The sequence below is a fragment of the Lytechinus pictus genome, chromosome 5 (genome assembly GCF_037042905.1).
Source record: "Lytechinus pictus isolate F3 Inbred chromosome 5, Lp3.0, whole genome shotgun sequence".
Lineage (NCBI taxonomy): Eukaryota > Metazoa > Echinodermata > Echinoidea > Temnopleuroida > Toxopneustidae > Lytechinus > Lytechinus pictus.
In genome coordinates this window covers 11,472,897-11,544,985 of record NC_087249.1, presented here as the reverse complement: position 1 = coordinate 11,544,985, position 72,089 = coordinate 11,472,897, and the positions used below count along the sequence as shown (strand labels likewise).

The 72,089-nt window shown below is 35.5% G+C and overlaps 3 protein-coding genes across 4 annotated transcripts; 1 reads left to right on the top strand and 2 right to left on the bottom strand.

Moving 5' to 3' along the window:
• Positions 1-27,278: 27,278 nt before the first annotated feature.
• On the bottom strand, positions 27,279-37,820 carry LOC135154241 (uncharacterized). 2 transcript variants are annotated; one of them, XM_064099811.1, is made up of 6 exons: positions 37,467-37,820; positions 36,651-36,803; positions 35,895-36,119; positions 34,998-35,111; positions 33,508-33,604; positions 27,279-32,875 (listed from the first exon to the last, which is right to left on the bottom strand). In XM_064099811.1, the coding sequence occupies exons 2-6, from the start codon at positions 36,789-36,791 to the stop codon at positions 32,865-32,867; spliced, it is 588 nt and encodes a 195-aa protein (XP_063955881.1). In that variant the 5' UTR covers positions 36,792-36,803; positions 37,467-37,820; the 3' UTR covers positions 27,279-32,864. The 2 variants fall into 2 exon arrangements, with proteins under 2 accessions (XP_063955881.1, XP_063955880.1); XM_064099810.1 differs by lacking the exon at positions 37,467-37,820 and having other exon boundaries at positions 36,651-36,848.
• Positions 37,821-43,485: 5,665 nt separating this feature from the next.
• Positions 43,486-60,746, bottom strand: LOC135154098 (probable serine/threonine-protein kinase kinX). The gene is made up of 6 exons (XM_064099329.1): positions 54,014-60,746; positions 53,155-53,205; positions 52,001-52,127; positions 51,276-51,418; positions 47,259-47,409; positions 43,486-43,549 (listed from the first exon to the last, which is right to left on the bottom strand). Exons 1-6 carry the CDS (start codon positions 54,555-54,557, stop codon positions 43,486-43,488), a joined length of 1,080 nt encoding a protein of 359 aa, XP_063955399.1. The 5' UTR covers positions 54,558-60,746.
• A 1,595-nt stretch (positions 60,747-62,341) lies between these two features.
• On the top strand, positions 62,342-71,880 carry LOC129261800 (uncharacterized). The gene is made up of 2 exons (XM_064099378.1): positions 62,342-62,663; positions 68,848-71,880. The coding sequence occupies exons 1-2, from the start codon at positions 62,609-62,611 to the stop codon at positions 69,606-69,608; spliced, it is 816 nt and encodes a 271-aa protein (XP_063955448.1). The 5' UTR covers positions 62,342-62,608; the 3' UTR covers positions 69,609-71,880.
• The last annotated feature ends 209 nt before the right edge of the window (positions 71,881-72,089 follow it).

Sequence of the window (72,089 nt, the reverse complement as noted above, 5' to 3'; positions counted from 1 at the left end):
TTTATATACAGTATGAATAAGAGAGGTCCTAGAAGAGACCCCTGAGGTACACCACATGTAACAGTTTGCAAGCTGGAATTAATTCTATTCAAAGATACAAATTGTCTCCTTTCAGTGAGATAACTCCTAAACCACTCAAGGGCAACACCTCTCACTCCATAATGGGATAACTTATGTAGCAAAATTTTATGATCAACTATATCAAAAGCCTTGGAAAAATCCAAGAATATACCAATTGTGCTCAAGTAATTATCCAAGGCAGTGGCAACCTTATCAACAAAGTACAAAATGGCATGTGTAGTTGTATGCTTCTCGCGAAACCCAAATTGAAAATTCGAAAAGATATTTGACTTTTTAAAGAATTGTATGACCCTTGCATATATGAGTTTTTCAAGGATTTTTGAAAAAGATGTCAACAAAGAAATTGGACGATAATTGGTCAACAATTCAGGGTTGCCTTTCTTAAAAATTGGCACAACTTTTGCAATTTTCATGCTTCTAGGCACAATGCCATTTGACATTAAAAGATTAAAGATGTGAGTAAGATGTGTCAAGATTCCTACAATAACATGTTTAATAAGTTCATTTTTAATATTATCACAGCCTGGGCTCTTTTTACTTTTGAGAGATCTAACCACATCAGTCATCTCTTCCTCACTTGTAGGCAAATAAAATAGACTTTCCAAAGTAGGCTCAGACAAGAAGTCAGCACAGGTTTTTTGACAGGGTGGAATAGCCGCCTGTAAATTTGGACCAATATTACAAAAATAATTGTTGAACTCTTCTACAATAACACTGTTATCATCCACAACTTGATCATTTATGATTACCTGTTTTATCTTTGAAACCTTAAGTGGCGCTTTAAAAACATTTCTGATCACTGAATTTGTGTTTGACCCAGGGCCGCAGAGTTGATATTCGACAAAGGGGTGCCAATTTGATGTTTGTCCTGGGGCGCCAAATTCATGTTTCACATGTGGGCGGGGGCGCCAAATTGATGCTTGACTCGCGGACTCCAAATTGACCTGAAATGAAGGGGCATCAAAATGACCTTAATTTCGTGGGGGGGGGGGGGATAGGTGCCAAATTGATGTTTGACCGGGGGCGCCAAATGTATGTTTCACATGAGTTTGGGGCTTGCGCTCGAATCAAATGCAGAATTAGATGCCCATCCTGTTCATGATTACCAAAAGTGCTCAGAAACTCCTTATTTTAGGTCAGAATATCAAAAATTTACATCTCGCTCTTCGCGCTCACAACATTATTGTTTAGTATAGGTGACGATCCTGTTCATGGTAAGATATAAGTGCTTAGAATTTCCGAATTCGGGGTCGAAATACAAAAAAAAAATTCGCGTTCGCATCAATTGCTTAGTTAGATGACCATATTGTTGATGATTACCAAAAGTGCTTATAGAAGTCCAAATTTGAGTTCAGAATTTCACATTTTTTTTCAGCTCGTGCTTCGAACTCGCACAATAATTGTTTAGATAGATACCTATCCTGTTCATGATTTCAAAATGTGCTTAGAATGTCCAGTTTTGGGTCGGAATATCAAAATTTTAAGCTCGGGCTTTGCGCTCGCATAACTAATGATTAGATACACATCCTGTTCATGATTAGGCCTACCAATAGTGCTTAGAATGTCCAAATTTTCGGGCCAGAATATTAAAAAAATTCAATAAATTAGGCCTATTTTGAAAGATACCCAGCATCCTATTCATTGTTTCAAATGAGTGCTTAGAATGGGGTGTCTATAAAACATAGACCTAAGACCTAAGACCTAAGACCCCATATATATACTACCAAAAAAACTACAAAACTAAGACCCAACCAACTACAAAACTAAGACCCTGTGTAAGTAATCTTTGGTAATACTCATGGGCATGTGTAATATTCATTGGCATGAGTCTAGTCTGTACACCAAACCCAGTTTTGGAGAAACACTTCACCTATCCTATATACTCAATACAAAACTACAAAACTAACCCCCAACCAACTACAAAACTAAAGACCCTGTGTAATATTCATTGGTATGAGTCTAGTCTGTACTCCAGACCCAGTTTTGGAGAAACGCTCCACCTATCCTATGTACTCAATCCAAAACTAAGACACAACCAACTACAAAACTAAGACCCTGTGTTATATTCATTGGTATGAGTCTAGTCTGTACTCCAGACCCAGTTTGGGAGAAACACTTCACCTATTCTATGTACTCAATACAAAACTACAAAACAAAGACCCAATCAACTACAAAACTAGGTCTTAGTTTTGTAGTTTTGTATTGAGTGCATATAGGCTAGGTAAAGCGTATCTACAAAACTGGGTGTGGAGTACAGACTAGACTCATACTAATGAATATTACGCAGGGTCTTAGTTTTGTAGTTGGTTGGGTCTTAGTTTTGTAGTTTTGTATGGAGTACATAGGCTAGGTGAAGTGTATCTTCAAAACTGGGTCTGGAGTACAGACTAGACTCATACCAATGAATATAACACAGGGTCTTAGTTTTGTAGTTGGTTGTGTCTTAGTTTTGTAGTTTTGTATTGAGTACATAGGATAGGTGAAGTGTATCTTCAAAACTGGGTCTGGAGTACAGACTAGACTCATACCAATGAATATAACACTGACAGGGTCTTAGTTTTGTAGTTGGTTAGGTCTTAGTTTTGTAGTTTTGTATTGAGGTCATAGAATAGGTGAAGTGTATCTTCAATACTGGGTCTGGAGTACAGACTAGGCTCATACCAATGAATATTACACAGGGTCTTAGTTTTGTAGTTGGTTAGGTCTTAGTTTTGTAGTTTTGTATTGAGTAAATAGGATAGGTAAAGTGTATCTCTAAAACTGGGTCTGGGGTACAGACTAGGCTCATACCATTGAATATTACATGAGGTCTTAGTTTTAGAATAGGTGTAGTGTATCTTCAAAACTGGGTGTGGAGTACAGACTAGACTCATACCAATGAATATTACACAGGGTCTTAGTTTTGTAGTTGGTTAGGTCTTAGTTTTGTAGTTTTGTATGGAGTAAATAGGCTAGGTGAAGTGAATAGGCTAGGTGAAGTGTTTCTCCAAAACTGTGTCTGGAGTACAGACTAGACTCATACTAATGAATATTACACAGGGTCTTAGTTTTGTAGTTTTGTAGTTTTGTATTGAGTACATAGGATAGGTGAAGTGTATTTTCAAAACTGGGTGTGGAGTACAGACTAGACTCATACCAATGAATATTACACAGGGTCTTAGTTTTGTAGTTGGTTGGGTCTTAGTTTTGTAGTTTTGTACTGAGTACATGGATAGGTGAAGTGTATCTCCAAAACTGGGTCTGGAGTACAGACTAGGCTCATACCAATGAATATTACATGAGGGGATGAGGTCTTAGTTTTGTAGTTGGTTGGGTCTTAGTTTTGTAGTTTTGTAGTTTTGTATTGAGTACATAGGATAGGTGAAGTGTATTTTCAAAACTGGGTGTGGAGTACAGACTAGACTCATACCAATGAATATTACACAGGGTCTTAGTTTTGTAGTTGGTTGGGTCTTAGTTTTGTAGTTTTGTATTGAGTACATAGGATAGGTGAAGTGTATCTCCAAAACTGGGTCTGGAGTACAGACTAGACTCATACCAATGAATATTACACAGGGTCTTAGTTTTGTAGTTGGTTAGGTCTTAGTTTTGTAGTTTTGTCTAAGTATGATATAGGTGGTATAGTGTAACTTGGTCTTGATCACAGACTAAGCTTCATACCCATGAGTATTACCGGGGATTCTTACACAGGGTCTTAGTTTTGTAGTTGGTTGGGTCTTAGTTTTGTAGTTTTTTTGGTAGTACATATATGGGGTCTTAGGTCTTTGTTTTGTAGACACCCCTTAGAATGTCATCGGGAATTTAAAAAATATTCAGCTCGCACTTTGCGCTTGCATAAAATGTTGGGATAGATATAAATACCCATCCTGTTCTTGATTACCAAAATTGCTTATAGACTTTCCAAATTTGAGGTCAGAATAAGTCCAAATTTTCGGGCCAGAATATCAAAAGATTTCAATCAACTAGGCCTATCTTGAAAGATATACCCATCCTGTTCATGCCGGTTTCAAAAAGTGCTTAGAATGTCCAGTTTTGGGTCGGGAATTAAAAAATATTCAGCTCGCGCTTTGCGCTTGCATAAAATGGTGAGATAGGTACCCATCCTGCTCTTGATTACCAAAAGTGCTTTTAGACTTTCCAAATTTGAGGTCAGAATATCAGAGCGTTTCGCGCTTGCATTAATTGTTTAGATACACTCACATATACCCATCATGTTCATAGTTACAAAAAGTGCTTATAGAATATTCGATTGGGAAACATATACAGATGAAAATAGTTTTCCACCCCCCCCAATTAGCGAAGGATCCGCCCCTGCCAGAAACGTTAGTTCCCACTCACATTATTTTAGTAAAATTGAAACCCCAAAGTGCTTAAAATTCAATGCTTTCTGGTCGCATTTATTCTTTTTAAAAAGTGGTATAATGCCTATTTCAACATATTAATGGATATATTTTTTTAATGAACACATAAAAAAAAGTGATATTCGATTGTTTTTTCACGTGATTATGAAATTAGATTATTCAAAATGCATTTACCTATGTTTGCCAGGGGGGGGGGGGTGGGCGCCATTTTCTGAAAAGACTTCCACCTCTATATTTCCCTTCGGGAGCTTACGTATACGCATGGACCCATAGGTCAATGGTATACGTAAGATCGTAATTTTGTGGAAAAGTTCACAGGGCGCCCAAATTAGGTCGGCCGCCCCACCCCCCGGTGCAAATCCCTCAAGCGTGTGATATCGTATATGGAAAAAAAAATGAAATGTCACTTTCTCCGAAAATTGAAAATGGTTTTCCTTCATAGACAAATCATTTTGCACCCGTTTCTAAAAATAAAATTTAAATCTAAGCATTTTATATTAGTAACATAATGGGCAGCTGTTCGTTTATGACGTCACGAATCCAAAACGTCAAATTCTATGAACTTTCCTAATCTAAAATGGATTTTCATAAAACCTTCACCAATATTTTCTTTTATTATTAATTTTCTGCTATTTTCACAACAAAGTTAACTTTTCTTCAGGGTAAACTTCCCCTATAACAAATATGATGAGATATGATTTATGTTAATTAGGACCAATAGATTTTCCAAATTTGTTTTATGGAATTAATAATATCCTTTTAAAGGTATATCAGAATACAACGCACAATGATGCATTTTTTTTCCAGATACCAATCAAAAGTATAGTAATGAATACGATCTGTTTGTAAACAATTCGGCCGGTCAACCAAAGACCAAAGCCAAAGATCGGAAACACATACCGGTAGCTAGTACCGGTACCGTACATCGTATGTACCGTACGCTGCCCAATTCTCGCTCACCCTCACAAGCGCGATGCGCACGCTGCTTATTATGATTATCATTTTAAATTCGTCCCAAATTCCTTATTGTTTAGTATACTCGCATAATTAAGCACCCAAGAGGAGACCGTTACATGAAAAAACAAAGTGTGGAAAAATAAAATCAATCCCTTAATAAATCATCGTGAAATACTGCTTTAAATGTAAAGTAACCCGATAACTGTTTGAACTTCGATCAACTGTACCGCAACTGCACCAAATTACGTTTTTTTTCAATCACTTTAAAAACTCCTAAAAACAGTGAAAAATGTTATATTTTTATATGATGAATGAAAATGTGAGAGTCGTAGGTGCGGGAGGTCCTGATATGTCGTCATGACAAATTTTTCTAGAATGAATATTTGTTGTGTGAATGAATTAGCGAGGGCATACCTTGAGATAGCAGCCTGCCCTAACTCCGCTCACCCTGATTGTGTATGATAATCATTGTAAGAGTATAGGGCCTAAACGGAATTGTCATAATTTTTCAAGTAGACTTTTCTTTAGAATCTGATTTTTTGTGTCATTTCCTCTATTTTGATGGTGCTGAACATGAATCCGCTTGTTGCCAGTTTCATTATTGCCTCCTTCCGCCGTTGCCATGGCAACTGATTAATATGTTTTATATTGAGCCTATATATATGGCACATTACCCTGTCAATTTAAATGGTCCAATCTATCATTCTTAAGCCTTCCAAATTCAATTTCTAGATATAGGCCTATCAAGTCATCAAAGTATTTGCAAAAGATCCATTGCCATGGTAACGGCTTATCTTTCCCGCAGAAAAATACAATTGTCTTGATTGCCTGCAGAGACATGCAGGGCGCCGCTTTTTCCGACGGCGCCGCGCGGGCGGCTTCGTAAACATTGAAATCTTAAAACAGGATAAGTTTGTGAAATGTAATCATAAGTTTGAAATAGGCCTACAGGTTTTTATAACTATCATGAAACTTCGAAATAAGGGAGTCAGTGAAAATCCTATAGTGAGTTTCAGGTCATGCCACGGTCACAGGTAATTTAAGGTCAATGACGGAACTTTGGCCAATGACGTTGGGGGCATTTATTGAATTGCCATCATAAAATCAACATTATGGTGGGAAAAGATGAATGGTGGAAAATGACAATGAAAATGCCAAAATCTATATAGGTTTGACCAATTCGTTTGAATTAAATATCGAAAACAACAGAGTGTTCTGCATGGATATAAGTTCATTTGAATGCATGATAATGGTATGTTGCCATGGTAACGCCTGATTACTTTACTAATTCAACTCGTGAATTTAATATGAGATGAAAATTAAGTGTAAACAATGTAGGAATGTCTGAATTTATTTCAGGTCATAATTCATAATTTTTTGCTTGTCAAATTTTCCAGCCCCTTGCCCCCCCCCCTACTTTTTGGGAGAGATTTCCGCCCCTGATTCAGAGAAAAAAACGAGACATTTTAAGCACTTTTGTAATGATGTTTTATGTTACAAACCGAGAATGACTTGAAAACAAGACATGAATAATGAAACAAACGGGCAATGCGGGTGCGAAGCGCAGGCTGAATAGTTATTTTGTTCTAAATGAAGGGTACAGGTATTTGTCGGTCCCCCAACTCTCATTTTCGTCTTGTCTTCTATCTTCCTTTTATTTTCCTTCCTCTTAATATTTTTTGTTCATTTCATTATTTTCCTATTCCGGCCTTGATTGATACCTCTTCCGTTGTCTTTTTTGCGACGCGGCCATTTTTTCTTCTTTATACTCTTTTACATTTTCCTCTTTCACTTCTCCTATGATTTCTTCTCTATCTCCCCCTCTTTCTCCCTTTAGCTGAGGGTGACGGCAAATAAAAGCCCCTCGGTCGTCAACGATTTATCATGGAGCAGGCAGATAAGCTGACGTTTACAGAAATGTTGAAAGATGATCAAAAGAGTTTGTCACTGTTCACCAGAAATATTTCGAGATTTAATTGTAATCATTGTCCCGGCCCAAAGTGTTTGGGAAAAAGTTTTACAGAAATTATCTTGCTCTATAACGAATCGTAGGGTCATCAATGCTAAAAAATGAGACTTCGATGTTTATCACTAAATACCGACGTACAAACAACTTAGAGATATAGGGATAGTTTTTTTTTGTTCTGGGGTAAAGCCCCTCCCCCGGTTCCGCGGCCCCTGGCAGGCTGGCATGTCTTCTAGGCTATTATCGATCGTAATACTGGTTTTTTTATGTGGCGTATTCATATTTTGATGATTACCAATATTATTTACTCAGAGTATGACATTTGGGGATAATTTAATTGGAATGATGGAAATAGATGTGTAATTAGGCCTATATGTGATAACTTATGAGCCTAATGATACATATATTTTATGGTAGGCCCATACGCATTATATGCATGCCTATCTGATTCATATCTATAAATCTAAATAAAATAAAGAATTTAAATGAATAAATAAGAAAAAATCTCCCACTAATGGGCCTATATAGGCCTTTTGAACTCGGTCAGTAGTTTCCTGATTGATTTGAATAGATAAAACTTTGTCATGTTTCTAGAGATTTCCTTTTTTTAATTGTGTTTTGTTTGAAAACGGAACAGGATTTAAATTGAATTAAATTTATTTTGAACAAATAGAATTTTCTTGAGTGCCTTTTCCCCTCTCCTATTATTGACGGAAGTTCGAATATGAACTTAAACCAGCGAGGTGATTAAATATTTATTGTTGTTTTTCAAGATGAGCTTTTTTTTAATGAAAGTCAATATAAGGGAATCCCCCCAAAAATATTATCGGAGTTCAGGGTTCAAGGTTTATGCACATCAACATTTCACATTTTCAAAAATCAACAATTCAATACAAACAATAATATTATACAATAGGCCTACAAGTTTTCATAGATAAGCATAAATAAACATCGTAAAAATATGAAATGTGTACATAATATAACAATAGAAAAAAGTACTAGAATGTATTCTTGTAATTGGTTCTAAAATTATGACAAAGAAAGAAAATGAAAGATGTGGATATGAGGGAGCTAAAAGTAAAAGCAAAGCTTGTTGGTTGAAGGCTCCGAAGAATTATGCAGTGAGAGTCCCATAAAATATCAATACGACAAGAAAAAGTAAAGAGTAAACAAAAAAGTGGGATACACGAATACATATACTTGATAAATAATGAGTCAAGATAGTGTAAAAGCAACAAATTTGAATTAGAACCTGAAGGAGGATGCAAATAATTATTTCTAATAAAAAAAAATAATAATGGAAATCAATGGCCAATGGCATCTGGGGGCGATGAGCGGAAGGGACGACAGGGGGGGGGGGCACTCAAGTTGGATGAGTGGCGAAAATGATTACTTTGAATGGCGAATGTGCTAAAAGAGTTTTAGAGCGTTTTATTTATAAGAATGTAAATTCATCAATATTGATATTTTAAGTTAATTAAGTTAACTTAACTATATCAAGCATGTTATTCTATTATATATATTGTTCTTTAAACATTTTTGTTCATGCTGACTCGTTTATCCGCTTCCGATTTTTTGTAAGCACCCTTATTATAGCACTGGTTAGGGTCATGGTCTTTATTGTGACAACCGTAATTTATTTGACCCAGTGGGTGCTCAATCTATATACTCTGTTAATGTTGTATTACATTAATTGTTCCAATTTCATATACTTTTCATTTCCGAAATAAATAAATAAATAATAATATACTCATAAAATTCATGAATGGATTAGAATCATATTCATATTATTAGACAATTGAAATCAGTTAAAAGTTTGTCGGGAAAGGTTTTTTGAAAATATGTATTTTATAAAAAATACGGAATAAAGTTTGGAGGATAAAAAAAACCGATATATAGGCGTAGCTGATCAGTAACAAAAAGTTTGAGGCCCTAAAAATAATTGCACTTGGCGAAAGAAACATTTTATACAGTGTATAGTACTATAAAACTTGTAAACAATACATTTAATCACAACAAAATTACACACTTTCTCACTCAGAAGTGCAAGAAAAAAGGGTAGAAAAAAGAGTTAGACAGTATCAGGCCTTATAACCTACATGTATGAATGCGCGCGCTAAGCGAGCGGAGTTAGGGCAATGGTGAGCGGCAATTGGGCAGGCGCAAGGGGTGCCAAAAACGGCGAATTACGCAGCGGGGCTTCTAAGACATATAGTTATTATCCTATGAAACGATTTTCCAGTATTTTCGCTTTCAGATGACATATGGAAGTAAGCATATCGTAGCTAATTGAATGAAACATAAAGGAAAATACGTAAACTGAGCGACGATTGGGCAGCGTACGGTACGTATGCATGGACGTGGACAGGCCAATGATACCCACACAATTAGCCCACTAACTTCCGAAGTTCAAGTACCCCCGAAACAGCTACTGTACTTCGTTAGATCTGCAGTTTGGAAATAACATACTTCTTGTAGATTGGTAAGTTAGTTTATTGGTGTTTTGAATGATTGAATTAATTATTTTGCTCTTTAATGATTATGATCCCGAGCTGCCCTGGACTGGTGTATGTGCTGGGCCGGGTGAGCATGCAGAGGCTGGGCTCCAGTCGCCGAGCACTCCGGTCGTGCCACACCCCCGAGATCCCGTTGAGTGTCCGATCCCAGTTATGCGGTACGGTACTCAGTCTCAGGCCCAGACAAACTGAAGATTTACTCTTTCATACCCAGCCTGATTTTATTGATTTAGCGATCAAATGGAAATAACATACTTCTTGTAGATTGGTTAGTTAGTTTATTGGTGTTTTGAATGATTGAATTAATTATTTTGTGCTTTAATGATTATGATCCCGAGGTTGTGGAGCCCTTCATTTTGACTTGCGATCATTTACAGGGCCTCCACAAAATAAGCAAAAAATAACAGTGAATAAAATCTTCCCAAAAGACCCATGGAAAACAAATTACAAATGAATGGAATTTTAAGTGTTTTTTTGTGTGACTATAAAGTGATATGACTTTTTGGAGTGTGTGTTGTATGTTGCATACGGTATAGACTCAACAGACAAAATAGACAAGTACAACAATACTCTAGTCTACAAGAGGGATGTGCATCAGGCACAGATCGGGGGGGGGGGGGGGGGGGAGGGAAAGTGCGGGCACCAATAGTGGGCAGTCCGGGCACACCCCGTAAAATTGCTTGTCAGATTTTGTTGGGACAAAATTGACCCCGTTATAAAAATCCTGGAAGCATGCCTGTACTTGATGGAAGTAGAGGATTGTGATGTACAAGTAGATGTTTAACAGACAGTTAAAGAAATTTATTCCATATTGATTTCATTTATGCTTTGATCATGTACTGTAAACATCTATTATTGGTAGCAACATTAGTCAAGTTGAACATTTGATTGTTTTGACTGGGTGCACTTGAGTAAGAAATTACCTTTCTTTACATTATTCGAGCCTCTAAAAAATTCTGTTATATTGTCCATGGTGGCATACATGTAGTCTGCTGGGCAAACCCTTCACTCGAATAAAGGGTCTGAATTGCAGCCTACTCATGCCTTGTGTGCTGAAGGCCCTCTCGTTCAGGAACAGCAAGTTTTGTATGTGCTAGTCTTTGCATGGAGACACACTTGTTGATCAAAGTTTCAATCAGGGTCTGTGCCTGAAGACTAGCATACATGTACATGTATGAAAACATTACACAGGTCAGAATGAAATTAGAGGGGATAAGGTATAAACTGCAGTGCATCATTAGAAAAAAACTATGTACACTTTTGAAATGGTTACCCACTAAAAATGATATACTGTATTACTATGGGGGAAAGACTTACGTATCGAAAGCCTGTACACTGAACTTTCAAATGGCACCAAAAAGTTGGCAAAGTATTCATGCTTGAGTGTGCATTGCCCACTTGAATAAAGGTTTGCACTGTGGTTCATCCACCTCATTTTGACTTTACCATAGTAGTATTATGGCCTGGTAGTAGACTCACGCTCGGTGACTGGCTAGCAGCAGTATGTGCAAACCTGGCATAAGTTTGACCAGGCTGGTAGCAGAAAACAGATTCAGATCCTACCTGTTGAGAGATATGTGTTTCCTGACATTTCGTTTTTGATCAAAAGTGTGTTCTCATTTACTAGGCACAAGCTACATGTATGTAGTTTGTCTTTAGCCTATAGTGCAACATGCTTATAAAAATGTACTTGGTATTTGAAAACGGCCTTTGGACAGCCATACCCATGAAACATGAGTAGTTCCTTGATCTGGATACTGTGAAAGGTTTCGCTGAACTGTAAAGGGATGGTCCAGGCTGTAAATATTTATATCTAATTAAATAGAGTAGAATTCACAGAGCAAAATGCTGAAAATTTCATCAAAATCAGATAAAAAAACAAAGTTCTTGAATTTTAAACTTTGTCAAAAAACAATCATCATGATTATTTGTTAGGTGGGCTGATGATGTCACATCTCCACTTTCCTTTTTATTATGTTATTACATGTACATGAAATAATAAATGTTTCATTTTCTCATACTGTACATGTGTAAATGATGTGTCTCCATTATGATGAAATACGTTGCAGCAATAAATGGCTATTAAATGCACTTAATCACTTGTCAATCCAATTGTTTTACATGTAGTTCTTGGTAGAAATTTTTTGAATAAACCTAATTTCATGTAATAAAATACAAAAGAACAAGTGGGGATATGACATCATCAGCCCACCTAATGAATATTCATAAAGACATGCCTAGAACTGTTTCACCAGAAAATGCAAATCTTTAAAATTCAATATCTTTGTTATTTGTTATCCGATTTTGATCAAGTTTTCAGCATTTTGCTCTGTGAATTTTACGCTATTTATTGAGATACAAATATCTTCAGCCTGGACCATCTCTTTAAGGGTGAAGATTACAGGCAAATATGAGGTTTCAAAATTGGCAATGCGTTCTACATACACTTGCTACTGGACTGTTACAAAATTGTTACATGTCCAAAATGCTTTGTAACTGAATTTTCACACAACCAATTGCAAATGCCCCTTTCTTGAAGATCAAAGTAAACAAACAAAAACTGGCATGCACAACAGACTCAAGAGATTTATAGAACCACATTTGCATTCCTATACTATTCTAACAATGAGACAGTTTCAGAGGACATGTATAGTTTATACAGTATGTACATGTTATATAACAACAACAATGATAAAATAGGGTATTGTCATTTCTATTTGCTTGTGTTGATAATGAGTATTTTTGTAATCAGTATACTGTGTCTGATGCATGCAGGAAGTATGGACTATGGTCAGATACATGTAGATACAGGTATCATCATCCAAGTTAGTCTAAGAATGATGGTTATATAAGAAAAGTGCAGTGATCTCTTGGATTTGTCCATTTGCCTGGTTCTGATTTAGTGAATAATTGATCCATGAATCAGAAAATGTCTCAGATTCAAATCCATCCCGTAGCATGTTTTTTGTTGGCTATGTACAGTGCAGCTAAAAATAGTGAGTTTGAATCCCCCTTGAACCCCCCCCCCCCCCCCCCATCTGCATCTGACTGTCAACTGACAGTCTCATTAAACTGTTAGGCCTATATCGATTTCATACAACTAACAAGAATTGAGATGTGAAATACTGTAATATCTCTCTTCTTTCTTTCTTCTCCCCCCCCCCCTTCTTAGGGGGGGGGGGGGGTCAACCCAATGAAGGCAGTAGCGTGGTCTACATGTACATACAGTACACATGCAGGTTCTGAACCTGAAGCAACAGGTCAGGTTTCAATCATATTTCCTTGAAATATCTAAATCTCCATCACATTCTTCTTTGGCTAAATATAGCAGTGACATGCACAGAAATTTAGCTAGTCTATAATTACAGACCCAATTTCATATGATTATGCTACTGCTACAGATTCCATTCTTAAGTTGAGTCGAGCTCCTTGTAGTTATTGTTATCATACATGTAGACCGATTTTGTAGTAGTTATTAAAATAATTTGGCCAACCTTGCTTGAGAAAAACTCAAATAAGCAGGTTTCATCAATAAGTTTACATACTACCCATCTGGCGTGAATTCTATGAAACCATACAGTGTCAAGAGAGTTGTGATGTAGGCCAATATAGAAAATAAAATTTACTTGTCATTTCCAGGTTACATACTTGATTCCTTTCCAATTTGCAGAAGAAACACTGACAATATTTACTGCTTAAATGGAAAGAGATTTACAACTCTTTTTGACCATTTTTTTTTTAAATGATGGAAAATATTAAAGTAAAATAATTTCAGTTGACAATTTTTAAAATAAATTCCTGGATGATTGAAAGCATCAATCTTTTATCTAGTTCTTGTTTAATTAACCAGCATGCTGAACTTTTTTTTTTCAAATTTTTTCTAAGCAAGGTCAGACAAACACACCGTACATGTACTGTATTTTTTTTCTAAAGTGACTTTTTCCCTCATTTTCCATCAAAGAGGACGTAAACCAAAGTAAGGAAATTAGAATAACCATTATAAATTCAGGAAGGGTTTCTATTGCAAACATATGGTTTGAAGGTTGTTTTGCTACATGTATTTCTAGGGTCGAGATATTCTATTGTTTGAATAGATCAAAGGCAAGTAATTAATGATATACAGCAGGTGAGTATGATTTTAGTACCAATTGAATAATTTTTGGGTGTACAGTATCTAATTGAAATTATTTTTTAATCCTGGGTTGAACAATTTTTTTCATTGATGTTTAGTGATGTGAGTGAAAAAGCCTGATCTGTTTTACTTTTAGAAATGTGGTTAAACTTAATATAAACTGGATCATACAGGGGGTGACATGATATTTGCTCCGGAGACAATTGCTCCGGGCTTTGTCCCGTCTGGGTCAGGGTTGCAATAGGGTTTTATGCTAGGTTTACATACATTGTAGGATAGGGTGTACTAGTGTTAAATCCAGGGTTGAAGTTAGTCATACCGTTAATGAGTGGAAATTACAGTGGAGCAATTGTCCCCGAGCAAATGTCTTGGAACCTATACAGGGAACCATTTATTTATTTATTTTAATATTTATTTATTATTTACTTTAATATTCATGTTTTCTTTATAAAAAGCAGGGTAGTTCCATTCAAGCCTGAGGCCATCTTTACAAGGGAGCCCTGCTATCATTCACAATTTGAACATTATAAATCACAATTATAACATATGCAATACAAAAATAGTATATTAATAATAAATAAATAACAATGGGGGGATAAGGCCTATACATATTATGACAAAAACAGTAGAAAATTAATTAGCTTGCTTGGAATTTATGACAGTAACCATTGAGACATGAGTGGTAGATTCAGACTCGAGAGTGAGCTACACACGCCCCTACATGTAGATGTTTGGAGAATCATATGCTCAAATCTAAAAAATTATCATCTTCTCTCCCCTTCTCTACAGTGCGTATGAAAAAAAGTTTACACTTAGAAAAAATCCTGTAAAATAGACTTTTCCACATTTTAACATTGGTACAGATCCATTAAACCAAACGACGATATAACTGTCGAAAAATATTTCCGCTTGAGTGAGCACCACTTACTTTTGAAAAGTTAGTGAAAAATGATTTGCGCAGAACTTTGAAATAGTTATGCGAATAAAAGTAGACCTTAATCATGAAGAACACGTTGAATTTATCTAGTAAAATTGACTTGAAGATATCTTTTACCTTTTTAACTTGTTTCCTTGCCCAAAACACTTCAAAGAGTGCATTGCGCCCCACCCCACTCCCCCACACACCGAGGCCATCGTGTGATCGTGACGATATTTGCTTTACACTGAGCTGTCATTTACTTGAAATGGCTTAGGCTTGATTTTCATTTTGTTAATCATTGTCTAGTTTGGAAAAGGTGTGGAGTTCAAGTATTATAAAATAAAAAATGAAATGTAAACACACTTTGGATGATAAAAACTTAGTGAAAAAATGCTGGAGATGTCTGATATAAACTTTTGTTCAGATTTAGTTATGTCCTCAGATCCAGCTGGCACAAAAAGGGTAGAGGTTGTGCTTTAGTGTTGAAATTTCAATTTGGGTGGCAAAATTGTAACAAAATGCTTGAATGTATCCGTTTTATTTCAATTGACTAAAAGTGCAAGGGAAATGTATGAGAGATTTCGCAAGGTAAATTTGATTTCGCCCTTTCCCCTTGACACAGCGTGAAAACAAGCATTTCTGCGCAAACAGATTTCTGCGAGCTTTACAAAAATTGCTACACTCAAGTGTAGCATTCTGTCAAAACTTTTACTTTCATTGGATAGATGAGACCCAAACCTAAGAATGTATGTGAAAAAATCACCCACATGTTGTATACTTTTTAATTCCCAGGGCTTTTTCATAGTGTAAACTTTTTTTTTGATACACACTGTATATTCAATTATATCTTTGTTTCCACTCTATATGACCGTATTTCAAATCCTAGTCTCCTAGCTACATGTACATATACATGTACATATATGCTCTAGGTGATTGAAAGAAACTTAGTGTTTCTTGAACCAGGGTTTGAACCAAAACTGTCAGACCCGACTATTTATAGTCAGCGCTGAGTGCTGACAGCTCTTGAAAACTCTCGCCCAATCTATTGAAGTTTGGATGAAGTCTCAAAATGGCCTAACGTTGAGTTTAATACGTCCCTTTTTTTCACAATCTGGCTGGTAACAGAATAAATTTGTCGTCTATTCTGACTTTAAAAAATAGGCCCTCAATTGTTTTTACAGTGTATGTGCCTTAATGGGAATGCCCCTGCTTCCTCTGAGATCTCATTCAGAAATATTGACCCAAGTCAAAATCTGTGTTCATAATCCAAGCTTCTTCTTTCTGAAATAGGCCTACATGTAAAATTCAACACGTTTGGTCAAAGGGTGTTTTGAAATATGGCACCGAAATTGTGGAACAACCTTCCTCATGATATGCAATCAATAACGAACTTCAACAGATTCAAATGTGTATAAAAACATATGTAAATCTGTATTTAAATATAGTCTGTATACTAAAAAAAAAAGAAAAAAAACCTTCCAAAAGCATGTACAGTATAGCAGCCACCTGTCTTGAGTGGCCACCAAATTTGTTTCCCATTTGAGAAGAAAATGTTGTAGAACCTGCCTATAGCCAACAGGCCATATGTTTCTAATGACCACCTTTTTTCTGTTCCCCTTTTAAAGGGGAAGTTTACCGCAACAAAAAGTTTGCTGTAAAAACACAAACAATATAATAGAAATATTGATGAAGACTTCAGGAAAATCCATTAAAGATTAAGAAAGTGATTTGAATTAAAGATGCCATATATACAAGCAGCTGCCCCATATGTTATGGAATATAAAATGAAAAAATATCAGTTTTTTTATAAATGGTTCATGATGACTAAAAATTCTTTCAGTCAGGAGAGGGTGTAAAATAATTTTTCTGTTTATAGATTAAAGGTACAATAAAATCCATTTCCATTTTTTTGAGAAAATGACATTTCATTGATTTTTTTTCAATTCATGATACAGCTGCACCATATGTCATCACAAATTATAATAAAAACAACTTTTTAAGTCTGTGATGGACTTTTTTCAAACCTTCACCAATATTTTTTATTATTTTTTCTGCTATTTTTGCAATAAACTTTTTGTCAGGGTGAACTCCCCTGTAATAATAGCCATAGTTGACAGGTTTGACCGTACATGTATTTGGTTTAATTTTATTAGCGAAATTGCCTGCTTCTCCTGCTTACGTCCCTGCTTCAACCACCTGTAGAATATGAGCCAGAAGTGAGCAATGTCAAGCCACAATTAAGATAAGATTTTCAGAATTTTTGTTTGTGTTGAACACATACTTATGTAGTTCTACTGATTGTGAGTTTACAAATATTAATTAAATTGTGAACTTGGTTGCAACTTGAATCATTCAAAATAGCTGAGCTTTCAAATCGTACTTCTTAATCTCACATTTGTGTTTGCAATTTTTTTAATATATATATACGATACTTGATGCGATCAGTCATCAAGGCATGCATGATTGAAGCTGTTAAAGCAAATAAACTTGATGAAAACTTTGTTATAGTCCTTTACCAAAGGTGTAGTCGTCAAACTTGAACAAGCATTGATGGGATAGAATGAGCTTGTTCCTCTTGTCAAACGATTTTGTGATTCATCGTAGCAGTTTCCATGTGTGTTGAGGGATGTGTGATTCATTCAACTCAGATGCACCCTAGACAGAACTTCAGGGGGGGTAGGGCTCTGTATAAACATGCAAGTCAATATCTCAAACATCAGTCAACCTGCGACATGTACATGATGATCTATAAAACTTTTGACGTGCTGCATACTTTTGTGGAACTGCACTGTATGTTTGAACTTGGAGTGTGTTTACTGTATGGGTTATTCATTGGACTTTTGCTTGAATAGTGTGCACTTTCCAGGTGCCAGCTTTTAGACTTGAATCGGAAATTGTGGAATATTTTGGATATCTTTAAGACTGAGACAGCAGTACAGATGTCAGTGTTGTGTAAGTTTTCTGACTTGACATTTTCACATTGCATTGAGTGCAAGTATTTTTAATGCAGTTCATGGACACCCTTTTAGGTCAAGAATTCAAGATATGTTTCATACAGGTTTGTGAGGGGGGGGGGGGTAGAAAGAAAACTCATGAAAACACTTGAAATTTGTAATACTTTTGACCATTTAATGCAGCAAAAATGTTTTGCTGGATCCCACTGTTAATTATGAATACAAATTATTTTTGATACAAATTACCTTCACAACCTCTTTGACACTATTTCTTTGTATTCTATTCTAGACAATACTGAAAATAAACATCTATATATATTTCAAGGTATTTACTGTATAAGCTGTTATTTTCTCGGGGGTTTTATTTTCGCGGATTTCGCAAATTGCCGATTGGCCGCGAAGTTAACAACACGCGAAAATATTGACACATAATAGTCAGTGGCAATATCCCCATCAGCAAAGCTTTGCTATTGAAAACATCCTGTGAAGTAAATGTTACGATATGCACCTCTTTATGTACAAAAAATAAAGTTTAGAAAGTACAGTTAGTTATTCAAAAAGTTAGCTAGAATTTCACTTTATTTCTCAAACAAAATCAGAGCCTAAACTATTTTCAAACGTAATTTTATCAATATATATTCACTCACTGTAATATTACAATGTATTTTCCATGAAATAATTTGATTTTATTGTCATCTGATTGACTCTTTACACACGTATTGGCAGCTATTTGCATACTCATTAATAAAAAAGTCAAATGACCAGAGCTTTTAGAGGTGAAGATTCTGTTCACAAAATTCAAATTTTTTGCATTTATACCAATTTTTTGAGAAATGAATCAAACAAAACAAAACTTCCAAAGATTGTTTACCCTATGGACATGATGGATTACAGATCAAACTGTGACAGGCTGAATTTTCAGATCTAAAGGTAAAAAAAATGAAATTGAAGCCACCTTTTTCCTTACTTTGTAACTGTTTTTACAGGGACATATTTATGTATAAAAGGCACATCAGCATGGGGACTTTGAGGAGCATAGATTTGCACTAGTTTTGCTTTGAAATGCTGTGGAAGTGTTTCGTACATCTTCCGATCGCGAATTTAACAACCCGCGAAAATGTTGGGACCCCCGCAATTTTGGAAAATTTCTGTACGCAAAAATAACAGCTTGTACAGTAATAGTCTTTCTAGTTAAATAGCCATTCGCATTTAAAGCTCCAGTTGTATTCATGCTCATCGCAATAAATCATTCATGAATGCAGTAGCAGTGGGGTCTATGTCATTATCATCAATATGCATCACTTCACACCCCTTACTGTGAAATGAAATAGTCATTAGATACCAGATAGGATGTAGTGTGGATTATGTGATTAGTGCTTGAGCTAATGTACTCTTTTTAGCTGTTCCTTTGGACTGTGTCAAATAGACAAAATTTTCCCATTGATTTTTTTTGTCAGAAATGTCAAAAGTACCAAGCAGTTTATACATACATAGTACAAACAGAAATCCTTGACAGTCCAAAGTCAAACCAAAGTTGCATTCAATGAATTTGAATGATCATGAAAAAGGATTTTTTTTCCTTCAAATTACTAGTATACAAACATGAAATGCTGAAAATTTGATTCTGCTGAACCAAAGACATATAAAAGGGTTGATTGAATGCAAATGATTTTAATATTCTACTCTAGTTTTGGACGTGAATTCTTCAATGTTAACCCATGAAGGCCTATTAAAGTATAAAGCTCACAAATCTGTGATGAGTGGGAAACAGTATGGTTAATAAATCACTCTCCTGAAAGAATTGTATTTTGTGTGTGTGTTTTGATTTGTGATTCTTGTTTTGAAATTCTAGCCAAAAGGGCCGTCTGCACCAGCCCAAGTTTTCAAATAATTGCGCTATTTCTGATCCGGCAAATTATCCGATCTGAAAAATCTCGAGATTATTTATAATGGAGACGTGGATTAATCTCGAGATTGAAATCCTAAGTCTGGATTATTTGCAAAATAGGGCGCTCAAATTATCCCGCTATTTCGCAGGTGCAGACGCACTTGGGATTATTAATTCACGACATCAGACCATAATACACCCATGCCTAGCTCGAGCACGGATTGCTCTTCTTGCACTGGAGAGGATAGGGTTTCTTGAATCTTGAAAGTAATTGCGAAGAGGGCCGATCGGGCTAAAATCTTGAGATTGAGCAAACTCAGGCTGGTGCAGCACCGCCTTAAGAAAGTTGATTGTTACTAACAGCCTTGGATAGGAGCATGATAAGGTTATCAATATCAAAGGGTTATTGGGGAGGGGGGGGGCATTGTAGGAAACTTTCTTTAGCACCAGTCAATACCTAAATCCTGTCTTAAAGATTTGCCCGGGGGGGGGGGGCACTTACATTGACGAGTGGATACCATATGCGACCAAAAAACACGTAAAAAGGATGTCTTTTTCAAGATAGGGCATGTTACGTACGTAACGTATTAGGGGTGTCAAAAAAGGGTACCAATTTGCTGGGAAAGCTACATGTTTAGGGTCAAATTTGCGAAGGTATAAAAAAGACTAAAATGTTTTATTAGGATGTAATTTTTGCCCCAGCAGTCAACTCTACGTGTTTAGAGTCCGATTTGCGCGAGGTGTGGGAGGTGGGGCCGTACTAAACCCAATGATGTAGGTAATAAGGTAAAACCGACGACCGACGTCCGTGATCGGGTCCGTGACATAACAATTTAAATATCGCGCTGTACCTGTTTAGGGGTTCAATTCAGGGAATACTTGCCAAGGGTATCACTTTGTTTCCAGTACTTGTTAAGGGTAGGGTTTCACACGCCAATACTTGTTAAGGGGTGCATTCTCAGAATATGGAAAATACTTGTTTAGGGTGCTTTTCGAGACCCCATGGTCGCGCATGGTATCCACTCGTCACTCGTGGTCCCCCTGGGAAGATTTGGCAAATTTTGTGACCATATGGAAAAATCAAACAAGCATAACAATGAAATTTTCATCACAATTGGATGTAAGGGGAGTTTACATTTTAAAATTTTGCATAATTTTGCCAAACTTTTGCCAAACAGTGACATACATGACTTTGTGTCTATGCACAATACAGGTCATGTACAAATTAAAAAGGTGATGTCAAATTTTATTTGTTGTGGTGTATAGCTAAACTGAAACAACAACAGAGACTTGAGTAAAACTTCCTCATCCCTGTGTTAAGCCAGCACTGATCTAAAAAAAATTATTGTTGATATGCATGTTCATGTGTAGGACAAACCCATTATGACAAACATGACTTGTTATCTCAAATATTCTTTTGCTATTATCAGCAATCAGATCTGAATAAATATTGAAACATGGTTGGTCTAGTTTCAATGTTTTACAGGCATCAGAGGATTAATAGCGCAATTATCGTCTATCAAATCAATTTAGATTATCTTTTCACATTCATTTTCCCCTCCAAAGATATTTTAATACTCTTATTGCCTAGTTGAAGGCCAAGTCCACCCCAGAAAAATGTTGACCTGAATCAGAGAAAAATCGAACAAGCATAACACAGAAAATTTCGACAAAATAAGAAAGTTATGACATTAAAGTTTCTCTTATTTTTCACAAAACAGTTCTATGCACAATTCAGTGACTAGCAATTGAAAAAGTCGATGATGTCCCTCACTCACCATAGGGCCGCCTACACCAGCCTGAGTATTCAAATTAGCGCACTGTTTCTGATCCGGCAAAGTATCCCAATCTGACCAATCTCAAGATTATTTATAATGGACACGCAATTATTGCGTTAGTTCTTAGGATTTATCTCGGGATTGCATTCCCAAGTCAACTTGGAATTATTTGCAAAATAGCGCGCTATTTTACAAATTATCCTACTTATTCACAGGTGCAGACGCACTCTGGATTATTTATTCATGGCGTCATGCCATAATGCAGCGATGCCTCACTCAAGCATGAATCGTTCTTCTTGCTTTGAGTATGACTTAAGTATGAATTGAGTCGCACTTACATGTAAGTACCGAGTTGCGTATGGTACGAAAGGCTTGACCACATTGGTCAGATCGTGTCACGAGGACGTACGCACTATTGCGTATCTATCAATTATATCACGCATTGCATATCATGTACTTGTCGGCACTTAAGTGCGACTTAAGTCATGTTTAAATCTTTGTGAAACAACCCCCAGGAAACTAAAAAAAGGAGCTCAGGGGTCCGTTGCAGAAAGAGTTGCATTTAAGCGCAAGTCAAAAATCAATCGCAAGTCCCAAATGTGCGCTGTTGATTGGTTGAAAATCAAGTTGTGCATGATTTTTAGAGTTGCGCATGATTTTTAGAGTTGCGATTGATTGCAACACTTTCTGCAACGGGCCCCTGAAAAATTCCCATTTGTTGCAGCGTTAAAGCTTATCCAATGTTGCAGATTCAAGTAGTAAGTTGTGGAAAGTAGCCCCCAAAAGTTTAAAATCAATTTTTTTCCCAACCTGGACCTTGTGGTTTAAGTCAGGAAACTATCCACTGAGCCACAACACCTTTGTTCGCACACAAGATGTAATTACCTGAATGTAAAATAACTACATTGTAAGATCTAACTAGGGCCATCTGCACCATCCTGAGTTTTCAAATTAGCGCGGTATTTCTGATCTGGCAAATTATCCCGATCTGAACAATCTCGAGATTATTTGTAATGGAGGCGCAATTATCGCGTTAGTTCTTAGGATTTATCTCGGGATTGCAATCCCAAGTCAACTTGGGATTATTTGCAAAATAGCGCGCTATTTTACGAATTATCTTGCTAATTCGCAGGTGCAGACGCACTCGGGATTATTTAGTCACGGCGTCAGACCAATGCATCAATGCCTCGCTCGAGCAGGAATCGCTCTTCTTGTGATGGTGGAGGCGGGGTTCCTTGAATATTGAGATTAATCGCGAAGAGGGCCGATCGGACTAAAATGATCAAAAGTGTTGTTGAAGGTTTGAGGAAAATCCATTAAAGATTATTGAGGATGAAATGAAATGTTCATAAACTAAAATTTGTTATATAGTGAAATATTTGTATTTTTGTATATGTATGGATCATATCAATAGTAAAAAAATGAAATGAAATTACAAAAGTGTATTTCAATTTGAAAACTAGGGCATGTTTTTATTGTTTTCTCTGTTTAGGGGGGGGGGTGGGGGTGGGGGTGGGTTGTATATAAAATTGAAGTACATGAATATGGAAGTAAAAGGAATTAATAATGCTATCTGAGGTTATTTAAGATAATGTTGAGTGCCCCCCTCCCCGGAGCTCTGGGCAAATTATACAAGATTTATATTTGGATTCCAAGTGACTCTCTCTACGCTCTCCTGAAAGACAAACCTGCAATAGTGACCACATATATTGAAGTATCACCTGTCTATAAAGACTGCTTTGATTTTTCTTAAAGATTATTGAATAAAAATCCCCATTGCAAGATCTGTCCATAAAAACCACGGTCTACTCATAAAGACCAATTTTTGTGTTTCCTTTTGGTGGTAACATACATGTATTTCACTGTAGAACACGCTAAAATGAAAAATTGAAACATAAACCCTGTATAGTACTAAAAACACAGATTTGTTACAAATTCATGGCACTTGAATTCCCTGATACACAAGTACCTGTAGTATTGGAGTGAATGGGTATGTATAAAACAAATCGGTTTATTTTCATTTGGTCTAACGCTAATTCATCCAATTGTCATCTCGTCTACTATCATTTGGTCTTCCATCAGTTCGTCCAATATCCACATGGTCTTATTGCCATTTTATCTACTCACCATTTTGTCTAATACCAGTTGGTCGAATAGCCAGTTAGTCCATATACCATTTGGTCCAATTAGACCAAGTGTAAATTGGGCAAAATGAATGAAAATAAATCGGATATTAGACCAACTGGTTATGGTCATAGACTAACTGGTGATGAGACGAAGTGATGATTGGACCAAATGGTTATTAGACCCAATGGTTGTTAGACGAAATGTCGATGGATGGAATGGCATTGAGACTAAATGAAGGTAGATCATGTGGTGAGTGGACGAGTTTGCAGTAGACGAATTGGCAATTTACCTACAAATCTTCATGCAGGTCTAGTTTAAAGGCTATCAGCCCAATCAATCAATGGTACATGCTATATCAAGGTCAATGACAGCGTATTGTCTTGATGGGATGGATGGCATGGGCTGTGATATATAATGTACATGTAGTCAGGTACTATCTGATTGCAGGAAGGAAATATGAGCAGGGTCGTCAAGGGAAAGTATATCATTGCGTCGATTATCCCCCCCCCCCCCCCCCGGTGAATTGTATTCATTAAACAGAAAGTCAACCCAACTGTAATTTGTGGAGTTAAAAGAGAGATTCAAACAAGTACATTATGTATATTGTTGAATTTTCATCTAAGTTGGATATAAAATACACAAAAGTTATGACATTTTTTATTTCACAAAACAGTAATTCAAATTCACATCCTGGTCAGCATGCGAGTGAGGGTACCGATGATGTCACCCATTTCTTTTGTATTTTTACATGAAAAATGAAAATATCTTCAGTTTTCCTTACTATGATACAAATTATTATCCTCTTTAAAGATGTGAAATTACAATTGTTTTGAAATATTTTGATTCTACGAGTTTCCTTTTGCATAAATCTGCATATTGTATTTAAACTCATACAATAGAATGCAAAAGAGACAGTGATTGTGTGACATCATCGACTCTCTCATTTGCATAACACCTTGTTGTCCAGAACAGTCTTTTGTAAAATAAGCAAAGATTAGAAATGTAGTAACTCTCTTATTTCACATTATGAAATTTTCAGCAATATGCTTGTTTGATTTTCCTCAACTTTATCAAATAAATTTTTTGTTGGGTGGACCTGACATTGAAAGGACACTAAAGGGTTTATTTGTGCCTCCTATTTTCAGGTCATATATCAAGCTTTTTTGGTGCGGTTGCATGAATTTCAAAATTCTGATGGGTCCTTTTTCATATTCATTTTAAAACAATCGTAAAACCCACATAAAATAGGTGACTTTTGCATCAATATCGCTTTACGTGATGTTAAAGTCCACCCCAGAAAACAATTGATTTAAATAAATAGAGAAAAATCAAACATGAATAACGCTGAAAACTTCATCAAAATCGGATGTAAAATAAGAAAATTATGACATTTTAAAGTTTTGCTTTTTTTCACAAAACAGTTCTATGCTCAACTTTAAAATATCATAACTTTCTTATTTTACATCCGATTTTGATGAAATTTTCAGTGTTATGCTTGTTTGAATTTTCTATTTCTATTCAAATCAACTTTTTGTTGGGGTGGACTTATCCTTAAACTTTGAAACCAGTTCTGGAGATTGTGATGAGAACACTTGCAACGCAATCTTCTAAACTTGTTGTGCGAAGTGCTTCATTAGGGAAACCCGTTCAAGAAAGTAGATGAGAACAGGGTCTTAGAAACAGCGTTACAAAAATAATTTTTCTCTTAAAGGACAAGTCCACCCCAACAAAAAGTTGAGTTGAATAAAAAGAGAAAAGTCAACAAGCATAACACTGAAAATTTCATCAAAATCGGATGTAAAATAAGAAATTTCTGACATTTTAAAAGTTTCGCTTAGTTTAAAAAAACACATGCACATCCTGATCAGTATGCAAATGAGGGGACTGATGATGTCATTCACTCACTATTTCTTTTGCAGTTTATTTTATTATTTGAAGTATGAAATATTCTAATTTTCTCCTCATTGTCAAGTGAAACAACGATAAATTCATCCCTGAACATGTTGAATTGGTGTTGTTTAATACTATATGGTTCAGTCATGTTGGTCCTTTTTGCCAAATCAGTAAAAAATGAAATATTGTATAATTCAAACAATTAAAAAAAAAGAAAAAGTGAGTGATGGCATCATCGCCTGACTCATTTGCATGACACTGAGTTGTGCATATCACTGTTTTGTGAAATTAACTGAAACTTTAAAATGTCATAACTTTACATCCGATTTACATGTAGAAGAAATTTTCAGTGTTATGCTTATTGGATTTTTCTCTTTTTATTCAAATTAGCTTTTTGTTGGGGTGGACTTGTCCTTTTAATGTTTTGATATATTCTAAGCATGAAATACACTTGAATGCTGCTGTAAAAAACCAACAAGCCTTGGTAGAAAATGACCAAAAAACAAAAAGATCAAGCTCATTTGTCAGGAGCAGACACATCTCTGCATTGGTGTTGGTGGTTCTTGTGGTCTGTGTGTACTGTTGTCATAGTAACAAGATCCTTTGAGATTGCCATGATACTCCTTTCTCCATCCATTTACTGATGCGCAGTAATAGTCATATTGATGATGATGCTTTGGTTTTAAATTCAAATGAATTTTAATGGTTGTGGTTGGTTTGTAACGATGAAGGGGAATCACCTGGTTGTTACTGAAATGTCAAAACGATGTTGATGGTTGTGGTGGTGGTGGTGGTGATGAGGACAAGGAGGAAGAGGAGGAGGGAATGATGATGATGATGATGATGATGGTGATGGTGATGATGATGATGATGATGATGATGATTGTGATGATAATGTTGATGATCAATTAATCATGATGATGGTCATGTTAATGATGTACATGTACAGTTGTAAATAATGATGATCATTTTTATGATATTGAATTGATAGATGATGGTACAGAAGTTATGATATTAATGATAGATCTATGAACATCACTGAAAACAACATTAATGATGGGTTTTCTAAAATTGATGGTGATACTGATCAGAGCATGATGTCATTAAATGCAATATGCTCCCTATATGCTCCTTAAAATAAATATGAGCTTTGACACAACAGGAATGAAATGTGGTTTCATGATAATCGTTTCATAAAGTTTTAAAAAGTCATTATTGACTCAATTTCTTCAGTTGACAATTGAAGCGTGAAATTACATCAGAAGTCATTAATATAATCCAGGCACTATGTTTCTTCAGGTGACAATTATTGTTGAAGTGTGAGATTACATCAGTTATGCACATCATAATTGTACTCTCTCTCTCTCCCTCTCTGGCAAAAGAAGTATGGGACACGCTAACTTTGAGAAATGATAACAATCTCATGAAAAACTTCCCATTCTCGCGCGTTATATCCGCCCATTTGTTTTGTACACGGGGTGGAAGTGTGGGTATTGCAAATTACTCGTTTGTTTTGCACAGTATAACTTTGAAATTTTATATTTTTGAACAAAATTTGATGCTTTATCGCCTCAAATACTGAAATTCTTAATTCTTCCACGGAATTCCAATTCGCTACTCCTCTTTTCGTCAGTTTGAGAAACTTTCCCCTTATATATGAAAGACGTTAACAAGACCTGCCCCATATAGTATTGAAAAGAGAGAATAACGGATAATGGTAATTCAGCCTTACAAATTGGATTTCAATTTTTATTTTCTGTTCGATTTGAAAAATTCAAAAAATGCTCAACAGATAATTTATACATTACTCTTGAATACTACATTCTTTTTTTCTACCCAAACCGTAATTTTAATGAGAAAAACGGAAAATCCTGAAATTACATTTTAGGGAGTGTGGGCCACATTTTACAAATTTCAACCCATTCAGAAAACGAAAATTAATATTAGAGGGTTGAGAATTTAGTTGGAAGGGGTAGATATATCAAATATCTTCCAGAATCAGCGCTACTTGTTTCTGAAACTCTCTAAATTTGTCGCAATATTTTTTTGTTTTTTGTGGTTTTTGCTTACTGAAGTACACGAAAACTATGGGTAGGGAAGTGTGGGCCACCTTTTCAGATTAAGTTTGTGGACAAATGTTAAACAAAATTCGTCATAAAATGATTTGAATTCCATCTTTAGAATCTATATTATGAAATTAATGACAAATTTCGATCAAATTCTCCCCCAAATGCCTTGTTTGGATGATAGTTTTGAAGGATGTAAAATGGGAACAAGGGCGCCCCCATGGTTAAACCATTTGGACGGAAGTGTGTGCCAGATTTTCGACTGTGAATGGAAGTATGGGACACAATTTTAGTTGGGTTCATTAAAGTACATTTTGTTTGATTAATACTCCGGATTAAACATTTACCCTATAGTATGTTTCTTTTTGTATTTTTAATGAATGTGTGCAGTATTTCATTTAAATATTCACCCTGGGAGGGGAGGGGGTGTGTCATTGACGAAAAGGATATAAAATAGCGAGGGAGATTGGAATGCGGGAAAATTTTGCCTGAGTGGGGAAAATCGCCCCTTGCCAAATTTCTGTTTGATTCCAGACCTAGTCAAAGAAAATTGTTTCAAAACTTTCATCTTTTCAAAGATTTTATTTTATCCTGGTTATTTTTTACACTTTAAGGAATATAAAGAGGTTCCTTTTCTCAATTATTTTTATTTGGCCTTTTTTTCTTTTTTTTTCTTTTGGGGTCGGCTTTTGGGAAGCTGTAAATGCCATAAAAATGAATACCCCAAAAATTACTAGATTAGAAATCCTCTTTAAGGGTGTGAAAATGTGTGATTTAGAGTTTGCCGCTCTGAATAGGGTGTAAAATTATCCCTTGCTAAAATCCTCGTTAGGTGACTTTTATGAGGTAAGGGACGCGGATGTATCAAAAACACATACCCCATCCCCCCGGGAATATTCGGCCATGAAGTAACATGTATGCATCAACACATGTGTAAACATACCCTAAGACCCCTAAACACACAAACATACAACAATCTCAATTACACACCAAAGTGACGTAATTGTCAACTGAAAGTCAGAAATGCCCATCATTTCACAAATGTTTTAAAACAAGAGATGTAGACTTTATGACGATTTGAAAGTTTTCATGTTACATGGTTAATCTACAGAAAGTTTTTAGTCAATAGGATTTTTTTTCTTAAAACAAGCGATAAAAAAACTGGACATCTGATTATCTTTCTCTTTAAGGCAACTTTAATTATCCCTATTCCATTATTAGACCTGGGCGCTGTAACACAAATGTTAGCGATTAATTGCTAAATCAAATCAATCAGAATTGTTTCTTTGAAATTAGGGATCAATCGTTAACCACTGTGATACGGGCCTTAGCTTAAGAACAAATATGCACACACACATGAAAAACACACACACACACAAACATGCCTGCAAGAGATGCGAAATGTGACATTTGCATCACAAGTTCCCAGAATATTTACATTTATAATGTATGGGGGAGGGAGGGGAGATGTGTACTGCTTGTGTGGAAATGGGGCCGATTACGATGGTTCCATGACATTTACTCTGGCGACAATTGCTCCGCTTTAAATTCCTCACACTAACCAAATAACTAACTTCAACCCTGGATTTAACACTATGCCCAACATAAAACCCTATTGTAACCCTAACCCTTTATCTTAGACTAAAAAAAGCCCAGAGCAAGTGTCACAGAAGCAAATGTCGTGTCATCACTGGTTAGGACAAGTGGGTTCGATAGGGAGGTCACACAGTCAGAGGGACAAGCACTGAATCAGAATCTGTTAACATCTAGCAGATGGGTCTTTTATTAATAACTATTTAAAAATCAGACAGTACAATTAATGGCCTTTCATATAGGAGTTCACTAGAACTCACATTTCTACAGAGACATGGAGCAGGCATGCACCCTTTAAGGTTGAATCTTAATATTGTAAGAGCTATATATTATTAGCTCACTGGCTTATTCTTCAATCATAAGTGGGTCAAATTTGAACTTTTAAGTTTAAAGGATACGTAATCAAGCTAATTACTATAATTAATTGATGTAAATCATGAAATTAACACAATTGAAATTGTGACTGATGTATAGGAAATGAGGAGAAAAATATAGTTGTGGGTTACACCTTCAATAAAATTTAGAAGCTGCAAAAATTTCAAAAAGAAAGCACAAACTAATAAAGACTTCAGAGATAAATCAATCAATTGTTAATTATGACCTCATGGTTTTAATTTTGACAGCGTAGACTGACAGTGATAACTTTGATGTGTCAGAATCTTCAGATTATTCCGGTAACATAACAGAAAGCAAACACACCTTTTAATGCAATTTTAATCAATGAAAACTTGTTTGTAGCAATAAAGCCCTCATCTGATGCTATTTACCTTTTTTCTTAATGATACATCACACTGTGTCTGTGAAACAGTATATTAAACATATTTGGCTGGCACAAAAGTGTTCAGAAAATATTATTCCAAATTATCAAACAACATAACAGAAAGCAAACACACCTTTTAATGCAATTTTAATCAATGAAAACTTGTTTGTAGCAATAAAGCCCTCATCTGATGCTATTTACCTTTTTTCTTAATGATACATCACACTGTGTCTGTGAAACAGTATATTAAACATATTTGGCTGGCACAAAAGTGTTCAGAAAATATTATTCCAAATTATCAAACAAACTACTTGAGAATGAAACTGGTACAAGATCACACTAAACAGAGGCAATTGTACCCATACAATGTGTTTTGTGCATTGACATTCAATTGACCCAGTACCAAGAGACCATGTCCTGCAGAATGTTAAGAGGATATATTTAAAATATAACACTATAGAATAACATAAAGTATTTTTACCAGGCGTATAGATTTATTTATAACATGTTAGTTGTTTATGTTCACACTAAGTTTGAATAAGCTAAAGCAGTAATAAGAACTTTTCATTGTGCATTCACATTTTTTCTGTATTTATATGTTAAACTTGACTCTCAGTTTGTCAACCTGTGGTCCATTGGTCTTTGAGCCAAGAGGTGACAAATCCCACGATTTGAGTCAAATGAAATCATTTTTTATTCATAATATCATAATAACCACAGTAAATATATTATAATATACTGCTTAGTGTTTGCAAGTGTATTTATGCAACTAAAGGCAAGACTACATAATATTTTAGGGGTAAATCAAGCATTGATACACATTGATACAGATGATCGTGCCCAATTATTTTGGTAGAGTTATCCCTAACAAGTTATATATCACTGGAAAGGTCTCACTCTAAAGAGTTGAAATATGCATGTTATTTCCCTATAGGGTGTAGAGTTTATCTGATTCTCAGATTTATTGGGAAGTATTTTTTTTTCACAGTTTTCCACATATTTTAACCTAAAACTTTTTATGTCATTACCGTATGCCTTTTCTGATTGCATTTTTGAATTCCTCAGATAATTTCCTTTCAAGTATATATATACTTTTATGGGTATAGGATGTCATACATAAGAAAACAAATGCAATTTTATGAAACAGTGCGATTTTGGAGGAAAATTCGAGTTGTAATGGAAATGGGCCTCACTCAAAACGCATGGCCACATAATATTTTAAGGTGTCCATTTAATTGACCTGTATATCAAATGCTCATTTTCATGGGTATAATACCTTGCATTGTATACTTTTCTTCTAAGCATCAGAAAATACGAGCGTGTATTCAAAGAACTGAAAAATAGCAAATATAAGAGTACACGATCATATCATTCCTTGACACCTCTGGCTTTACATGTAATAGGTTCCACTGGTATCTAATAATAATCTGGTAACCTTACCTCTAGCTAAACCAAAATAAAGGCATCCCAATGATTTAATCATCATCTTGGATATGGGAAAATTAATATTTTGCTTGGATTTAACCATTCATGCTCAGTGACTCATTAATGCAATATGCAGAAATGGAAATCTTCTATTTGAAATCAATCAGATGCAATCACAATCCAAATAACTTGTTTGTGAAATAAAACAATCAGAGGAACTGCAATAATCAAAGGTTTTTATGTACAAAACACTAAGTATACTTCTATAGGGCGGTAACCTTCAGGCCCGAATTCACAAGGGTGGTTTTGAAAACCCACGGTTGAGTCCATGGTTTATGCAGATTTCCTGTTTAAATTATGCTTAATTTAGCGCGTATTGGGCGTGTGTATAAAAAATGTTCAATGCTGATGCGCGCATTTGTCACAATGCGCCAAATTGACGCCTGTTACCATGGTTAGATACGCTATTTTATTCATGAGTCCACTCTTCAAACAGTGGACTTATGAATAAAATAGCGTATCTAACCATGGTAACAGGCGTCAATTTGGCGCATTGTGACAAATGCGCGCATCAGCATTGAACATTTTTTATACACACGCCCAATACGCGCTAAATTAAGCGTAATTTAAACAGGAAATCTGCATAAACCATGGACTCAACCGTGGGTTTTCAAAACCACCTTTGAAAATTCGGGCCTCAATGTTCTCAAACTCATGACGAAAAACCTCCTTTTGATAACACTATACCCCGGATTTTCTCAATGAATTCTCTTCAAGTACGAAAACCCTACTGCCCAAAGCATGCAATGTAAGTATCAAAACACCTATTTCTTTACCTCGGTCCGAAGATAACACAACAGCCCGAGTGCGGTCCTGGAAAACATGTCGCCATTTTTTATTCACTTACTTTCCTTATTTCAAGGTTGATTTTCTTCGTTCGAAATTGAAAATGGGCTAGCATTAACTTTCTGAATACAATATGCCTTTGAAAACGTGATTAAATATCGAATACAATTATTTAATTCCGAAGGTCCTTCTACAGGCAGAGAAGACTTACGTAATAGCACAGCTGTTGTTTATCATTTCGTTCTTGGCTCAACGCTCATAATCTGGCCTGTGGGGATTACCTGGCCAAGCGGGGTTGATCAGGCGGATGTTTCATAAAGCTGTTCGTAAGTTAAGAGCGATTAGTGATCATGTCTTGCGGTAAATGGTACAAACCATTAGCGATAATCACCAGTCGTTGTTAAAGTCGCTCTTAACTTACGAACAGCTTTATGAAAAGACCCCCAGGGCTTGGAAATTATGTTTTAGATTTTCAAATGCAAAATGGGGTAAAATACCGCAGTTTGCAATCTGATCTGCGGTCCGTTCCCAAACGGGGGTAAGACGTAATGCTTGATGTGGGCTCATTGACTTCCAACACTTGCGGCAGATCTTGTCACATTTCACCAGATCTCTGTAAAAGACAAATTCAAAGTGCTTATCATCAATTTTGAATATATTATTTCTATTTTCAAGTAAGTTTGATTAACTTTTACCTCTTTTAACTTAGACAGAATTGATCAAGAAGGAATTAAACTTATTAGGGGGTTTCCAAATATTGCTCAGAAGTCAACATTTACTACATGTGGGAACAATATCTTATTCCTTTGACTTTGACCTTTCATTCAACATATCTTCTTATTCATAATCTTCCTTGCAAGTTACAAAACTACTGAGCATTCCTATCTCAAGTTGTATAAATGTATATCTTAAAATATAATATGTAATGGTCCACTGTATGAAAACATGCAACACTATTTTTATTATCTATCCAGTTGCCAGGAAGAGTTCTCTGTTCACAATACTGTACTTTTTTTTGGGGGGGGGGGGCTTAGGTCATTTAAAAATAATTAAAATATTTTTTATCACTTTAAATAATAAGTGATTGAAAATTAGTACACATTAATAGGAGTCAACATCCTTTGCCTGTCATAGAGCCTTTATATCACTAAAAAATGTTGAAAGGAATATCCATACAAGGATCTTCTAATAGAGAGACTTACACATGTATATATACTAGCAGTGATGCCATTAGATTTAGCTTACCTTCTCGCAGACCCAAGTTTCTGGCCTTGTCATAAAATTGTTGACTAGTAATCTTATCTCTCGTACTAGGCATTATTATTTTATAAGCCTCGTTGGTCTGACAAAAAAATGGGATACACAATCAAAATTAAAACAGCATAAACAAATTAGTCAATAGTAAAGGAAAGTACAGAAATGTGCAAATGTTTTTGCACAACAATGGGGAATGTCAGGTGCATTTCCAAACTTAATAAAAGAGAACAGGTAAAAAGAAGAATACATTAAAAAAAATAATTTTACCATGAATGTTTTCATTTGAACAATCACTGTAAAATATTGATAGAGTTGCATATCTCAAAATCTATAGATACTGTCTGACCTATGTATCTTCAAATGTGTTCATAACAGCCTGGAACCAACAAGGTTTGAACCACAAGCCCTGTGAAAATAATAAAATGCATCACCAGGCATCACTTCATTTGTGCCTTTTAGGGTAAAAGAAATTCATTTTGTGAGCTAACTTCTTGACAATTTGATGTGACAATAATTGTGAATGTTCATATTCACATTATCATATGTCTACATCCACCCAGAAGGCTAAGGAATCTCACACTTGTGTCATTGTATTGTAATGCAACCTGACTTTGCAAAAAACTTCAGGCTCTGTATTTTATTAATTCTGTGTGTGCTTAATTTACCAATCGGCATGATTGGTGGCTTGATTTATTTAATTCATGTTGGTTTTTTGGTGTCTGTGTGTGTTACTTCAAATTGTTCATTTTTACCTTTTCATGCTCAAGTACAGCTGCCAAATTTTGTAAAAGCCTGTCAGTACTTTGATGGATGAAAATCAGTAATTCTCAGAAGTGTAGTATATTATATCACAGACACTAATTTCTGAAATCAGTAGTTTGCTAGTGATAATCATTATTCTTCTCCTATTTAAATAGAAATTACTGAAGTACTAGTTGGCAGGTCTGCTCAAGGCATGAAAATAATATATCTTTCACTCAGTTTCTATCCAACAGAAGTAACCATTAACCTTATTGAGTTCACATACGATTTCAAAGGGAAAAGAATTGAAAAAATAAATAGGCGATTATTAGAACTTTGTGATTTTGAAACATAATACAAAAAACTCCAAAGAGTTCAGTTTTTTTCTCTCCCTAATTCACAAGTCTCCGGAACTGATTTAAATCTGTCATTTTTCTTTTAGAGGGGGCTATCAAAATCACATCACACTTCAAACGTACAAGTGAAATCAAACTGAATTAGATTGCACAAGCCATGCAAGTCTGCTAAAGTATTCAACACAACAGACATACATTGAAGTGATAATTTCTCATGCCATTGTGACTTAAAAAACATTGTGAAAAAAAAACATGCACCAATTCCAGTTTATAAAGTAGCATTTGGTTTAGAGAGAATACGCACATTGCACACTATATAGGATAATTATTAGAAATATTGTGAATAACATTTGAGTATTGATAAATTAATGTTGTACTCACTATATCCCTGAATTTTGGTTTTTTGACTACTGAGCATGTCCGATTCATGACAGCCATGATTGTCCTCTTCATGTCCTCAAGCTCCACTGATGTTAGTACGAAGCGGGATCTTGGCTGTAGGTACAAACATAGTAGAAAATAAAATATAAATCTTTTATTTTCAGTATTTTATTACTGATGTAAAACTTTAACAAAAATTGTGAAGGGGAAACAATTAGATGAGTATGTTCTTTCCTCAAAGGTGTGATTTCATCGCAATTGGAGACATCAAATTAATATCAGAGAAAGTTAGAAAGTAAATGCTTATGAATTTAATTTTAGTTGATAATTATGGATCCTTATATTAGCAGCTCTAGAATGAGCTTTGCTCAAAAGTCAACATGTTGGAATAATGTATTTTCAGATATTCTCTGTAATATGCATATTCAAATATATCGGGTATCATAAATAATATTTTAAGTGAATGAATATATTTTCAATGAATTAGTGACATATACAATTTCTTTAATACAAATATATATATATATATATATGCATGTTTTATTTCTGTACTTATATCAAAATAAATTTATCATTTACAAATAAAGAGTTTATTTGCAAAAACCAACAAGTTTGTCTTTTGTCAAATTGATGTATTCATAATCTAAGAGCAACAAAAACACAGAAAACAAGGATTTCTTTGCTATGTTTAAACATAATTTTACAAATACTGATTTATATGTAGTAAGAAATTTATAATTTGAAATGTTATATTTTACTCTCTATGAGAGTTACCTTACTTAAATAAAAAATAATAATTAAAAAAGAAAAAGAAAAAAACTTCATAAGGCATGGTCTTATTAAAAAAAAACATACTGATATGAAATACATAAACTTCATGTAGCATTAGTGACAAACCTTTTTTACTTCCTTTTGTTGAGAAAGCTCGTGACCTTCCTCATGGCCACAGGTCTCAGGAGCAGACTCAGAGGGGATGTTGGCTTGTGTATTTCCCTGGGCCTTCCTCTTCTTCATGCCTGCACTTTTTAGGGCGGTCGTCTGACTCGTTGATGGTCCAGCATGGACCTCTACATGGACATCTACAGGATGTTCAGGAGCAGTCTGCTCCTGCATTTCTGGCTGCTGTTGATTTTAAGGAAACATGTAGGATTTAATTTATGAATAGATATCAAATCTGAAGCATAATATATACGCAGGTTAAAATATGTACTGACCCCAATTAAAAGAATGTGTACTTTGCTCACTGATAGTACAATGGAGGCATATGGAGGATAAAATTGTTTGATTGAATTTGTAGTTGGTACAATTACCGAATAGCAAAATCAACTACTGGTAGTTAGGTTGTTAATTCATTTGTGTTCTTTTGTCTTTGAGTAAGCTCCACCGAGAAAGGTTCCACATGATCTATAACACATTGGTCCAGTGCTAATAATGCGCAAAATATTGCACATATTACTGGGATTGGATAAGATTAAGAAGTAAAATGAAATTTAAGGGTTAGATAAGAAATTAATGTTTTTTTTTTTTATTTGGCAGTTGCAAGTTTCTTAAAGCAAGAGTCATCTGAAAAAAGAAAAATTGTGAAAACATGTAATATTAGGGTAGCAATAACACATGTGATTTGATAATTATTGCATAATGAAGGATACATACCTGTCCAAGAAGAAGACTCCACACCTTATCGCGGCATTCGATGTTTTGGGAAGTCTTAAATCTTGCCGTGTAGTAATGCTCGGCAGTTTCTACGGAATGACACATGAAGGTTGCCACCTTCTTGCGCCACTCCGCAGACATCTCATCCCGTGCCTGCAACATAACAACAAAATTGAGAGAAATAACTTTCACATACAATGCCTTGGTACACCTCAAACTTCCCATTACAAGCCTTCCTTCAATACTGTACTCATTTATACATTACTTCCAAATGCAGTTTATTAAAGCTTGCTTTGATGGTTTGACTACCATGGTTTGACACACCAATTGGCAGATTTCGCCCAAGTGCTCTGGAAGGCACAAAGCTCTCGCCACGATTTTTCATGACTTTTCCTACAAGTTTCCTACAAATTTTGCCATCAAATTTGTGATGCCCGGGGTATGGTTCTAAAGTTAGATAATTATTTATTCATACATGTCAGACCAAAAATCACTCCAAAAAGTGATTTTGTGTACAGGAGAACTGCAATTTGACTCTTTTCACGTCATGGTTCATATATAAATATGCTTATATTTGCTCTCAATGGCTGAAATTGAATTGCTTTAGCAGTATTCTGTTTTATCAAATGCATGTCACATATTCCATCAAAAAATAAACTGCAACAAAAGAAAAAAAATATAAGAGTTGGTGGAGGGGGAGGGGTAAGGGTGGTGGTGTAAATGGCATTTTGTTCAGGCAATTCTGCCGTTCATTGCAAACGTATATGTACAGCGCACCTATTTTCATTCTCTGTGTCAAGGATGAATCTTACTTACCGCTGAGGCAACTGTCTTTCGGATGCTTCTCGTAGAGACCCCTCCCTGCAGCCCACATGCTCGCCAAGCCTCAGTTAACTCGCAGCTTGGTTTCAACACAGCCTTGCCATTATGGCCCAGAAAGTATGGCGCATTTACAAGATTATCTGATGGTGAGCTCTTTGGTGTGAGTTTACGCAACTCGTCATATAGCTGGAAATAATTGAAATGCTGGTCTTCAACCACAATTTCAGCTCTACCAAATGAAGACGACGTCTTGTGATCATGCACCTGGAATTAAAAGATAAAGAATATGTCTTTTCTCCTGATCCAAACCACCATGACCATTCATGGCATCCTATTTTGGGGTTTGGTTTTGTCTTTACAACTGATCCAGCTGCCTTTACAAAAAATAAGTGATATTCAGAATGGTAAGGAATCACATTGATTTGTATGGTTTTGTTATTGAGAGAAAAGATAGGAATAGGTATGGGGGAGGCGTAGCAATGGTCATTGCTGACGAGCTCAATTAATGTCGAAGAGTGGACCTAGAGAGCTCACATATTGAATCTAGATGGATTGAACTCAAGCTGCAAAACACAAATTTGATAGGAATTTTTTATCAGCCCCCACAATCCAATGTTGAATATCAGGACTTAATTGAGACTACAGTCTCACAGGCTATGAGAATAGAAGTATATGTCTTAGGAGATCTCAATTACAATACGCTTGATGTTAGAAAGGCTCAGTTTATAAAACAACTGTGTATCCAACAAACCTTTAACAGGTAATCGAATCTCTTACCCAGATAACTGGAAATAGCCAAAGTCTTCTTAATATTTTGTTAACTAATAACCCACTAAATGTCAAAGAAAGTAGAGTGGTATCCAATGGGTTAAGCGACCACAGCTTTGTGTATGTAGTGAGGAAACTTTATAGACCAACTTTGCTTCACAGAATGATTACTATTCGGTCTTTCAAAAAGTTTGACATAGATGCTTTTATTGGCGATCTGCAAGAGGTTGATTAGGAACCCTTTCTACAAAGTGTTAATGTTGAAGACGCATGGTAAGTTTGGAAAGAATTGTTATCAAAGGTGTGTGACAAACATGCTCCTATTGTTTCTATGAGAGCAAGATCGGCCAAAACCCCATGGGTAACAGATGATTTTGGACGCTATCCACAACATCATAAATGTTAAATTAATTATTATACGTTACACGTAACGAGTCTGCAGAATGTGCCCTAGTATGTGATGGAGTGTGTGTGTCTGTGTGTTTTTGATGAATCTGATGAAAGCACAGAGGGTTGGGATTTTTAAAGATTTATTTCTTGTATATTTTGTATATTATGTACTGTATATATTTATCATTATAATTTGTATGTACATGTATTTTAATTAACAGGGCCCAATAGTAAACCAGCTTTTTATTCATTGTTAATGTTTTTATCGTGTATAACTGAATTGCTTACCGTGTATAAAATGCGAAATAAATAGATGAAATAAACCAATTGAAAGAAATGGCAGAAAAGACTAGAAATAGAGATACATGGAAACAATTCAGAAGTATGAGAAATTTTGTGAATAATTTGAGGATGACTTAAGAGTTACTATCAGGAACAGATAATGCAAAAAAAGAATAATCCAAAGAAGCTATGTAAAATTCTCAAAATACTCACACTCTCAAACAAGAAGACTTATGTTATTAGGAGTGGTAATGGTACACAAGAAATCGATCAAGGAGTTCTTGCAGAAAAATTCAATGAATTTTTTTTCGACAGCTGGTATCAACTGTGTATCTTGGATTGATCATACATCAGTTCAAAGAAAGATGCTTAATCGGTCAGAGTCACAATTCAAACTTGACAAGTCGATGAGAAATTTATACGAAACAAGATAAAACAAGATAAACTCGGAGCTTGGCTTTATCAATGACTTCAACTCGGCCGAATGATGAGGATGTCTTGTGATCATGAGTTCTTTGATAATATTGATGTTCCTTGGTAGTATAGTGGAGATATATGTTCCTTGGTAATAAAGTGAAATTTGCTTTTATTACTCAAAAGAGCATCCTCAGTCATATGTTCTCATCTTATGCACTCATTCAATCTTTCTATAGATTCTGGCAAAATACCTGTGGAATGGAAACGTTCAAGAGTTACCCCTGTATACAGAGAGAGGACGGGGAGAAAGGGACGACATGTCCAATTATAGACCAATTTAAATTACTCCAATAACAATGAAGAACAGCGAGTTCTTTGCAATTTTAATGCTGTATGTATTTTTAATATATGTTGTATAAAATTTATATTCCACTAGACCCCTTCCTGCAGGCCATATGCCCTCCATGCCTCGGTAAACTCGGAGCTTGGCTTCAACAGTATGGGCAAGGAAATATGGTGCGTTTACAAGTTTATCTGACTGTGATCTATGATGGCGTTAGTTTACGCAACTCATCATAAAACTTGAAGTAATGGAAATGTTGTTCATCAATGACTTCAACTCGGCCGAATGATGAGGATGTCTTGTGATCATGAGTTCTTTGATAATATTGATGTTCCTTGGTAGTATAGTGGAGATATATGTTCCTTGGTAGTATAGTGAAATTTTTTTTTATAGGGGTAACACGATATTCGACTACATGTTCAGTATTTGAGTTCTGTTAATATGTCCTCTGTATTTCTAGTCGATTATTTACATAATTTCATCTAATATTTGGATTGACATCTAATCTTTGAATTGTTATTACAAATATTGTAACCATCCGTGGATTGTTTGAATGTATAACACTATACTGGAAAGAGTAACCTCCTATAAATATCTTGATGTATTCCTAGATCAATCCCTAGGCCTTCAGCAAAATGGTTCTCTATACATTCCAATATTTAAATTCAGCGGAGAGATCATTTGGAAGGTATGCATTCCTGACTTAGGTAGAATAGTTTTCAAGATAGCTTAATTTAAATGTTGTGATGAATCAGCCTTGCAATGCCAAGGCCACTTTTAAATTGAAAAGTTGGTCATCATTACATTGATTCAAACCATTTTGAATGTGCGTATGCAAGAGCCTAAAAAAAAAATGATGCGAATCGAAATAGTGAAATCAACATTTCATACAAGTTGTTGTTGTTGTTGAATATGATGGCGCTCTTCAATCTCTGATTCGGCTTGCCGGCGAGAGTGGCAAGGTTGAGCTCAGCTGCGATATTCCAAGGGAGCTGAATAGACGTAAGAGAGGAAGGAAAGGAGGAGTTAGAGCTCGCCTAAAGAGATGTTTTCGTCCCCCATTGCTCTCTATAATAGGTAACTGTCGTTCATTGAGTAATAAATTTGATGAGTTGAAGGCATGTATGAAATTCAGATATGAGTACCGTGATAGCTGCTTACTGTGTTTTACTGAGACTTGGTTTTCATCAAAAGGCACTGAAACTGATACGCCCATGGACAGTTTCATCCGTCTTAGAGGGGACCGCACAGCAGCATCAGGAAAGAGTACCAGGGGTGGTGGGTGTGTGTTTACATTAATGAGAGATGGTGTCATGAAAGTAACATCACTGTGAAAGATACCTTCTGTTCAGAAAACATTGAACTTCTCTCTATAGCAGTTCATCCACATTACCTGCCAAGGGAGTTTAATAATATCTATGTTACTATTGTGTACATCCCACCAAGTGCGAATGTTGATCTTGCTGCCACAAAAATCCAAAGTACTATTCATCAGACTTCTAATTTTTCACCAGATTCGGTGCAGATTGTGTTAGGTGATTTTAATAGCTGTGATCTGCATACTGCAATGCCTAATCTGTATCAGTACATTGACCTACCAACCAGAGGGAACCGCACATTAGACAAATGCTTTGTGAATGTACGTGACGGTTACAAGGCTGTAGCCAAGCCGCCCTTGGGAAATTCTGACCATAACGTTATCCACTTACTTCCGAAGTATAGGCAGAAACTCAAGCGTGTGAAACCAGTAACAAGGAAAGTAAGTGGAATGATGACACAACTTAGTCATTGAGAGCCTCCTTCGAGTGCACCGACTGGGATGTCCTCCTGGACTCATCAGCATCTCTGGACGAGACAGTGAATGTTGTCACAGGCTACATCAAGTTTTGTAAGAATATGTTAATCCCTGAGGTAACAACAAGAACATACCCTAATAACAAACCATAGGTGGATAAGAAATGCAAAGACTATATTCACAAGAAAGTTCAGGCCTTTCAGAATGAGAGAAACTTTAAGAAATATATGAAGAACAGGAAAAGACAATTTGGTAAAAAAGTAGATAGGAAATTCCAAGTAGGAAACTCAAGAGATGCTTGGAATGGACTGAAGGTGATTACAGGCTTCGATGTAAGAAGCAAGTGTAATATCATAGGTGATGATGTTTTTGAGTTTGTACAGAATCTCAATGAATTCTGATGTTGTTTTGCGAGGTGGAGGTGAAGTCAAATTAATTTATTTATTTAATTTATTCCTGTATCCACGTAATAGCTCCTGGTACCTGTCAGCATGCTGAGACTTCATTGTTCCACTGCGGGTGACACTTTGTTTCATACAGTGGATCAGTGGTTGGTGTCGTGTTGTGGGTCCTCAAGCATGCAGACAGGGTATATTTATTTATTGATATACTCATATTACATGTATTATTTTGATGTTTTTATAGTTTGTGATTTTTTTTCAATGCACTTTTTGTTAAGAAGAGTCTGTGGATAATTTTTGTGTTTTTAATCATTGAACATGACAAAATAATTGAATGGAATAGAAAAGCTTGTACCTGTATCACAACCCTTCCATTTTGCTTGAATGCTTTGGCAACCTCTCCCACTTTCATGTTGGTGAGCACACAGCTTCTCGGAGCACCACTAAGTACTGCTGTCAGAAGTAGGAAATCTCGTACGCTTCTTACATGCTCCCACTTTAGGTTCTCCCCAGCCAAGTGCATTTCTGAAGAAATAACACAAGTGAATAAGTAAATCACAAAAAATGCACAATGCATGTCCTTGCAGAAATGTAATAGGTGTTACAAAACATTTGACACATTTGATTTTGATTCAGACATTGGACAGCTGCATAGTATACAATTTGTTGAATTTTGTTTGGTTTCAAAATTAACAATGATTAATTCAAAATTTATCTTTTAATTTGAAATTATTAAATTTTGGAGAATTTTCATCCCTCTGTGCTAAGAGCCAATTCTACAGCAGGTCAATGGTATGTGAATAACAACAAATTTATTTAATTCAATCCAGATCGTTCCCTTTGGTACATGACAGCAAGAGAGAGAATATCATATATACTGCAATCAAATGAACCATTTTTTTCGGCTTATTAAAGCCACATTTCACTGAAAGTTATTTAAAAACTGTGTAAACATTTACCTTTTTCTTTTTGGGAGGGGAGGGTGCATAATTTGTAAGTTAATTTGCATTATCAACACCATTTAAACACAAGTTTTTCCAATGACACTAGTAATTTGACTGCATGCAGTCAACTGGTATGCCCCAGTCTTCTCAAATTCTGCAATTCTTACCTGAATTTTTTATATAATAATTTCCCATTATGCATTATTGTGAAATTCATAATAGGATCCACACATTTACGGTCCTAGATTTAAAAGTTTTAAACTCAGTTTGTTTAGACCTACATTCGAATGAATTGTCTGAGTTATTTGTTTGATTTTTTTCAATACACTGCATTTTGACAGCCTAGGTTGGGTGGATATACATAGCATGCATATTGATTAATGATTAGTCAACAAATCAAAGATAACTGGTTGGGGAGGGAGGATGTGGGAAACGACTAAACATAAAGTTATATATGACCTTTGACCCTGGGTGGATCTGGCCCGAAATCTAATCAGTTCTTCAACACGTCACAGGGGACCTTTGGGCCAAGTATGGTCAAATCCATCAAGGAGTTCTTAGAATTACACACAAACATAACAAATCCAGCCATGCGGACAATCCAAAAACATAATGCCTCCAGAATCTTTGGCGTGGACGAATAAAAATACTAATAATCGGCAAACCTTTCACATCACATGCTTGCTTGTAGAGGGTATTGTAAAACATCTGCAGGTCCTCCTTTGATAGCAGTTCCTCTGTAACAGAAGAATATGATAAAATCAGCAATTATGAACTTGAAATAAAGTACAAGGTGGTTATTCCTGCGGGAAGATGCCCCAGCCCCTTATTCTCTACAGCTCTTGCAATAAAATTTGGGAAAAAGTGAAAGTCAGATCAGAAGGCATCACTAAATAAACTTGCATCTTTCTTCTCCTAAATTTTCGCAATCGTCAATTGCATTTTTACTGGGCTTAGGTTTTGTTGTTTTGGAACATTGCATAGTAAGATGTTTTGCCAAATTTTAACATTTAACAGATTTGGTGTATAAAACCTGCAGTTAATATGTTTTGTGCTATTTACAAATTTGGGGTAGACTCATATTTGTAACCTCTAAACAGATTACAAATCAAGTTATTTCGAGACACTGTGGATAAGATTTGGGGTGAGTCATCTTTGCAGCTATTTTATATGCATATGTATATGAAGGACAAGGAAAGCCTTGAAAAATTTCTGTGCATGAAAAACTTTTAATATATTAAACCGAACAGTATAAATATCAAACTTTATTGATGCTGCTGCCACCGAACATGGTGACACCTACAAAATAAAATTAACATTAATGATTAGAAGCATGCATATAAGCATTATATAGTCAAATGGTATCACTTCAGTGACATTTTAACATTTAAAAAATACTAAACAAACAGCAACTATTATCTCTGCATATGAGTATACATTGCATCTATTATTAGATTGAAACAATGAACAGTTGTAACAACAAAAACTACAAAAAACTTGACTGCATGCAATTGACTGGTATGCCTCTGCCTTCCTGCAATTATTGCCTGAATCTTTCATGTAATAATTTGCCTATATGCATTCTTGTGAAATTCAAAATAGGATCCACACATGAAATTATTGATTGGAAAGTCTAAAACAAAATCATGCATCCCATTTGTTTAGACTTGCTTTCGATTGATGATGGCTGTTCTGTCTAGGGGTTAGGCCTAGGCCTGCACTACTAGAGCCCTTGTGAGTAATGAGCCTGCCGAGGTTTTCCTATGGGCGAGTGGACAGGGCAGTAAGATCAGGCACCTGTCCTTGGTAGGTTCCAGACTATTTTACAAGGCCTCTAGCATTTGCCTATCCCACACCTACACATTTATTTTTTTAAATGGATTTTGTATTACACTGTATTTTGTGAGTTCATGACATCTTTTCCAGTAAGAAATGTGATTATGGAAATTAAAGTTAAGTAATATTTATGGTGCAGTTCTAAAAACTATAATATTTTTCATTATAAATGGCAGAGAATTGGTGGGGGGGGGGGGGGGTTATCATAAAGATATGACACTGAAATTCCATAAATACTTGTGTAATCACAAATGAAAGATCCTGGTGGTGGAGACTAACCTTATATCCAACTTGACCTATGCAATATGAACACCCCCCATTTCTAACAATAATTGACCTTTGTCCTTAAACTTTGACCTTTCGTCCCAGTGTTTAGAAACTCTTGCTCATTTTACTTCTTACTTGCTACCAAATTTGATATTGATTTAAATTTCCAAGCTGAAGTTAATGGGCGAAACCTTAATAGTTTTAGCAAATGGGGCTGCAATAGTAACATTGAACAGTTTGCAAAAGAAGGGTTGTCCCCTGAACCACTTTGGATTTAAGGGAAACATTTGAACTTCACACCCCATATCCAAAAGGCGATTTCTACCAATTTTTTTTTAAATCTGACACTCATTCTAGAGAATATGAAAATGTTAAGTTACAGACAATGCATGATGAACTAAAGCTGGCTCAAGTGAGCTAAAAATAATAGAGATAACATCAATACAAAAAAAGCACAAAAATGAATTATTTGCATTATTCATAAAAGGCAGAACATTGTTAAGCAAATAGAACATTTTGAAACAAATGAAAAAATATGTTAGAAAAAACATGCATAACTTATAAACAAATGGGTATCTGAAAGTTCTTAAGAAAATGATTTGGAAAAGCTCATGAGAGAACTGGATGATTCAAATGAACTTAATCAAAAACCTTTCAAAAATGATAACGCAGCAATTTTTTTTAATGCAACCTGCAATGCTGTCTTTAAGCTCTGCTTCTCGCTCCTTTATTCCCATGGATGTCTTCTTAGACAAGGGAGTTAGGAGGTTTTCCAGTCTTTGTAGGTCTCTGTCCGTAATCTGCAGTCTCTCGACTTCCGCATATTCTACTTTGAGCATAGCCACCAGTTTTGCCACACTTGTTAGATATTTGCCGACCGTTTTTGGCTGGTATGTGGTCTTCAAGTGTTTGTATACACTAGGATAAAGGCAAAATTATTAAATAAAGATGCTACAACTTAATGTCACATAGAAAGGAAAACAGTAAGTTGTCCTAGAATTAACTTCTTGGTGTTTTTTTTCAACATATTTCTAAAACTAAAATAATTAGTTAACCCTAATCCCACTGGGTCTTGTGTTTTGGCCACCCCCCCTACAGATTTAGCTCATGAAAATTTGCGAGAAGGTAGAGGCCAATGTAATAAACAAGACTGTGTAGTGAGATTTTTTAAATTCTAATATATGTATTTTATATTAATTAATTTATGCTAACTTATGGCAAAAATATTTTTTTACCTGTAAATAAAAAAATAAAGCTTCAAGAATTTGATTTTTGGGTGAACTTAATCTTCTGAATATCCCCAACAATAATATTGTCATAATCATTACTTATGGGGCTTTGAAGTGATATGACTGAGAGTGACAAATTTGGTCTCAAAAGTTTTGCAATACTTGAAAAAAAGTCATAAATAGTCATGCCGAGAACATTAAACGAAGTAAAAAATGTATGTGGAATAATCACACGAAACCTCATTTTCTCCAACTTGGTGAAATTTACCAAATTAACACCCGCCAGTCAGCAAGAGGCGACCTAGTACTCCCTAAATGTCGCACAGAATACAGTAAAAACGCATTATGCTATGACGGCCCATCCCTATATAATAACCTACCAACTGAAATAAGATCCCAAACTAGCTTTGCATCATTTAAATTTCATTTTTAGAAACATTGAGCATTATCTAATCATGACCCATAAGCATTCTTCTTTTCAAGCTGTACCTCAATCATTATATATAATTAACATATGGCCCTAGCTCTATTTTGATATTGTTCGACTCACAATTACTTCAGCTTACTTTCTTAACAGATTTTTGGCTCATTGTAATTGTAACAATACACGTCTTATTTCTTTCACGTCATCTGCTTTTAAAATAATTTTACTTATATTGTTAATTGTATTTCCTTATTTCCTTCACGTGTACTTACTAATTCATTTATGGCTCTCTTATGATGTTGCTTTGTAAATGAATTCTCATAATTGTTATGTTATGCTATGTACACTGTTACAGGGCCCCATGGGAGACCAACACTTTGTTGAATGGGCTTCCCTGTTTTTAAATAAATGAATAAATAAAAAATACTAAAACTGGAAGGGGGCAAAATTCCCCCTCCCCCTGGTAGGTTTAGGGTTAAGAGCGAGGATATACATTCATTTTGTACTCAAATATAAATTTCTAATTTTTCTGAGGGAGCAAATATTGTGACACATTACTTTTTTTTCATTACATGCATTAACACATACTATGTAACTTTTAATTCACTATTCAGTGTGTTATAAGTCTTCAAATTATTCCATATAGGGTATCTGGCCAAGGATATATTAACCAGATTGAATCCCATATACCTGTAAATTGCATCATGGTCAGAGAAGAGTGCTGACAGGCCACCGGCAAGATCATCAATTTTTTCAAGCTGGCTTTTATGCTGCTCAGCCGTCTTCTCCTTGCAATAGAAGCTTGTGAACTGCAAATACCTTTCGAAGATGCCATCTTTGGCTAAGGAGATAAAAAATAAAATGAATAAAATAATCATAATTATTAAGGGAATAGAATGATGACATGGATGAATGCATCCATACAGTACTTTCCCTGCAACCAAACACTGCTGACATTTGGCCAGTAAATATGCTTCTGGTGCCTTCAGATAAAGGAATTTAAAATGTAACAAGTGAAATTCCTCTGGCCGTCTCACCTGCATCACGCGATTCAATATAGCAGCAGTGCTGACTTTGAAAACTACTAGAACTCGCACAAGATGTTCAGTGATACTTGGTGACTTATTTCCACATTTTATGAACTAGACCAATACACTTACAGAGATATGATGGTAACTATGTGCAACTTAGTGATGTGCAAATGAAAGAGTTGATGATGTCAGCCACTCACTCACTTTTTTTTTTATTGTTTGAATTCTACAATATTTCAATTTTTGCACACTCTTGGTTGAAATAAACAATGTTAAATTAATGGTAATTCCACATGTTCAGGAAGCAATTTCATTTTGTTTCGCATGACAATAAGGAGAAAATCGAAATATTTCATATTTCATATAGTAAAATACAAAAGAAAGTGAGTGGGTGATGTCATTAGTCCCCTCATTTGCATACCGACCAGGATGTGCATATCTGTTTTGTTAAATTAAGCGAAACTTTAAATATCATAACTTTCCTAATTTACATCTGAAATTTTCAGTGTTAAAGTTTGTTTAATTTTTCTCTCTTAATTCAAATCAACCTTTTTTGGGGGTGGACTTGTCCTTTAAAGGTATGGTTTAACTTTGTGAGCAGCCGATTTAAAAAAATTCTTAAACCAAGATGAAACATGTGTACAAGTGCATGTATTAGAACTAATAAACCCTGAAAACAACTGTTATTGAGAAAGAAAACCTAAAACTACAAGGCAAACCCTGATTTTGTAAATAAGCGTCTACTAGACGCCTAAATAGTACACATAAGTGTATGGGATGAAATTAAGGTGGTGTTTCCGGTCACTTTATATTTCAATTTTTGAAGCACTAAATAATTATTTTCGAATGCAATTTTTTCTGGGCTTCATTTTTGTAACATATCACAGACACTGGTGACATGTGTGACCTTCGAGCTCAGATTTTTTAAAAGTCAAACCAATGTTAAACAATCACTTTAAGGAAAGTACTCAGCTGATAAGCAGTAAAATGCCTAAAGCTTACAATGCTATCTTTATAAAGCTTTCAATTGGTATATGATATGATTTGTCAATTTCATTTTGGGGTCCAGTCTAGGTCTTTAACATTGAAATACTGTCCAAAATGAGGAAATCTTAAAAGCTCACCTTAAGAATTTCCCTCATTGAAGATGAAAAAAGATACATGTAGGTAGCTCTGTTCACAGCAAAGGATTCAGACATTACATTCACAACATGCATACAAAATGATACACAAACAATGGACAAAGAAAAGACACAACTTCAAAGAAACAAATATGATATGACCATGATAATGTACAGGACAAACAAAATGATCAAGAAAAGGAAAAAAAAGAAGGCAAAACACTTACAAGAAAATCCAGATGGAGTTTGAGAAGAATTGAAAAGTGGTACATGTACATGATTACAATGATGATGAGAGTGAGCAGATAAGGGGTGATTAAATACAGCAACAAAATGTGAAGGTGTGGGAGGAACAGCGGATGAGGATGGAGCATGAGATGATGGAGCGTGAGATGAGGATGGAGCATGAGATGAAGATAGAACAGGAGATGAAGATGGAGCAGCAGATGAGGATGGAGGGGGAGATAGGGATGAAACAGACATAGACGAAGCACAAGAAGGTGGTGGAGGAGGAGGACAATCCATAATTGGTGCTGTGGAATATGAAGAGGGGAATATTTTCAAAAAATTAATAATTACCTAATAACGGCAAATTTTGATTGATTGGGAATTTGGGATTTTTAAAGTACAATACAATTTCAGACCTCAACTGTTTACAAAAAATAGTCTTGTCTCTCATTAGTCTATTAGACTTGTTTAGAAAAATGATATGGCAGGGGTGTCATTCCCTTCAACTATCCATCCAGTAATGGACAAGGAAGCAAAATGAAAAACAAAGGTCACTTTTCAGTACAGTGGTTCTTGGAGAAGTTGTTTTCACTCAGTGGTATTGGTATCTTTGCCGGAATAATTAAAGCCTGATCTACTCTGGCAATTATTTTATTTTCAGTATTATGGTCAAGTATATGCGATAGACAAAGGAATCGTACATCGTACCGCGCACCCGAGACAGGGAGGTCGCCGACTGGGAAATGCCATTGGTGGTCAATCTTGACCATTGCAATCACTATCGGCCAATTTTCGTGATGACAAAGGTAGAGTCTAAGTATATAGGACTACCATAATTATGTAGATCTACGGATTAAAATAGTTTGTGGAAAAACCTTAAGCGGCGGCACAACGACGCAGATAGATTTGTAGAGACCTACGTTAGGCCTAGATCTAGACCTATAGGCCTAGGTCTACTCTAGATCTATTTCTTTTAAATTTTTATGAGATAGGACTTTAGTCTGGATCTGGAATATAGATCTAGAGTCTAGATCTAGAGGTCTAACAAAATAAAACATTATGCAACTGAAAGAATTTATGAAATAAATAGATAGATCTAGAATTCATATTAAAATCTTAACTCCAATCGTTAACAGACTTGGAGACCACCACCATAACGTGAGAGCTCTAGAGCTAGACTCTAGATATAGACTTTTCTAGATCTAGAATCTAGACTCTTAGATCTAGAGTCTGACGTTAGTGGTCTAGAATCTAAACCCTGGGGTCTAAATTTAAACAAGATGTTCAGTGATACTTGGTTACTCTTATGTCCAAGTTTCATGAATCAGATCCATAAAAATTCAAAGTTATAATGATAATTCAACAGATACCCCCCACATGGCCAAAGTTAATTGACCTTTGACCTTGGTCATGTGACCTGAAATGCGCAAAGGATGTTCAGTGAATCTTGATTACTCTTATGTCCAAGTTTTATGAACTAGACCAATAAACTTTCTAAGCTATGATGGTAATTCAACATATACCCCCTATTTGGCCAAAGTTAATTGACCCTAAATGACCTTTGACCTTGGTCATGTGACTCAAAACTCAAGCAGGATGTTCAGCAATAATTGATTAATCTTATGTTCAAGTTTCATGAACTAGGTCCATATACTTTTTAAGTTATGATGACATTTCAAAAACTTAACCTTACATGTAGGTTAAGATTTTGATGTTGATTCCCTCAACATGGTCTAAGTTCATTGACCCTAAATGACCTTTGACCTTGGTCATGTGACTCAAAACTCAGGTAGGATGTTCAGTATACTTGATTAACCTTATGGCCAAGTTTCATGAACTAGGTCCATATACTTTTTAAGTTATGCTGTCATTTCAAAAACTTAACCTTCGGTTAAGATTTGGTGTTGACGCCGCCGCCGGAAAAGTGGCGCCAATAGTCTCACTCTGCTTCACAGGTGAGACAAAAATACAAACTTTGATGAAGCCATTATTGGAAACACAGATGGACAGGATTCTTAATCTCGAAGTGGAAAATATTACTTTTTCAAAATAAATCATTGCAATGTTTATTCACAATAAGCCATTACAAATTACTACACCAGAAACATCATGCTGGTAGTGTATATGTGTGCAGGGGGGAGATTATTACCTTTATGACTAATTGCATACCTTTTCCTATATGATCAACTACAAATGTGTAATAAATCCACTTTTGCAAGAATATAAAATTCTTATGCCTGATTTTCTGTTGTTGGATTTTTTTTATAGTTTAAATGTGATAAATGGCTTACCCCATGAGATTGCTTTGACAAAATTATTCAAAGTACCTTGTTTTTCCACTGTGTGGCCATTATGTTTCCTCTTCATATGGTCTGAGAGTTTGGTTAATCCTTTTGCGGCGCAAAGGGGACAGTTCTGTCCAGTTCTCTCTCGTCCTTCATCTCTGGTTTTCTTCCTCTGAATTGGGACTCTAAAAAATAGAAGAAGTATGTCACATGTATATTACATCATATACTCACACTGTAAGAAATAAGAATTTCTCTGAACACATGATTCCCATAGCTTTTATTTTATAACATGTTGGTTTAATACCAGTTCATGAAAGCAATTCCGAGTTTTATATGACCAGAATGCAGGGATTTTGAAATTTGATTTCAAATACTTAATATATCCATGCATATTTTCAATCTTTAGAAAGTATAAATTTGCTAACTGCAGTCTGCAGATGATCACACCTTATCAATTATCAATAACCTTTTATAACACAATTATGAGGTGCAAATGTGAAAATGCTTTGTATTTCCATCATTCAGTTGTCCATTCTCCTATAATTCTCTTCATAATGAAATAGAATATTGATTTTTTTTATTGTTCAGTTCTGGAATAACAGCGACACTTCCTGTCAATGATTTTCATGCCACTTGTACAAAATTACAAACAAAACTTGCAAAGAGTTTAATCTATTGGTTACAGGAACTGGGTAGTCCCTGTGTTAAACCTATGAAATTCAGATAATCTTGGAGGCAATGGGTGAGTAAAGAACTATACTCACCGTTCTCTGGCTTGATATATGAAATGCCAGATCTCGTTTTCCTTCAGCTGTGTATGCTTGCGGCGAAGATGCCGGGCAAGCGTTCTTGTCGCAACATTACAAAGTGGGCAATTTCGCTCGATTCGATCTGCATGTAGGGTGAATAATAGTATTACTAAATAAATGTAACTAAAGGGATAGGGAATATAAAGGTAGGACATTTTAAAAAATGAATCATGAGTATAGGTCTTCCTTAACCAAATAGGCCTACAAGACTCTTATAGGAAAATTTCTACCAGTGTAGGCCTATTATTATTTTTTTCTAATCTCGAGGGATAAAATGATTAATAGAGTATATCTATTTTGTGCATGTATGTTGGGGAGTATGAGGGGAAGTGAGGGTGTATCAGTGGCACACTAACTTCTGAAAAAGGATAAATTCTACAACTTTCAATTCTATAATTCAGTATGAAATATTTGAAAACATGATTATTTGTCATATCAACAGTGAAAATGATGGAATGGTTCAAATTAAACTAGATATATATATATATTTCTTGATATTTCATGAAGGAGTATGATCATCTGTCATCTTCGGTTTACAGCTCGCATTTACAGGTCCATTCCATTTCACAAACTCATCTCCAATCCACATTAAAACCAGTTTTGACTGTCAATCATGTTTTTTTGTAAACCTGAATTGAATTGACTTGGGGTCCATACATGTTTACATTCTGTCAAGGGCCATTGCATAAAACCGGTACAATTGGTGACAATTGAGGACTAAAATTACATATTTTGACTTTTGACTTGAACACAAAACCCCCAAAATAATGATAAAAAATCTCCAGTTAAAATTTATCTCTAGTTATAGAGTTCTATGCAACAAGGCCAAGATGTTGTGTTGCATGACTGATCTTTCAGGGACTAGTCACTCACCAAAGTTCCGGACTCATTCGTGAAGCAGACTGCCTACCACTGTGAACTATATAGAATTCATGCTATCGTACCCCAGCAACACAAATGCATGCCAAGACACTTTGTTGCTCAATAAGGTGGACTGACTGTCCTATGTACAAGAAGTTGCACCTGACAGCAGGATATCATTGAACATATCCTCTACATTTCAAATCATTGCTGTATACATGTACAAATATACAGTGTAAATTGTTTACCTGCTGGTTTGGACGCCTTTTTCCCATCTTGTCCTTGCTTCCTTTTCGTTCCTTAGTACATAAATAAACAGAAAACACATTATTATTATACATGTAAGTATTTATTCAAAATCTTAATTCTATACCTTTGAATGTATAACACAATTAATTTTCCCATCTGCTGGCAAACAAAAGATAATGAATTAACCTTCTACACATTTTTTTTGTCAGGTCATGTTTTCTTGAGCGAATTCGCCATGCTCACTACGAGCATGGTTCTACTGGATACTGGACACCTTGTACTACCATGTAATACTGTGAATTCATGTCACCCACATCACTTCGCATCCTATTTCTACCTGAATATGGGAGACTCTATGTTTAATACATGCAGTTGCATGGGTCTAAGGTGTCTGAAAGCATGTTATCAACATGAAAGTTCATCTGAATGTTTATTACAGATGTTCGGAATAATATATAATTCACATTTTTTTTAGTAATAATGATTATGCTTGAAATCTTTGTTTTCCCAGTAATTATTTGAGTAAACTAGGGAAAATCACAGGAAGATTGCATTCGGATATTAGAGAGATCCTGATAAAGGGAGGCCAAATAAGAGGTTGGACTGTATAGTTTGGGTTATCGTTTATCGAGTTGTATTTGAGTGCGATTTCATGTATTCTGAATGCAGACACTCAAAACATAATAGAGGCTTGAAAGCATTTATAAATGGATGTTTTAAGTGGGGATTATCAGTAACCTTCGATTGCTACTAATCTCATCTCTTCAATATTGGTGTTATGTGAACACAAGCTTTTACTAATAAAGTTTCAGAAACAATAGGGTTAATGATTTAAGGAATTATTAACAGAGTACTGACCTTTTTTAATTTCCTCCACAGCTTCCTCTTCCTGTCCATCTTCACTGGAATATCCTCTTTCATCTTCCTCCTGCAATGTCCAGAGTTCTTCTTCATCATCGTCATCGTCATCATCACTATCCCTTGGAACTATCCCTTGGCCTGCTTCTTGTTGACTTTCCTCAGATTCCTTCCTTTGTAATTCATATAGTAGTTCCTCTTCCTCTTCTTCCTCTTCTTCTTCATAGTCATCACCATCATCGCCATCATGATCATCATCACTATCCCTTGGAACTATCCCTTGGCCTGCTTCTTGTTGACTTTCCTCAGATTCCTTCCTTTGTAATTCATATAGTAGTTCCTCTTCCTCTTCATAATCACCACCATCATCGCCATCATCGCCATCATGATCATCATCACTATCCCTTGGAACTATCCCTTGGCCTGCTCCTTGCTGGCTTTCCTCAGATTCCTTCCTTTGTAATTCATTTAGCAATTCTTCAAAGGACCCACCTTTTTGCATGTGGCTGAAGTATACTTTTGGCCTTATGCTATAAGCCAGCATTCTGGTGACATCGTGCCCATGTGCCTGCACCTGATGGTTAAAAAATAAGAGAAATTAACTCTTCATTATTCAGAAGATCCACATGCGACCACAAGTGCTCCAATATACCATCTAGTAGCAAGTTCAGAAAATAGTTGCTGAAAAATTCCTGTATTGGAAAGGCAAGCAAGGGAAGCGTGCACATGTCGCCGGGCTACACTGCAAAAACTGAATTGTTGATTCAACACCAGCCCGGAATCTATATATGTCCACACCAGAGAAATGTTAAACAACACCAGTTTGGTTTTTGGCCTCACGCCAAATATGTGTTTATACAACACCAAGAAGTATCAAAACAGCATTGGTTTGATTCCAAACTGGTGTTGTTTTAACACTTCTCTGGTGTGGACATATATAGATTCCGAGCTGGTGTTTAAACAAGACTATTATCGTAACAAACTTTATTTGTGTAATGCTAAGGAACTAGCAAAATATTGGAAAAAAAGCCATGGAACATGCAGCTAATAAGACAAAAATGAAGATTAGTTAGCACACACAAATTATTAAATAATATTTCCAAACTTTGTTCAGACTTGATATGAAAAAATTTAGAATTTACTCACGATATGACATATGAAGAAAAAAACACCCCAATTCTTAATTACATCATTAATCAAGAACATCTTCACCCGTCCGGCGAGCGTCCGGAATCATGATGTTATTTGTCACTCAAGAAAATAATTGTTTTTTGCGGAAGGGTATGCTTCAAGCCCAATGCAAAGAAAACGGTTAGTAAATATGAAATAATTTATGTAATATTTGGAATAGCGAGTGAGAATGTTTCTTGATTGTATTTCCTCTAACTTTAGTCTAGACTAATTGTTATTTTTAAAGCAATGAATTATTGCGGCGAAAATAGAAGATAGAGGGGAAGGCGGGTAAGAGGAAAAAGAGAGGGGTTTTGTGAAACAAGATGGGAAACAGATAAAGAGAAGATCGAGTAAGAAATGAAAAATAGAAAAAATGAATGATGGAGAAATCAAGGATAAAGATAGAATGATAGAGTAAACGATTGAGAAAGAAGAAAGAAACAAGAGAGAAAATAAAGAATGGAAAATATGTTGAAAATTCCTATCATACTCTGCCACCAATTATCATCAACCATTCTCCACAAAGTACGCTGCCACCATCTGAACTTTAAAAGAGCGTCATGGGCCAGCTTCACTGGCCCATAACAACAACAACATTGTAATTTAAATGCCTTAATCATTCACAAATTGCTGTAAGCGCATTGGCACACAAATTCAACATGTCACAATCACCACAACTTCTAATTGGTCACCTCTGACCCCGACACCCTAGAAATCATAAACATTCATGCTCACTTAAACTCGACACCAGTGCATGCAGAACATCTCTAAATTCAAGGCTCATGTGTCACAACAAACTTGCACTTCGCAACAATATCGATGAGTTAACAACTAATTATAAACTAGATTTTAATTCGTCATGCGGACGAATTAGGTGGTCTGTCCTTATTCTCGCCATCATGATCACTATTACCATGTTCAAGCAGATCAATATGATCTTCATGATGACAACGGAATGTTCATTAATCATTATGGATGGAATACTTGTGAAAGACGGGAGATGATAAAGCACTGTGAAAAGGGTCTCTTTGATATATGAAAATACATGTGATATGAAAAAATTATAATCTGTTTAATCTTGCTAAATTTCAACTTTCATACCTTTTAATTATCATAAAGGATCATGTACGAGGTGGTAAAAAGACAAAAAAATGAAAAAAAAAATCATCTTGTTCACCCCCAGGACTCGAACCTGCGCCCCCGAGAACTCAAGTCAAGGGCATTATCCATTGAGCCACGATAATCCCCATAGAGATTACACGTTCCCATAGAGATTAGACGTAAGCAAATTTGAGAATTACAAATCCAATTTTGCAAGCGAAAAACGGGCATGATCCTGGCGAAAAACGGGTATGATCCTGGCATCTGATCGAAAAATGGAGGGCACACTTCCGAAAACTTAGAATCTCAGCTACATCATATCAAAAGCTCAGGGATAACTAACAAGAAAAAATGGAGATATATCTCACGAAATAGACGAATGTAGAATCTACTTTTGAGAAAAAGTCATGTCCCATAGAGATTACACGTAATATGAGGAAAAATGACATGCCTCTTTTCATCGCAATTTTACACCATGATGCGTTTTTCAAAATAAAAATCCATGGAATTGACGAGAAAGAGTACATTCTAAACTACAACACATCAAAATCTGGGCGAAAAATGATCAATATTCACAGAGTTATGATCAAATTTGCATAAATTTGATGACGTCATTTTTGAAAAAATGAAATTTTCAGTTTAGGCGCAATTTTGATGACGTCATGATCAAATTGAGGGGCAATGGTGACATGAAATCAAATCTACAACTCATACTCTATCGATATATGAAAAAAAAATTTGGGTCAACGGACTATTTTAAAGAGCTACAGTGAATTTTCAATAGACATGTTTTTGCCCATATATGGCCTGTAGTGAGAGCTCGCGCGCACACATGCTGCAAAGTTTAACGGGTGATAATTTTGTTATTACTTGTCGTAGAAGGTTGGTTGATCAAGGTATCAAATTGTTCAGAATTATATTATTGATGCATTGATATAAACAAATTTGGCGATTCTATGTTGGAAGATGCAATTACGCGCGAACACGCGCGCGCATGTGTGTGCGCGCGCGTTTTTTGCAAAATGCTTAAAATGGCCTAAAACGTATGGAAAATTAATGTGGAACGAATTTGAGCATTTTAAAATTTTAATGCGCGTCGAGGTGCGCGCGCGGAATTGATGAAATTTTTAGTTGACCGTTGACCTGAAGTTGATGTATACCAAATATAGTTGAATTTTGATGACTCGTTATTGAGATATGATAATGACCTGATTTTTACAAAATGGCGCCTGGATGACGTCGCGATGACCTGATGACCTTGAAAAAGTTGATTTAACTTGAAATCATAGGGCTTGATGACTGACAGAAATTTGAAGGAAATTGACCATGTCGATTTCGAGTGAACGTGTGTACAAAAAAGTTTACGGAAGAAATAAAAATAAATAAAGAATAAAGAAAGAAAATTCTGGTGAAATCAAGAGGTGATCTGTCATCGACAGACCACCTAATAAACATTTTAAGAACACTTTTGAAATGATTTTAACTACTAATCTCATGCACTAAAACGTGCACAATCAATCAAACTTCTTTGATTCACCAACTCCACATAGCATCACAAACTACATGCAACGCTATCCACTAGTGTCTAAGCTAGCACAACTAAACTCGAGCTATCACACACAACTTCTAACTGGGGCAGATTCTCATCACATGTACTATATGTTACGGTTCTCCTATACGGTAGCAAGCAATCTAAGGCACAATGACATGGTTAAGCGTCTAGCATAACAACTAAACAATGATTCCGTTCTATGATTTTTCTGATTTACTATCTAAATGAGATGTTGAAGTACTAATTTAATAACTACCATAGTGACTAGCATGTGACCAGACATTTTAAAGAATGAATCAATCAAGCAAAATCGTTAAAGTAAACAAGTAACAAATAACTTTATTAACTGTTCTTTCCAACAATATGGCAATCAAGCCAAGAAATTCCATAAATAAAAAGCATTGTACAATGCATTTGGCACGTACAACTATGGTATCAAATCAGTTACTTGTAATAATTCATCTTTCCTATATGTACAAATTTACATCTTATTAGTGCTATCTAGTACAGGTATCCTGTAAATTACTTCTAAATATATAAATCTACTAATCTACCTGTAATTAAGCTAGCTCAGTTTTATGGGTTTTATTCTATCAGACATAAGTGAGGTAATTCATGTAATGTAAAGTTAAAACAATTGAAGTCAATTCGACCAAATTTATCTTGTCTTTCCAACTAAACCTAAACAGTAGTTCTATACTGGGCCTTCCTGGTCTCCATTCAATTCTACATAGGCTTCCTATTAGCCACCTACAAAATATTTCCAGTCCAAATTCGAGCCAACTCAAATCAACTATCTTCTAGCAGTGAGAAATATCAATACCTACATTATGCTACCACTCAACGGGAATTTTACTAACGGGTCTCTCCACCCCTCGTCTACATGTTAACTCTCTCCTGGCTAACCATGGACTACTACCCTAGTCTCTACAATAAATTAGCCTCAAATTACTAATCCCTATTTATTGCCAACTTCAGAACTTTCTATTCGGCTTTACGTACTTTAAATCAAGACATCCTGCATATCTAAGAATTCATTTCTTGCAATCTGTACTTCAGTGCCTGAACTAATCAATCTCAAACTTTCAGTTGCTTTGACTAATAATGAAATTTACTAACTTCCTAACCCTAACTGGTTCTACGCTTGAGTGCTTATATTAGAGTGAATAGCTAGAAATTGTAGAGAGCATGAATGAAAGTAAAAGTGTTTGCCAAACTGACAAGTTTCAGCCTATATACATGTAAAGCACTCCTTAAAACTACATCCTATTTACACAAGGAGCAAAATCACTTGATTCAAATATAAAAAATAGTTGCTGTTCTTGTCCTATAAAATATTGGATGCATTCAAATTTAGATGCTTAACTGAGCGAATAACTGACTTGGAATTAACTAACTACTGTATAAAAGAATTCCTAACTAAAAGAATGCCTAACTAAAAAAAAATGCCTCCCAATGAGACACTAGTGGCATTTTTAAGTAACTGAGGCCTGAAGCCTCTTCCTCAAAAATTCATCTTTTGAACCTGGAACTGGTCCTTTATAAATAAACATATAACCCACACAATCATCAATAACTTCACCAAAGTCATACATAATTTCCAAATGTCACGGAAGCAATGCTGGAAAAGGCTAGACGAGAACACAGCTGCATTTGAGACAGTTGTCAGTCTGCTCAACGACCTGTACTGCATCTCATTTTATTTCAACAAGAATTTTAACATGCTGTAAAGCACAAAATTGCTTGGTCCAAATGTAGGTTGACCTTTCCAAACATTACTTCTTACAAGTGACCATTGAGAAAAACATAAATACAATATATCTAATCAAATATGAGCACAAGAATCATAATTCATTTTACAGTTCTGTCATAAATATTCATATATCATTCACTATTTCACTGGCACTAGAGTTACCAAACTGAACTCAATCCGAATAAATGCTTCACTTGTGTCAATATAACACTGAACCAGACTAGTGCCAAAGAGTCACAACATATGCCAAAGGAGCACTAACCAAACTAGTCGAGTGCCAAAGAAACACTAGAGTGTTACTTTGTGTCAATGGAAACACTGAATAAATTATAGCATTAATCATTGCATTTATAGACATACAAATAAAATTAGACATACCTATTAATTACTACATCTAACATCAATAGTCTAAGGCATCTTTTCTACCATCTGGTATCAAAATCATGACTTAAATATAAGTTATACAAATATACACATACATTTTGCCAAAAGAGACATTTCCTTGATTAACTTTGGTTCGTCAGTCCCAAATCGCGACAAAGAAGCACAGCGCTATACTCTGTATGTATCCAACACACATATCGAATTAAACACAACCAAATTAACAGGCACACAGCCGACCTAGGCTTGCCTGGAGTTATGCATAAATTATGACATAAATTTCCAAAACAAAAGACATGTACATGTAGCTTGTTAGCTTGGGTTTCTCAGCCCTAATTTTACCAGAAAAATATCAATCAGCAGTATGATGGTGGGCCCCAAGTCTGCGCACGTAACAATTTGAGTTAAGATTTAACATGAATTTCTTCTTATTTCACAAAATCTTTTGGTTAATAGTGTTCCTTATATTATAAAGAGTAAATGTACCAAATTCTCATTAAAAAATGAAAGAAAATATAAGATTTCCTTGAAAAAACCTCGGGCAGTCATTTTCAGATTGAAAAAAAATGGTAGGCTATTAGGCCTAGGGCTAGGCCTACCCCTTGTCTGCGCACTCATTCACTTTGCACACGATTCAGGGATTTTGATGACAAACGCTGCATTTTGAGGCCGTCACATGAAATGCCCTGAATTCATTATTTTTCCACCATTTTGAGTCGAATTTTTTATGAATACCTGTCTATATTGCATGTGTACTGCAAAGTTCATGCTCATTGCGTATCTTCTTTTAAGTTTTACTAGAAATCGCGCAGATACGCGGGTGCGCAGATTTGGGAGACTGCGCAGACATGTCATGGGGAAACTGACCATATTATTATGAAAATGTCATGAAACCTGCATTGATATACCATACAGACAAGGTAATAAAAATGAAATTTAGACCTCAATAAAGACTAAGATTATGCAATGAAGCCCAAGCATTGACTAGGCCTATTTGGAACTCAGCCCAAGTCTCATCAATGATGGATAATCAGTTTTAATTGACTTCCAAAAAAAGGTGAAGAATTATTCAACTTTTCAAGAAAGTACCAATTTTTGCTGGTAGTGGTAGAACTAGATTCTAGAAGATGATCATTTTCAAGTGGTATCCAAATATTGCCTCAAAGAAAACTTTAAGTTTTAAACGAATAAAAAGAGGACGTTTACGTTGTACCCCCATTCAGCCTTCCGCGGTGCGAGTGACTTTAAGTTTAAGTTAAAGTCGTCAACGTCTTTACCGTTAACCCGTCCCAGCCCCAGCCCGCTGGACTACGGTACCGCAGGTCTGACTAAACTTAGCCAAGGGCCAGGACTAACTTAGTCCGATCGAAGGCCCTTAATATAAAGACTCTCAATAAATCATAGGCAAAAATTTAAGACAATTCCAATCTACTTACAAGAGGATCAGCCAACATAGCCTCGATGTCGTCGTCGTCTCGGTCTGCCATAATTTTTTGAGCTTGGAACTGGTCGTAACTTAGTTTAGTCGTAATCGTATACCGTACTGTACTTGTAGTTGGCTAATGCAAAATAAGCACGTGCAATGAAAAACATGCACATTGTTTGCGCATGCTCTCTCAGATAGGAACCGTCATTCATTCATTCATTCAGTCACTCATTCTTTCATTCATTTATTCATTTTCGCATTCGAGACTGGTAAATGACCCTTTCTCATGAAATTTTGGCCCATACTTCCCCTAGAGTTTGGGCCAAATGGCCAAAAATGGCCCACACTTCAGGGGTAGAAGTATGGGCCCATGAATTTGGCCCATACTTCGCAAAATGGCCCACACTTTCAAAAGTTTGGCCCACACTTCTGACCCACACTCTGGAAAATAGGCCCATACTACAAAATCCCTCTCTCCCTCTCTCTCTCTCAGTCTCCCTCTATTCCCTTCTCTCTCTTCCATGCGTTCACCAAGCCTACTTTCTATAATGACATCATTATTAAACAGTTCAAGCAATTAAGAAATGGCCAAGCCCACTGATTCTGTGACACAAAAGCCACTAATTACCAGAAAGTATACAACACGTGCTTGTGCCACTGAGCGTATCATTTCTACCAAACCCACATACTCATGCCATTGTAAAAGCCAATTAATCTAATCACCTAATGATGATCATCCACTATATCCTTTTCCAATAAAAACCCATCAGTTTCTACTATTGCACTGATCCCACCCCATTCTTTGCTCGATCATTGTACACACATCACTCTTCATTAGGTTGCTGCATGAATATATTCATTATCCACCCCCACCAATTACCACCAAAGAATCTTCAAGCCGGTTGTCATGGCTATAAATACCCCGCCTCTGACGACGGACAGGAGGCCTTCCGTCATCATCACTTCCTGCTGGCTTTAATACCGAGATGTGTACCGACGGACAATGTGTCTCAACGTTTTGTGATAAATAATTCCACAGAGGCTTTATGTTGCATATGGATTCAGAAGGACTAACATGAAATAGTATTGATGGGATTAATGGATAAGGATTGTATCCCTAAGGCTGAAGATCTGGAGTAGGACACTAGTTTTGTTAGGGTGGTTTATGTGTTCACCTGGTTCTAACAGTCAATACCAACATTCAATATCATGGTCAAGTACTTTTCAGGGAGTGATGGCCGGAGATGGTGGAGCAGGCTACCAGGTAATGTGACGATCTTGAGTTGGTTGAGAAAAAACAAACACTTGAAGCAGGTGGCCCTGTGTACATGTGTGTCCCCATGAGGAAGCCGTATCTTTAAGTTTCTTTATTTTGTTTTGTTTCTATCTCTGTCATTTTATTGGGAAGATAGAAAATGGGTCAGGGTCTTTTGATTTCAAAAGTGTATCTTTTGAAGTCGAATCATTTGATTCCAGAATTTCTAGTGCATTCTGGAACTGAGTGTTTCACAAGCAGTTGAGTGAGACTTGAAACATGCATTCGTACTTATAACCGATATATGTGTAGTATATGAACATCACCACATTTTTCTGATCGTCGTACCCTACCGAACATGGTTGATATACCTGTCATCCCTACAGGCTTTTGGGATATTTCCTTGTGTTGATGCTGGAGTACACAGGAGTGAAGTCCACCATTTGCTTTAGAAAATCGTTACTGGCACGGAAAGGAGCCACTGAAGTGTGCTTAAAACTCTGCATTTATTCACCTGTCCATTGTGTTGGGAAGTTAAGCTGATACTGGATTAGTCAAACGTACCCTTACATTAAAGTTCCCAGTTTGTTGTTTTCTAAAGTGTGAATTCCATGTTATTCAGTATTCTGTGTTCTTTGTATATATGAATTACACTACCAATGTCAAAATCTTCGAAAAATATATAAGTTTCCATTTTATGGATGCAGGTAAAGCCTTGTGGAATACTGCAAATGGCAGATTTTCTACTGATGTGGGGTTTTGTATTATCAGATTTTACTTTGATTTTCACTCTTTTTTTTTTCTTCAAAACTCCTTTTTTTAAACTGAAAAATTGCATATTATCATTGAAATACTAGTAATTCTGTGCTCTCCCCAAATTCTTTGAAATTGTTCATATTGTGGATCACCAAGGATTTTAAAGTTATAAACCATGCATAATTATTTATTCCAAGGCTTCCTGTACATATGTAAATTGACTGTTTGCTTATCTTTTAATTTTTTTTACTTTTAGTCTGTGGTTGATAAAATGATGAATAAAAACCAGCCACTTTAATAGTATAGTTAGTTTTGGTTTTTTTGTTAGACATACCGATTGTATTTGCAATTTTTTTCTTGTTCATTCTGAATTTCTTTTGACAGTGAAACAAGCCACACACCATTTACTTTTGGTTTTTGTGGTTATGCACACAGCTTGCATTGCATTTTCTTATTACATGTATACATTTACAAATCCTTTTTTATTTGAAGTGTTTCCAAATTGATATTTTTCTTCAAAGTAATAGATTGAAAGAACAGGTCAACCCTTGTCCATTTCTTTTCCATTGTATTTGATTTCGGTAATTTACATGGAGTCACAGTTAGGCCGACATTTGGGATGTTGTGTTTTGATCAACATATCTGTCCTTGAACTCAGATTTTTAATGGTACCAGTATTTGTGTCTATGATGACAAGCATCTATTCTTGAAACTGATAATGTGTAGTATGGTGTAGGAAAGGATTTTTATTTTCTAGGAGCTATTTTTTCACATTGGGGCAATTCCTTATTTTGGGGACTACCGGTATTAATTTTCTTTCATTTGAAGGGCTACTTTTTGTGCAACACATGTGGTAATTATCATTCTGCTGTATGTAGAATATTGTAATTCTTAAATGTTTATGAATACTGTTTGTGATAGATCTTGGAACGATTCTAGAAAAGAGGGTCACCCCCAGATATTCCATTTATGGAATTTTTTAGGGGCGATTTAGACTCTGACAAATATGGAATCACCAATTATCATTATGAATTTCCAGTCTCACAGGGGGAGTTCACCCCGACAAGAGTCTTATTTGAATGAATAGAGAAATTAGATCAGCTTAGCATTGGAAATTTCATCAAATTGGGAGGTAAAATGAAAAACGAGTTTTGATTATTTTCACAAAATATTTTATGGGTTTTCACAAAATATTTAATTTTCAAGTGTCCTAAATTCGTTATTTAGTCCTTCAGATTTTTATTTAAAAAATTTCAGTGTTTCAATGGTTGGTTTATATTTGTCTACTTATTTCATTCAACTTTTATGTGGGTCAATAACCTTTATCATTCTATTATGAAAACAACTAATAGCTTGCTTTACTTTATAGGATGTTTCATTTCTGATGATTACGTAATCATGAAATGTCATTTACTTCTGAGTATGGGGTAAAGGAAGTAAAAAGTACTTTCTAAAGGTAAAGGAATAATTGGTTTTTAGATCACCATAAGATCTAAAAAAATACTGGTAGATGCCATAAACATACTAAAAAAAATATTGCCAAGTGGAAATGTCAAATCAAATCATTGTTGCACATGAACCAATCAGAATGATGCTTTCATTATTCTTTTTTTTTTCAATCATCATTCATTACATAGTATGATCTGTTATTAGATAAATTTGCCACTTTTCATAAAAAACATGCCCAAATGATACAGGACCCTTTTTGTTCTATTGATTTTGTAATATACAGTAAACAAATATATCAGACTTTGAGAAAGTGTAGTGGAATTATTTATCCTCGTTTGGTCTGGCAAGTACTATTTTTCCTGAGGGGCGAAGCCCCAAGGAAAATATAGTAGTTTTGCCAGTCCAACTGAGGATTAATAATTCCCACTATGCTTTCGAATGAAACGCCTGATATATTTGTTTTATAATATCCTACTTTTAATAATTTATAACCAAAATCTATGCCCTGAGCTTGCAAAGTCCGGTTACTTGCCTAGAATTACCTACTTTTCTCCGAGCCACAGCACTCAGTGGAACGCAGATGAGTGCCTGCGCCGACGCATTGCAGGACCTGCCCGGGAGAGAAAGCTCGCCGGCCGGTGCGCCCGAGAGTTTAGCTAAATATCCAGTTTTCTGAAATAGTGACGTCAGAATATTGGTATAGCGAAAAATATATCGAGGTCTGACGTCACGCAACATCATAGTTGAAATATATTCGGTCACATGATGCTTATTGAACCAATCACTATACAGGATTCAATCTATGTAGGATATAAAAATATATATAGCACAATTATATTACACTATGGAAAAAGCTTTAGTCAATATTTGTTAAAAACTAAAAGGGACGATATCTGTGTTCGGTAAAAAGACACCTACATGTAATGCTGTATGGCTGTTTATGCAATGTTATGTAAAAATCACCCGTGAAACATGCTTTTTTATTACCCAACATTAACCCAATATTGGGCAACTTGTTTCTCAACACTTTCTTTTAAGAGTGTGTTGGTGAAATATGAGGTGTTTGTTTGAGGCCTAATATCAAATTAACTCCTACATGTATTTCAACAATTGGAAAGTCAACGTCTCAACAGATATGATGCATGCACAGTCTCCATGGTGACCAATCAAATTACCTATATGTAGTTGTAAAAAATGTGTAGACCAGAAAATTGCTTGTAGCTGTGAATGGGGTATGTTTATAATTTCCAGTATACAGTGCGTCCCACGAAAAATGAAATTTATCGATGATTTATCATAACTTAATCACAAATACAATAGACAAATGACTTACCATTGTAAAGCTTAGAATCTCCTCTTTCATCTGAAATTACTTAGATTATTTCTCATTCACGCATGAGTGAGCAAAAACAATTTGAAGAGGGGATACCAAAAAGTAATTTGGCGGGCTGTATCTGGGTTTCAAAAAGAAAACCACAGTTTTAAAAAGTTCAATATCTGCTCTTTAATTTGATACCTCAATTACAGAAAATGGTCTAGAAATAACAAAGTTCTGGTTATTTGAAATAAGGTTTGAATTTCAATAATTTCATAAAATGAAGAGGTTTTTCAGGCTAGCGTTCAAACTCACTCGCCACTCCGTTTTGTTGACGATCAGCCATACATTAAGTCTTTTGTTAACCATACGATAGCTTCTGTGGGAAACCGGTGAAAACACAATTATTTAATGAAATTATGGAAATACAAGCATTGTTTCGAGGGAACATAACTTTTTGACTTCTTGACCATTTTTTGTGATTAAGGTATCAAATCAAAGAGCAGATATTGAACTTTTTAGGCATGTGATTTTCTTTTTGAAATTCAGACACCCCCCGCCAAATGAGTTTTTGGTATCCTTTCTTCAAATTGTTTTTGCTCACTCATGCGTAAATAAGGAAAAATCTAAGTAATATCAGATGAAAGAGGAGATTCTAAGCTTTACATTGGTAGGTCTTTTGTCTATTATATTTATGATTAAGTTATGATAAATCATCGCTTAATCTCGATTTTGTTTTTTCTGGGACGCACTGTATAATTATTTCAATAAAGGAAGAATTGCTTTGGCACCATTTAAATACAAGAGTCTTGTTAAATATTAATAATGTTTCATGAAAAATTAAAGAATGTGTCATGTGCTTGCATTTGTAAGTATGTACATTTTGTATACTAGTATGTTTCTTTAAAAGTTGGGATTAATGTTTGAGTCATGTAATCTATCAGTGATGGTGGTCTAGAAGTTACATTATGAAGAGTTAAGTAAAAAATCAACAGAAAAGAATTGCCGAATAGAAATTTCACTGATTTAAAAAAAAAAAAATTGATGTATTCATCTTACTTGGTTAATAAAAAATTGTCTAGGGAATGCAAATTTCAGTTATGACTCTTTGAAAATATTTCTCATTTTATTTATTTATTTTTTTTTTAAATTTGATCTGTGTCATTCTTCTATTTGCATAATGTATGCAGTACCGCATCAATTTATATTTGATAATTAACTCCCTGCGCAAGCAATATTCTATTCTAACTATTGTAGTGAAGGCAGCCAGCTAACCCAGCTGGAGTTTGGAAAAAGCACAGATGGCTGCTTATTATTCATCCCATAGTTGTGTCAAATTATTTCTGATATCTACGTAGTCTACAATATATATTCAAATTTGATATAGGCATGAATTTGATGAAATAGTTGAGGTGACGTTGTTGATTGTGGTAGTATGTCATTGACTGTCATTGAATATGAATGTTTAATAATTTTGATACAGTGTTGGAAGTTTGACTGATAATATACATTTCTTGAAGTTGGGACTTTTACAAAGAACGTGAATTTATTGAAACTCTATTTAGCCCATTAATTCATTTACTTTATGTATAAAAGAAAGACAATTTTGTCAAACTTTCTTAGAGTATCGAGATAACTTTTGAAAGAAATTATTTCTTTGGTGACTTTGAATGATATTTATTATATTTTGAAACCATGTCTTTGATCAACAATGTGAAATTCAACAATCACGACCAGAATTAATAAATATATTGAATTGTTTAGTTATCAATGTTTTAATAATACAGTTAGGTTAAATTCTTCATTTTTCCTCATCTGCCATTAAAAATTCAACATTTATTATTTTCATGAAAAAGATTCATTGTAGACCCCTATTTAAATTTTGATGTTGATATTAAGCATCCGTAAATGAATACAATTAAAATTGTGTGTAACTATTTCAGAGAAATACAGTATATGGCATTCTTGATCTTGAACATACTGTACCGCCTCATTTCTCTGTGTGACACACGTACATTATATTTTAGACTATAAAGCCCTGTACTGTTTCACGCTTACAGTTTCGTTGCCATGGTATTCTTATGTATAATTTGCAACTGGTTGATTCCCCAACTGACCTTTCTCTATTGCAAATTATTTCATGAAGATGTATTTCTTGCGGTCATTTCCATTTTGTGAAATTGCTGTCTACAATTGAAATCAATGATTTTAGGGCCTTGTATAATTGTGCTCAACTATTTAATGTGATGTTAATTGAAAATAAAAAAACTAGTTGAAAGGTTGATTCCAATTGATAAGTTGTTTTTTTCATATGATATAAAATCTTGCTTACTCAAATTTATACATTTGCCCGAGGATCGTTTCCTGCATGAGACAAACTACCAAAGTCAGATATCAATGTAGTTTTGCTTGACTGTTTTCGGAATCTTCAGAGACCTTTGATATCTCTTGTTCCTATACACGCATGTTCATCTTTGTGATAGGCTGCAGAGCTCTTGAAAGATTTGCTAATAAAGGAGAACAACATATCTTACTCTTTAATTGTATAAACGTATAACAAAAAATTTTGAAGATTATCATTACAACTTGTGTATTTAACTAGTTTGTTGGAAATTAATCAATATCTTTTCATAAACTTCATTCTAAAATCTCAACCATTCTTATCATTGACAGGTTCTTCCCGTAAATCAAATACGATGGACAGCGATTCAGAGGATCAGTATGGAGAAGATGATACCGATCATAACGATCATCGGATTGGCATGGACGGTGACGAGCCCCTCACCACCTCCACACCGCTGTATTCCCAAGGCAAGAAGAAGAAGAAAAGGCCGGGTCTGTGGAAGCGCTTCAAGCACAAAACCAAACCCATGCGCAAGATCAGCACCCAGGTCATGGAGAAGGCCCACCACAAGTCGCACGGTCACTCCGACGACGAGAACATCTCCTCGGCGAGATCCCGCTCTTTCGTCTCCAAGTCAGAACCGCAACTCCACCATGACTCTAAGAACTACAACTCGCTTCCGCGTTCCCACCGATTCGGTGGATCGGTCATCGATCGCACGAAACTGTTTGTTGAAACTGATGGTAGGCAAACGTACTCCAGTGATTCGGACACTGGTGGCGCCAGGACTAATGGTACTGGTATTGTTAGAAGATCTAGTTCCTCGTCTTCCAGGAAAATCTTGTCTTTCGATGTGAATAGTGAGTCTAGGCATTCTAAGAGCCTACCCACAGATGGAGAATTAGATATGGATGTGCCTCAACTTGCTGCATCGGTGAGTACACTTGACTTCCTTTTGAAAATAATCTGCATTTATTGTATTGAAGGAGATGTCAAACAAGATATAGTCAGTTGCAATAGAAGCAGAAACATGAATACATGTAGAATAAAAGGGAGGAACATATTCCTAAGGAAATCTTTAGTGTTTTGAATAAAGAAGTGAGTGAGTGTAAATTTAAACAGAATTTTCAATTTGTGTTTGACTGATCAATTCTTAAAGAACCTCAAACACAATCCTTTATGTATTGGCTCTCAATTGCCTTTTCATCTCTCTTTTTATTCAATCATACACAGTTTTGTTAGAAAATACACTGCCTTCTCAATTATTATTCCAGAAATTTTGGAGAGCCTCCTCAGTTTCTGTCCTCTAGACTCCTCTTTGATTAGCAATTACATGTACTTTATTCCTTACTATTCCTAATGTGGTGAAACATGTACTTAGTATCAATTTTTAAAACTTGATAAATTATGCTGTTTCATTATGCCACCGCTGTGGTGCTGTCCACCCTATTCCACACGAACAGCTTTCGCATGTGACAGAATCAAGAATCAATAATTTTCTCTCTCACTCATTGGAGTTTCCTGAAAAATGGTAAACTGCCGATTCGTCTATTGCCAACTCGTCCAATCATCATATGGCCTACCTTCATTTAGTCTAATGCCAGTCTGTCCATCATCATTTCGTCTAACAGCCATTTGGTCCAATAATCACTTCATGTATATGTAATCACCAATTCGTCTGACCATTTCATCCCAAAACCAGTTGGTCTAATACCCATTTTCTTTTTATTCATTTTGCCCAATTATCATTTCATCCAATGAGACCAAATGGTATATGGACTGAATGGCTATTGGACAATTGGTTATTAGACAAAATGGTGAGTGGACGAAAGGGCAATTAGACCATTTGGATAGTGGACGAACTGATTGTAGACCAAATGATAGTAGACCAAATGATAGTTGGCAAATTTTTATTGGATGAATTGGCATTAGACCAATCGGAAATAAAGCCCTGAAAACATGCCAAATCAGGAAATGAATGCTGCACGTGAGTAGGCTTGGATGGATAATTCTTTAATCATTGAAAGGAAAAAGTATGTAGGTTTGTGCTTTTGTGTTTCTGTATTAAACCCTTAAAAGTATGAGAGGATGGAATTGCAGCACAAAGCAACGGGGATGGTTGAGAATTCTCTTTGATGTGCCAAATCAATAACAAATACATTGTAATGGTCTTTCAAGATGTCAGACATGAAAAAGTATTGTTTAATGATTAATTTTCCTTTTCAAATAGCGATTGCATGTTTTTGTTTTTAGAGATATCATTTCGTCTGGCGGTCATCCAAACCATCATATCACACATATGACGGTGCTAACCCATTTCAGAGAAAATCTACTTCGATGTTAATTATAAGTTTCACACTTAGTTCCCGAGCCTTACAACATATTCATTGCCAGAAAAATACATGATTGGAAAGACCAAGATAAATGCTTGACATGATTCTTATTTTTACACAAAACCAAAGATTGGAGAAAATATTGCAGAAGAGCTCCATGCTTGTAATTTTGGTTTGAGTGGTTTAGATTTCCCCTGTACAAAAACGCCATACGGGATACAACAACCCTGACTGCGATTTCAATGCGCGCGGTCAGTCAAAACGTTGTATTGCTTTTCATGTGCAAAGTCAATTCAGTGTGGATGGCCAATACAACGGTTGGCTGACTGCGTGCATTGAAATCGCGGTCAGTCAAAACGTTGTATCACTCTGCTACAGTACACGTTTTCAATGGGATTTGCGCATTTTATTAAAAATTTGTATGACATTGCCCTGAAAATCCCCTCCTATCTCAGACACTTAAAAAAATTGCTGCCTAGAAATTTAGTTTTGAATAGAATAGGACTGGTACTTTCATTTTCTGCAAAAATCTCAAAATCAATTTTTTTTTGGACCAAAATTGACCGATACAATGGTTTGGATGAACACCGACGATGTTATAGATGATGATTATTGAGAGACATAAAATTCACCCCATGGGTCGTCTTCTGTATCTTCCTGTACATGTTCAGTTTAAATGTCCTGGATTTTTCCCTGAACTTGGCCCAAAAGCTCATTCTGGAAGTTGTCAAGGTTAATTTCCATAACATTTCAAAGAATATCACCTTATGTGCCAGGAAGGTGTCTCCAAATCATCACAGAAAATCACCAAGCTTGAAATTAAAACACATAAATCACACATATCAGGTAGATGCTGGTAATATATCCAGCTGAGGAGTCAAGATTACATAAAAGATTGAAAAGAAAAATTATGTAAATAAGTATAAAGGTATCCTTTATAATAATAATAATAATACATAACATTTATAAGGCGCTTACTACTGGTGTTTCTAAGCGCTCTGTGTTCTGTTAATGGTTTGTACTTGGGTTAAAGAAAAAAGAAAGAAAAAAAAAAAAGTGGCAGGGGATAATGAAACAGGTAATACAACTATACTAATAATCAAAAATCAAAACTGGTGTGCACCTCCAATTGACCGACCCACAACTGTGAATCATCTATTAAACAGGTAGGTTTTGAGTAGGGTTTTGAACTGATTCACAGACTTGGCATTATGAATGTAAGATGGTAGCTTACTAGT

Coding starts and splice junctions, on each gene's coding strand:
- LOC135154241 (XM_064099810.1), bottom strand. CDS start 36,812: ATGTTGCAGGCACGGGATGAGATGTCTGCGGAGTGGCGCAAGAAGGTG. Junction 36,120..36,650: donor GGAGTCTTCTTCTTGGACAG/GTATGTATCCTT, acceptor TAAAATCAACAG/CAGCCAGAAATGCAGGAGCA. Junction 33,605..34,997: donor AACCAAAATTCAGGGATATA/GTGAGTACAACA, acceptor TTTTTTTGTCAG/ACCAACGAGGCTTATAAAAT.
- LOC129261800 (XM_064099378.1), top strand. CDS start 62,609: ATGGTCAAGTACTTTTCAGGGAGTGATGGCCGGAGATGGTGGAGCAGG. Junction 62,664..68,847: donor ATGGTGGAGCAGGCTACCAG/GTAATGTGACGA, acceptor TATCATTGACAG/GTTCTTCCCGTAAATCAAAT.
- LOC135154098 (XM_064099329.1), bottom strand. CDS start 54,557: ATGCTGGCTTATAGCATAAGGCCAAAAGTATACTTCAGCCACATGCAA. Junction 52,128..53,154: donor AAAGGCGTCCAAACCAGCAG/GTAAACAATTTA, acceptor CCCTACATGCAG/ATCGAATCGAGCGAAATTGC. Junction 51,419..52,000: donor ATATATCAAGCCAGAGAACG/GTGAGTATAGTT, acceptor TCTATTTTTTAG/AGTCCCAATTCAGAGGAAGA.